The 69,475-nt window shown below is 50.3% G+C and overlaps 4 protein-coding genes across 8 annotated transcripts; 1 reads left to right on the forward strand and 3 right to left on the reverse strand.

Annotated features, from left to right (window-relative positions):
* Positions 1 to 6,743: 6,743 nt before the first annotated feature.
* CACNG7 (calcium voltage-gated channel auxiliary subunit gamma 7) lies at positions 6,744 to 23,518 on the reverse strand. Its single transcript, XM_004439044.3, has 5 exons — positions 22,882 to 23,518; positions 22,164 to 22,250; positions 21,614 to 21,754; positions 8,607 to 8,752; positions 6,744 to 8,183 (listed from the first exon to the last, which is right to left on the reverse strand). Exons 1-5 carry the CDS (start codon positions 23,165 to 23,167, stop codon positions 7,926 to 7,928), a joined length of 918 nt encoding a protein of 305 aa, XP_004439101.2. The 5' UTR covers positions 23,168 to 23,518; the 3' UTR covers positions 6,744 to 7,925.
* Positions 23,519 to 27,785: 4,267 nt separating this feature from the next.
* Positions 27,786 to 45,155, reverse strand: PRKCG (protein kinase C gamma). Of its 3 annotated transcripts, XM_004439042.3 has the most exons (18): positions 44,650 to 45,155; positions 44,247 to 44,278; positions 43,075 to 43,157; positions 39,254 to 39,365; positions 38,974 to 39,105; positions 38,308 to 38,464; positions 37,482 to 37,616; positions 37,104 to 37,191; positions 36,786 to 36,815; positions 34,795 to 34,947; positions 34,293 to 34,481; positions 33,331 to 33,422; positions 33,181 to 33,243; positions 32,915 to 33,053; positions 31,795 to 31,875; positions 30,327 to 30,434; positions 28,937 to 29,077; positions 27,786 to 28,702 (listed from the first exon to the last, which is right to left on the reverse strand). In XM_004439042.3, exons 1-18 carry the CDS (start codon positions 44,817 to 44,819, stop codon positions 28,514 to 28,516), a joined length of 2,094 nt encoding a protein of 697 aa, XP_004439099.1. In that variant the 5' UTR covers positions 44,820 to 45,155; the 3' UTR covers positions 27,786 to 28,513. The 3 variants fall into 3 exon arrangements, with proteins under 3 accessions (XP_004439099.1, XP_087277330.1, XP_087277331.1); XM_087421204.1 differs by lacking the exon at positions 31,795 to 31,875; XM_087421205.1 differs by lacking the exon at positions 28,937 to 29,077.
* Positions 45,156 to 48,022: 2,867 nt separating this feature from the next.
* MYADM (myeloid associated differentiation marker) lies at positions 48,023 to 55,675 on the reverse strand. 3 transcript variants are annotated; one of them, XM_014794419.2, is made up of 3 exons: positions 55,599 to 55,675; positions 51,966 to 52,041; positions 48,023 to 50,350 (listed from the first exon to the last, which is right to left on the reverse strand). In XM_014794419.2, the coding sequence occupies exon 3, from the start codon at positions 50,346 to 50,348 to the stop codon at positions 49,380 to 49,382; it is 969 nt and encodes a 322-aa protein (XP_014649905.1). In that variant the 5' UTR covers positions 50,349 to 50,350; positions 51,966 to 52,041; positions 55,599 to 55,675; the 3' UTR covers positions 48,023 to 49,379. The 3 variants fall into 3 exon arrangements, with proteins under 3 accessions (XP_014649905.1, XP_004439100.1, XP_087277333.1); XM_004439043.3 differs by lacking the exon at positions 55,599 to 55,675 and adding an exon at positions 54,286 to 54,369; XM_087421207.1 differs by lacking the exon at positions 55,599 to 55,675 and adding an exon at positions 52,281 to 52,395.
* Positions 52,575 to 55,526, forward strand: LOC147912740 (uncharacterized). The gene is given in 3 exon segments (XM_087421206.1): positions 52,575 to 52,640; positions 53,283 to 53,661; positions 53,664 to 55,526. Coding segments are annotated over 3 exon segments (1,098 nt in total). The 5' UTR covers positions 52,575 to 52,638; the 3' UTR covers positions 54,381 to 55,526.
* Positions 55,676 to 69,475: the final 13,800 nt, after the last annotated feature.

Below are 69,475 nucleotides of genomic sequence, written 5' to 3' on the forward strand. Positions count from 1 at the left end.
TGTACAATTCAATGGCTTTTAACTATAATCACAGAAGAGTCCAATCATCAACTTTAGATCCATTTTAGAACATTTTCTTTAGCCCAAGGAGATACCACGCACCCCTTAGCCAGCCATCGTCCCCAACCCCCCCACACATGTATATCCCATCCCTAGTACACTAATCCACTTCCTTTATGTATAGATTTGCCTATTCTGGACATTTCATATAAATGGAATCATACAGTATATATTTGTTAGTGATTAGCTTCTTCCACTTAGCGTAATGTTTTCAGGGTTCATTCATTTTGTAGCCTGTACCATTACTTCATTTCGTTTTATTGCTGAGTAATATTCCATTGTATAGATATACTACATTTTATTTATCCATTCATCCATTGATGGACATTTGGGGGTATTTTCACATTTGGGCTGTTATGAGTAATGCTGCCGTGAACGTTCATATACAAATTCTTGCATGGATGTATGTTTTCATGTCTCTTGGGCCTCTACCTAGGAGTGGAATTTGCTGCATCATATTTTTACCCTTTTGAGAAATGAGATAGCATCTCTGGACTTCATGTTGTAAGATAGAAATATTAGACCCACTGATCAACCCTTCAGCTCTTAGAAGGACCCTTCAGAAGGGGTGTCACACAAGATGCAGATTATGGGCCCTTTTGGATCTCATTCCTAAATTTGCTCATGAATTCATCCTACATTATCCAAGACTTCCAATGGGTTTGACCTGGAGACCTAGAGACTGTAGACTCAGAGATAAGTTGGCTAAGCCCCTACCCTTGAAAAGATCCTCCACCCTCATATCCCCTGATCCCACGTGGCAGGCAGAATTCTAAAATGACCTTTCAAGATTCCCATCCCCTGGATGCTCATCCTCTAGAATCCTCTCTGCTTGAGTGTGGGCAAGATTTGTGAATAGGGTGGGGTGTCACTCCCATGATTAGGTTACATTATATGGCAATGTCAAGGGATTTTGCACATGTAATCAGTTGACTTGAAATTAATCAAAGGGAAGCTTATCCTGGGTAGGCCCGACCTAATCAGGTGATCTCTTAAAAAAGGATAAAGAGGTCAGAGACATTCAAAGTGAGAGATTCTCCTGCTGTCCTCAAAAGAGCAAACTGCCCTGTTGTAGAGAGGGCTGCGTGGCAAAGACCTGAGAAGGACAACTACTAGCAAGAAAATAGGGACTTCAGTCATACAACCACAAAGAAATGAATTCTACTCAATCTAAGGGAGCTTGGAAGTGGATCTCTCCCCACCTGATCTTCTGGATGAGGACCCAGCCAGCCGACATCTTGATTTCAGTCTTGTGAGACCCTGAGCAGAAGACTCAGTTACACTGTCCTGGATTCCTTATCTACAGACACTGTGAGATAATAAATATGTGTTGTTTTAAGCCACTGCATTTGTGGTAATTTGTTACGCAGCAGTAGATAACTAATACACCCTGTAAATCACATTGTGCTGTGAAGGTCACACAGGGCCAGTCAGCCAGTGTTGCATTAACACCTCCTCATGTCTCCCTCTCCCTCACTACTGACCCCCAGTCAGTCCCAATGTGCAGACCTCTCTCCCTCCTGGGTCCCTTTCATATCCGCTCCCTTCTCTGTCCTGTTCTTGTCTGGACTGTGCCACTGGGTTATGCCACTGGTCTCCCTCCAGTCCAATTTTCACTTGTCCCCGAAGGGCTCTTTCTAACATTCAGAGCTAACTCTGTCCTTCCTCTGCTTAAAATTCTCCTGTGGCTCCCTATTGCCCTCAGGAGAAAATCTGAGCTCCTTACCTATGTCCTTTTGCCAAGAGCACCAGTCCCATCTTATCTGTCTTCACTGCTGCCTCCTGCCAGCTGGAGTCATTTCCCCTGCTATGCCCAGCTCCTTCATGCTTTTGAAGTTTCTGAGTGTGGCTCCCTTGCCTGGAATCCCCTTCCATCTCTCAGCCATATGCCAAACCCTCTCCATGCTCTTGAAGATTCAGCTCACATGCTCCTTCGTCCAGGAAGCCTTCCCTGACATCTCTAGTCTGAATCAGGGGTTATAGCCATGCTTCCGCTATTCCCTATCGTGCCTCCCTTATAACACAGTCATCCTGCATTATGACTGGCATGTCAACCGGTCTCCCCCAGCAGTATGGGGGATGCTCAAGACAGGCACAGGTCTGGTTCACTTTGGGGTCCCCCAGAGCCCAGCCCTGGTTGGCAGGAAGCCCCTGTCCACAGGTGCTGAATGGATGGATGGATGGATGGACGGATGGATGAAGGAGTGAATGAAAGACTCAGGAAATGAGTGGATACATATTCTAGAGTCCCTCCCCTCCAGCAGCCAATCACAACCTCCTGTCCCTGTCCAACCTTTCTCCCCGCCTCATATCCTGAATGTGCTTTTTCCCAGGTGCTTGAGTGTTTCTCATCAACAACAGCTGGGGCCTTTGTGTTTTCTCAAGAGAAACAGAGTGGTGGTGGCGTGTTTTCTAGCTGTACCAGGAAGAGAAATCAGCGTTTCTAAAACGTCCTCATTCAGGGTGAAATGGAAATATTCCAGCGCTGGGGAGTCAGGTGGCCTGAGTTCCAATCCTGGCTTTTCTTTGTCTCCCTGAGGGACCCAGACCCAAACCCTGTTCTCTCTGTGCCTTCACCCTCTTGTCTGTAAAAGGGAATTGGGTGGGGAGGGGGTGCAGTTAGTATTCTCACTCTGAATGGGATGTTCTGGGACTGTGATTCAAAATCATACGTCCAAGGAATTCTGGCAGAGGTTTTGGGGTCTCTGTGAAGACCCTGAAATTATGTATGAAATTTTGTGAATATAGATATTCTTTTCTGGGGATCCATAGCTTTTATCTGATTCTCAAAGGGATCCCTAGTCCTCTTCAAATTAAGAGTCCTTGCTTATAAATCAATTTAGCAAAATATCATGTGTATAAAAATAAAGGCAGAAAAAAGGAGAGTACATAAATGCATAGATAATGTGTAAAGCAGATTTTCAGATTTTCACTAGTCATATCTTGGGCCCGATCGTTCTTCACTGTGGGGGCCATCCTCTGCACTGTAAGATGCTCAGCAGCATCCCTGGACTCTACCCGCTAGATGCCAATAGCACCCCCCCAGTTGTGACAACCAAACATGCCCCCTAGACATTGCCCAATGTTCCCTGGGAGACCCCAAGTGGAGAACCACTGGTCTAGAAGAAGAAACTGATGACAATCATTCCTTTTGCGAAGTGAGACTGGGATTGAGAAGAACGAGAAGAAGAAAGTTACTTTTCTCTTTCACCCTCTCTGCTGCTTAAATTTGAAAATCATGACTAGGTATTTAGTTTGTAATAAAAATGAGTTTATTGTTAAAATAAATTACCTCCATTCGATGGACCACTACATAGCTGTTGAAAAAATGAGGTAAATCTCTACGTCTGACATATTGCCTCCATGACACACAGCAGCAGTGCTTAAATCTTTGGTCTCAGGACCCCTCTACGTTCTTAAAAATTGTAGAGGACTCCAAAAGCATTTGTTTATGTGTTTTATGTCTATCAATATTTAACATATTCAAAATTAGAACAAAGAAGATTTTAAAATATGTATTAATTTAAGTAAAATAATAAACTCATTGCATGTTAACATAAACAAGTTATTTTAGGGAAAAATAACCATATTTTCCCAAACAAAAAAATATAGTGGCATTGGTTTATGTATTTTAAAATCTATTCAATGTTTGGCCTAATAGAAAAAAGTTGGATTCTCATATCTGCTTCTACCTTCAATCTATTGTGTTATCATCTGCTAGGAAGCCGCCAAGACTCTGGACTCTATAGACTCATGAGAGACTAAGAATGAAAAAGGAAAATGGTATCTTAAGGTTATTATAAAAATGATGTTGACCTCAAAGACCCCTTAAACAGGTCTCAGGGATGCCCAGGGTGCCTTGGCCATGCTTTGAGAACCACTAATGTGTAGTATTGTTCTGTAAATTAAATGGGTGCATAACACTGTGTAAAAATGATGATAGATAGATGAAATTATGTGGCTTCAACATACATGGAGGTATACAGCTCAGGAGACTCCCAGCATTCAAATCTTAGCTTGACCACTTACTAGCTGTGCGACCAGGAAACGGTTAATCAACCTCTCTGCGCTTCAGGATCTCATTTATAAAATGGGGATGATAATAAAAGCACCAACCTCCTTGGGTTATTGAATGTAAAGTGTTTAGGACTTGAATGCAAAGTGACTGGCACATACAAAGCACGCGATAAATTATGCAATTAATTTATGCAAACTATTATTATTAAGCAGCCTTGAAAAACAATAAGGTACAGTTATATAACTGGTACTAAATGGTCTCCATAATACATTGTCATGTGAAATTGGAAGGTACAGAACTGCGTGCATTCTTTGAAATGCTGTGTCAAATAAGCATGTATGTGCTACGTAGTCACCTGTGTGTGGATTTAAACAGGTGTGTATATGTTTCAATATGCATATAGTATTTTTGAAATTATACATTAAAGGATGGTAGTACCTGAGGGGGAGGGGGATTTCTGGATGTCAAGAGGTCAGAAGTGGACTGACTTTTCACAGCATTCCTTTCACAAAAGATAAACAAGTCTTTAACTATGAAATCCCATTCCCCCTTTTTTTTTTTTTTTTTTGCTGAGGAAGATTCACGGTGAGCTAATGCCTGTGCCAATCCTCCTCTATTTTTTTTTTTTTTTTTTTGGTATGTGGGACACCACCACAGCATGGCCGGTGAGTGGAGTAGGTCCATGCCCGGGATCCAAACCCACGAACCTGGGCCACCGAAGTGGAGTGCGAGGAACTATAACCACTCAGCCACAGGGCTGGGCCCCCATTCCACTTTTAAAATGTAAAAAACAAAACAACAACCAAAAAAAACTACCTTAATTTTTTAAAAGAACATAAATTTTAGGATTTTAGATTGTTAAGTTCTGGTCAAAATCAGCAAATTTCCAGCACTTGCACCACAATCGACCATCCTGCGGGCAAGACAGACAGCACTAACTGATCAGGATGGCAGACAGCACCAGTTGATGGGGACATCCTCTCCCACGAGCAGATGTTCAAAATCCTTCTCAACACTGTGTTCCGGGCAGCCACTAGGACTCGATTAATCTTGACAAAGAAGCTGAAACATATTTGCCATCCCAAATCTCAAGCATGACCTCCAGAAATTCCTGAAATCATTGAAAATGACTCAGGATATTTCCCTCAGGGAGTTTGATCCTGCTGAATCTGAATTCTTTCCTGTTAAACTCCCCCCAGGACTCTCCCTGCTCCAGAGGGATTTGGAGTGCTTCTAGCACATCCTCCTCCTTTTTAACAGAAAAAGAAACGGAAGCCCCAGAGATTCAAAGACCTGCTCAAGGTCACAGAATGAGTTTGCATCAAATTTGTAGTAGTAAAACGCAGCAGCTGGGAGAGAAGACTCAGATCAGACTGGCTGGGTACAAATTCTCCTTTGCCTCCTACTAGCTAGGTGACCTTACCTCCCTGAGTCTCAGTTTTTTCATCTACAAAATGGGGCTATTTGGAGTGCCTCACTCACAGGATGGTTGGGAGAATCCGATGAGCTAATAAATGAGAAGTGCGCAGCACAGTGACTGACACCTAATGACAGCTTGATAGATGCGGCCATTAAACCACATAGCTTGACAACTGTGGTTGTGGTTGCAGAAGTTGTTCTGATTGCTCCTGAAGAGGCTAAATGTAGACAAGGCAGAGAACTGGAGAGCTGGTACCGTGTTCCCTCTTCAATACATTTCAAGAATAAGCTTATCAAACATTTAGGCTGTTTTCAATCCCTCAGTGTGGTGGGTGAGATCACAGATTTTAGACCCCGCTTTGGAGCCTCCATCCCTCACCTGGGAAATGTGTGTGTGTGTGTGTGTGTGAGAGAGATAATTCCTACATACAGGGCTGCTGGGAACACCTCATAAGGTCATATATGGGAGGAAAGTGGGGCTTATAGTAGGTGTGCAATAAATGGTAGCAGTTATTCCTCAAAGGAGTGAGCAAGCCAAGCATTAGGAGAATCCACTGCTCCCTGGTGCAAGAAGGAAGATCAAGTTTTGGAACCAGATGAACCTAGTTTCAGCTCACGGCTCTGTCAATTTCTTCTGTGTGACCCTGGGTGAGTCATTTTGCCTCTATGGACCTATCTGCAAAGTGAGTCCTTTAAGTAAACTCAACGTGCAGGCTTGAGGAGAAAATTAAATGAAGCAATGAATGTAGAAGGAAGGTGAGTAATGGTAACCCACTCTAAGTGGTCAGAGTAACAACGGGAGTTCATTTTTATTGATCTTGACCTGTCTTTTGCTGTCCTACATGCTTTGCACGGACTTAATTATAAAATGCTCCTGTTAAGAATTATGAGGATTAAGCAATTTAACAAACACCAATCTCATCTTACTCTGTAGCACCCTAGGCTTAGGGCCCTAGGGGTGGAGACCTGGACCCAGCCCCCTGTATCCAATGCCCTTCCCCTGGGCAGGCAGAGAAGTGTTTGAAATAAAGTTTATTGAAGTTTCTGTCGATATTTACATATGATACACGGTAAATAACAGAGCCAGGCCCTCCCATCCCACCCCTTCCCCACTCCCAGAGCCCTCCCTCCCCCCAGCCTCGTTAAAAATCGCTGCGTAAAGACAGGTTAACTGCTGCGCTCCTCCCTCCCCCCTCCCCCTAAGATGCAAACTAAAAGCCCCCGTCCCTCCCCTGTCCCCCTCCCCCCACCCCGGGGGCCTTCCTTGTTCCGTGTACAACACTGTGCTACCTCGGCCCTCCTCCCCTAACAAGGGGGGTGGGCGAGTTTCTAGTGTCCCCACCCAATCTGTCCAAGGGGGCGGACGGACCCTTGAAAGAGGCCAGAGCTGGAATTTGAGACGGGAAGGGGGACTTCAATGAGGAGGAGTGACAGAAAATGGAAGACTTCAAGGTTTGGGGGGTGTCAACCCCCGCTACTGCCTCTCCCTCCCCCGACGGGGCCTCAGGGGGGAAGAGGCGGGCACAGGTGTGGAATTGGCGGAGGAATCTCCTCCACCCTAGCGTCTCCATCTCAGTGTGGTGTGCGGGCTGGATGCACCTAGGGGCTTCGGATGAGCAGGTGGGAAGGAGGAAGGGAGATCGAGTTAGAGAAGGAAGAAAAAGAAGCCAAGGACAGCTGAGAAAGCAAGAAGATCCATTAGGCAGCGCCCCCCAAAAGGCAGGTAACCTTCAGGAGGCCGAGAAGAGCCCAGCCAGTGAGAAAGAATGGGGTCTCCCAAGGGGGCAGAGAAGAGTGTGGGGGGGGGGGCGGGAAGACCAGATTAACCATACCCGGGGCCTCCAGCCCCTCACCTCACCCTGGAGCTGTGGGCGGAGAAGGAGGCCCCCCCCACTGCACCTGAGGACCCCAAAGGTCCAAAGGTGAAATTGGGCCAGGAAAGAGAGGAGTCAAGGCAGAGGGGAGAAGAGGTTGGTTGGCATTCCTGACGGCTGCCAGAACCTACTCTCCAGCCCAGCGCTCCTGCCGCCAGACGAAAGGCTGCGGGCCTCAGGGGAGGTGGGCGCCTGCGCAGCCCACTGCTCGGAAGCAGGTGCACAGCGCAGGGGAACTCTGGCAGGTAATTGGCTGGGAGATGCGGGGCCAGAGGAAAGGGGCGGGCCTTACAGGAAAGGGGGCGGGCTATCTAGGGGGAGGAGCCATCTGGAAGTGGAAGGGGCCAATGAAGTGGAGAGGTCAGGAAAGGGGGGAGGAGCAATTGGAAAAAGGGCGGGGTTAGGGCGACGGGGCGGGGCCATTGGGAAGGGGGCGGGGCCTAAAGCTTGCGCAGCATCCTCCAGGTGGGAGCCGGGAGTCCCAAAGAAGGGAGGGGAGCTGCGTTGCGGGGAGACCCGTGAGGAGGAGGAGGGGACCTCCGAGAGGCAGGGCCTCAGCAGGGCGAGGTGGAGATGTGCAGGTGGTCCGGGTACTTGATGGCGGGAGGGTAGTTCTGCGTCATCTGGATGGATACGTCGCTGGAGATGTCGGAGGGGCTGCGGCCGCGGCGCCACGCCTCGGGCTGCAGAAACTGGCCCGAGTAGTCAGAGCAGTCGCTGAGACGCGGGCGGTAGAAGGCCGGGTGCGGGCGGTACATCTCCTCCTCCGCGTAGCGCTTGGTGAACAAGTACACGGACATCACGCCAGCCCCCTGTGGCGACGCATGATCAGTGTCCCAGAGGCTGGACCGGGGCTCCTCTTACCCCAAGACTCAAAACCCCCAACCCCTCCTCTCCCAGGACCCAAGATCCAGGCCTGCGGCTTCCTCCTTCCCGAGAACCCAGGAATTAGGGCCCCAGCCCCTCCTACTCTAGACCTGGGAGTCCAGACCCCCAGCCCCCTGCTCCCTCAGACCCAGGAGTCCACACCCCCAGCCCCCTCCTGCCTCAGACCCAGGAGTCCAGGCCCCCAGCCCATCCTTTCCCGGGATCCAGGAGTCCCAGCCCCCAGCCACCACCTCCCTCTTAATCCAGAGTCCACACCCCCAGCCTCCTCTTCCTCCTGGACCCAAGAATCAGGTCCCCCAGACCCCTCCCCATTCAAAACTCTAGAGTCTGGGCCCCACAGACATCACCTCTTTGAGTAGGAAGGAGGAAGCAGCAAAGGCAAAAGACCACCCGTAGCGATAGTGGAAATACTGCTCAGAGCTGCTGGGCCTGTTCATGACCTCGTCGTTGATGCTGGAAATGTAAAGAACCAAGCCCACCACCAAGGAGAGGCCTGGGGGAGCAGAGGGGTGCCCTGGTCCATTAGCAGCGGACCCCTCTCCCCAGCCCCACACCCTCCCCATCTCACTGCCGTCGTCTCCCTTCCCCTCCCTGCTCTGTCCTGGACCAACTTCCATCTTTTGGAGCCCCTTGTGTGCTGGGCCTTGGCCGGGTGCAGAGTCCTGAGATGCATCAACAACCTCCCCTCCCCCCAAATCTGCCTTCCAGGGGCTCACATTGCAACTGGGGAAGGCAAATCTGGACACTGGTCAACGGTCACACACATGGTGATATGTACTTTAAAGGAAATGGCAGCACAGAGCTCTGTGGCTCCAGAAGAGGCACGAAACCCACCTGGGTGGGAGCGGGGGTGGCAGAAGTCCAGGAAAGCTTCCTGGAAGAATGGCTTTGTCCAAGTCCTAAAGGATGAGGCCTCTGGGCAGAGGGAACAGCTTGGGCAAAGGCTTGGAGGGGGAACATTGAGCTGATCCACTCATGTAGCTAAAACATGGGCCATGGGCAAAAGAAATGGAGCCAGAGAAGGAGGTAGGGACACAGCCATGATGAGCCTTGCATGCCAGGCTGAGAAGCCTGGCATTGATGCCAAGGGCACCAGGGAGCCATGGAAGGTGTGGATCAGAGGAAGGACAGGGCCAGATCGGAGTGTTGGAAGGCCCTTTTAGGGCTGGTTGGTTCTGGGGAGAGACTGGAGGGGAGAAACTGGAGTTGTGATATTCTAGGAGGAGAGGATGAGGCCTGAGCTGAGGATATGGATAATAATAGCAACAACAACGTCAATGATAATAATAATAGCAACTGCTTATATAGGTCTTGCTCTGTGCCAGGCACCATCCTTAGTGTTATATATATATTAACTCATTCAAATTTCACAACAACCCTTTCAAGTAGGTGCCATCTTTATCTCCACTTACGATGAAGAAATCGAGGCACATGGAGAAGGTGAGGAGGAGAGATCTGGCTTGAGAATTTTTAAGAGGCAAATATCCCTTCCTCAAGATGAATTTTCTTTTAATCAGTAGCCATACCAAGGGTGGCTTAAGGAGGCTATAAGTCCCCTGCACTAAATTAATCCAAGTAATCCTTATCAGCATCTTCCCCCAGAATCCTACAAATCATCATCTGTGTGCTCATCACATTCAAAATAAATCTAAATTCCTTCCACTGCCTACAACAGGGGTGAGCAAATTATGGCCCGAGGGCTAAATCCAGCCCACCTCCTGTTTTTGTATGGCCTCGTAGCCAAGAATGGTTTTTCCTTAATTAAATGGTTGAAAAAAATTGAAAGAAGAATGATGTTTGTGGCACATAAAAGGTATGTGAATTTCACTTGGCAGTTCCTCAAAGTGTTAAAGATAGAATTACCATATGACCCAGTGATTCCACTCCTAGGTGTCTGCCCAAGAGAACGGGAAACATATGTTCACACAAAAACTTGTGCATGAATGTTTGTAGCAGCATTATTCATAATAGCCAAAAAGTGGAAACAACCCAAATGTCTATCAACTGAAAGAATAAACAAAATGTGGTATAGCCATATAAAGGAATATTATTCAGCCAAAAAAAGGAATGAAGTACTGATTTATGCTACCACATGGATGGACCTAGAAAATACACTAAGTGAAAGAAGCCAGATGCAAAAGACCACACACCGTATGGTTCCATTTATAGGAAATGTCCCAAATAGGGAAATCCATAGAGATAGGAAGTAGATTGGTGGCTGCCAGGGAATGGGGTGGAGGGGGGATTATGACTGACTATTAAAGGGTGTGAGGTTTCTTTCTGGGGTGATGAAAATGTTGTGAAATCAGGCAATGGAGATGGTTGCACAACCTTGTGAATATACTAAAAACCACTGAATTATATGAACTTTAGATTATGTGATTTATAATATCTCAATTTTAAAAGTATATGCATTTCAAATTTCAGGGTCTATAAATAAAATTGTATTGGAACACAGGCACGTCTGTTTGTTTTCATGATGCCATGGCTGCAACAGCAAAGTTAAATAGTTGCACAGAGACTAACTGTATGGCCAGTTAAGCTGAAAATATTTGTTACCTGGCCTTTTACAGAAAAACTTTCCTGACCCCTGGACTACAATGCCTACATGGTCTGGTGCCTGCCAACAACATCCCTGGTCAGTTTCTCCTTGTTTCCTCTACTTAGACTACGTGAGTCCCCCCCATCCCTTCCTTGAACACATCAAACTCATTTCTGCCTCAGGGCCTTTGCTCCTGCTGTTTCCTCTGCCTGGAATGCTCTCCCCCCAGATTTCTCCATGTCTTTTTCTGTCACTCCATTTAGATCTCTCCTCCCTTGTCACCTCTTTAGAAAGGTATCATCTCCTTGCTTTTTTTTTTTTTTTAAAAAAAATGCTCCCTCACTCAAAATAAGAGAAATGCAGATGAAAACTAAGAAGAGATACCATTTCTCATGCATCAGATTGTCAAAAGTTTAAAAGCTTCACAGCATACTGTTTTGGTGAGGCCAGAGGACACAGAAGCTCTTATACGTTGCTGGTGGGAATGCAAAATGGCACAACCCCTATGGAGGGGACTTCAGCCATATCTAACAAAACCACACATGTCTTTATCCTTTAATCCAGCAATCTCACTTCTAGGAATTTACCCTGAAGATACCTGTTCAAGGATATGAGAGCACACGTGCACAAGTTAACTCACTGCAGCATGATTCCAATATGGCACAATATTGGAAATGACCTAGACCCCTACACAGAGGATTAGCGGAATAAACTAGAAAACATCATATAAGAGAGTATCGTGCCACTGTGAAATGAGAATGAGGGAGATCTTTACGATTGATATCACTAAGTTAAAAAAGAAAGTAATGAACACAGGACGCTGCCTTTTACGCATAAAGAAAGGGTACATAAAAATACTTATGTGCATCTGCTGATTTTTGCAAAAAGAGACATCAGAAGGAAAATAAACAAATGAAGTTGATCACCTACAGGAGGGAGGTGAGAACAGCAAGGAGAGATGGGAAGGAACTGGTGTTCCTTTCAGTGCATATTTGTGCATGATTCTGACCTTTGGAACTATGCTAATATTTTATACATGCAAAAAATAAAATCAACAAGGATGGGGAAAAAACTAAAATTGATACAAGCAAAAATAAATGAAGCTAACTTTATATCAAATGAACAACATAACCACAGGAGTAATTCAAGTAACTTTTGAATACAGTACTTTGATTATATATCTCAGTCTACAGACAAACAAGATTTCTGCAAAGAAATCTTGAACCTTACTGAGTAGGTTTTTTTGTTGGGAGTGGGCTAGGGATAGCAGTTCTGAAATTATTCTGAGTGTGTTGTAGGGTTGAGCAAATGTGTAAATATACGGATGCTTTGGGGAGCTGGAGTTCTCATTCTGAAAGAAGGAAGATACAGATCAGAATGGGGTAAGGCAAGGAAGAACCCTGTGGTGTTAGGTCTAGTACAAACTCCTGTTTTACCAATATATACCATTTCTCGGCTTTGTGTCCTGAAAGATTGTAGAAGCAGTGACATCTCAGCAGCAATGAGCACACCTAGCGCCCAGATTTTGGTCTCTAATATCATCCCCCACTAAATAAGGAACTAGAGATCCCAGGAGAAATAGCTAATTTGAAGCCTGGGGCAGGGGCATAAAAGTGTACTTGGGCCACAAGGTAAGGAAGTGCTCAAAAAAAGAAAGGGACATGTCAGAAAAAGACACAGGAACTAGTTTGAGGGGGGTTCCTGTAGTCCAATTGGAGATAATTTGAACATCAAAATGAATAATAAAAGGAATGGCAGATAACACACTGAATTAAAAAAATGTAAATGCATACTGACATATTTTTAAAGAAAGAAAATTCTTCTTTTCAGTGGTATACGTGTAGATGGAAAAACAAAGTTAGAAAACACCATTTGCAGGGCAGACCCGGTGGCATAGTGGTTAAGTTTGCACATTCTGCTTCGGAAGCTCAGGGTTCCCCGGTTTGGATCCTGGGCGCGGACCTATTCACCACTCATCAAGCCATGCTGAGATGGTGTCCCATATAGAAGAGCTACAATTCTACAACAATGATACAGAACTATGTACTGGGGCTTTGGGGAGAAAAAAGAAAAAAGAGGAAGATTGGCAACAGGTGTTAGTGCAGGGCCAATCTTCCTCAAAAAAGAAAGAAAGAAAGAAAAGAAAAGAAAACACCATTTGCAACCCTAGTAGTAATATTAGGATTCAGGCAAGTATCATCAGTGGACGCTAAATCACTGGATGATAGACTCTCCCCATGGAATATCTATTAACTACAAAGAGATTTTTTTAAAAAAAGAACTTCCCTTATTGTAAAGGAACCCGGCAGATACCACCTTAACTAAGTGATCAAAGCTAACATCAGCAGTAACGGGGCCGGGGCCGACTGACACCATTACCTCCCGAGGTGAGCGAGCCACTGCTTCATTTATGTAGGGTTCCTGCTGAAAATGTGTAACCTGACTCCACTTCTGAGGAGACTCTGGGGTTTTCTACAGAACAACTGGCTGCACTCTTCAAAAAACGTCAACATGAAAGATTAAAAAAAAAAAACAAAGGCAGAGGAGCTACATAAAAGATGAAAGGAGACGAAAGAGACACCACGAGGAAACAGAAAGCGTGATCCTAGACTGGATCTCGGATCGGGGGGGAAATGACTCTAAAAGACAGCACCGGGACAACTGGGGAAATTTCAACGTGGACTGTGTGTTAACCACAGCACCGTATACATGTTAAACTTCCTGAATTTCATTATTGTACTGTGGTTAGAAAAGAGAATGCACTTGTTTTTAGGAGACACTTGCTGAAGTATTTAGGGCTGAAGTGTTTGCAACTTGTGTCCGAGTAGTTCCATTAATATACATATATATATACATATATATACATATATGTATACATATATGTATACATATATGTATTGGGCCGGCCCCGTGGCTTAGCGGTTAAGTGCGCGCGTTCCGCTGCTGGCGGCCCGGGTTGGGATCCCGGGCGCGCACCGACGCACCGCTTCTCCGGCCATGCTGAGGCCGCATCCCACATGCAGCAACTAGCAGGATGTGCAGCTATGACATACAACTATCTACTGGGGCTTTGGGGGAAAAAATAAATAAATAAATAAAATTATTAAAAATATATATATACGTATATATAAAACAGATATAATACATACATACGTACATACATAGAGGGTAAGGAAGAAAGAGAAAGGCAAATGTGGCAAAATGTTAAAAATTGGTCCAGGTGAAGGATATGAGAGTTCATTGAATTATTTTTGCAAATTTTCTGTAGGTTTAAATACTTTCCAAAATGAAAAATTTTAAATAAAATAGGTATCCCAAAATGAAGTTTCCTCCCAAGGTGCCAAAGTGTTACTCTGCAAATTGCTTATTCATTGTTAAGAGAAAAATGTACCTTTTCAATGGAGAGCTCTGATGACCACCACCTTGACCAAGAGTTCGAACTTCCACTCATGGTGGAACAATCTGACATTATTTGCTACCTGAAGTGAGGGCATAGGAAGAACACAGCACCACCTCTGAATCTTCTTGCCAAACATGTTTAACTTGAATCTAATGAAGCCTCCAGTCTAGACATAACTTCCAGGTTACAAAAGATACAAGGAAAGAGGAACAAATTAAATGATGCCATGAGGAAACAATCAAACAAATCTAGGATGTGGGATATTCTACAAGACACCTCATCCTGTAGTCTTCAAAAGGACAATGATATGGGTCAAGCAAATAATACCTGAGCCACTGATCAATGTTAATATCTGAAAAAGAGAAGCAATCAGGGGCTGGCCTGGTGGCATAGTGGTTAAGTTCGCACGCTCTGCTTCGGGGTTCACAGGTTCGGATCCCGGGCGCGGACCGACACACAGCTTATCAAGCCATGCTGTGGTGGCGTCCCATATAAAGCAGAGGAAGATGGACACGGATGTTAGCCCAGGGCCAATCTTCCTCAGCAAAAAGAGGAGGATTGGCAACAGATGTTAGCTCGTGGCTAATCTTCCTCACAAAAAAACAAAAGAGAGAGAGAGAGACAACTAGATATGATTATGCCTCCTGATGTAATGCAGCACAATGGAAACAGCACCACCTATCTATGAAGTATTTTTTGCCAAAAAAAATAAAATAAAATAAAATAAAACTGGATCTGATCAACAACAGTTTTACAGGAAAACACAGGGATGAATGAACATACCACAACACAGGAACACAATTGGAAAAATCCAGAAAGTGGGAATCCTACAAGACAAATGACCAGATTTCTTCAACAAATAAATGGCAAGAAAAAAAGAGGAGAAGGACTGTTACAGGTTTAAATAGGCTTTGGAGGGGCCAGCCCGGTGGCGCAAGCGGTTAAGCACGCGTGCTCCACTGCGGCGGCCCGGGATTCACCGGTTCGGATCCTGGGTGCGCACCGATGCACTGCTTGGCAAGCCATACTGTGGCAGCGTCCCATATAAAGCAGAGGAAGATGGGCACGGGTGTTAGCCCAGGGCCAGTCTTCCTCAGCAAAAAAAGAGGGTGATTGGCAGATGTTAGCTCAGGGCCGATCTTCCTCACACACACACAAAAAAAGAGGCTTTGGAGATCTGTCAACTAAAGGCACAAGTGGAATTTGGATCCTGATTCGCAACAAAGTAATTGTAAAAAGGCAATTATGAGACAAGTGAGGAAGTTTGACTAAATAGTAAATGATATTAAGCAGCTAGTCTTAATTGTTTGGATATGATAATGGAACTGTGGCTATGTTAAATAACAAAGTACTTATTTCTCAGAAACATACTGAAATATTTGTGGAGGAAAGAATTTAATGTCTGAGACTGGCTTTAAAATAATGCATTGCAGTGCAGAAGGGAGATATGGCAGTATGACTAAGAAAAGATTCGCCGTATGTTGATAATTGTTGAAACTGAGTGAAGGATACATGAGATTTGGTTATTCTGTCCATTCTATATTTTTCTAGTGAACTATATTTTAAAAGTCAGTGTTGTAAAAAAAAAATAGTGGAACTAGTCTAGACTAAAAAAGACATGAACTAAATGCTATGCATGAACCTAGACTGAATCCTGGTTCTGGGGGAAAAGCTATAAAAGGCATTCTTGAAACAACTGGGACAGTCTGAAAATGGAATGTTACACTATGGAATTATTGTAAAATTTCTAGGTGTGATAATGGTGTTGTAGTAATGTAGAAGAGTGTCCTTACTCTTAAGCAGTGTGTACTAAAATGTTTAGAGATGAACTCTCATGATGCCTGCAACTTACTTTCAAATGGTAAAGCCACACTCTGTGTGTGTGTGTGTGTGTGTGTGTGTGTGGAGAGAGAGAGAATGAGAGTGGGAGAAAGAGAGAGAGAGATTACTGCAAAACATTAGCAAAATGCAGGATCTGGGTAGATCTAGGTAGAGGAAGGTATACCTGTGTTCATTGCACTATTCTAAAGATTTCAAACTTTTCATTAAGAAATTGGAGTGATTGAGGGGGGATAAAATAATTACCCCCCCATCACTCTCCTTCCCTTTAACCAGCTTTATTTTTCTTTGTAGCACTAATCACCACCTAGTGTTATATTTTCCATCTATTTGTAATTTTTTTGGTCATACATCTCCCCCAGCTTCACTAGGATGCTTGGAACTAGTCTACCGTGTTCCCAAGTGCATTCTTAGCATCTAGCACAAGATCCAGTGCATAATAAATACTACAAGAATGGATGAATATACTTGCTACACAACTGGAACGTCTAGAAAAGCTCATTACTTTCTCTCCCCTTTTTAATCCATTCTAAATCCCACCATTCCTCTATCTCCTCTAAGAATGAACCTTTTCTTGCTCTGAACTTCCATAGTGCTTTCAACTTCTCATATTACATAATTTTGACATTCAAGAAGAAGGGGCTCGTGAAGTGTTACATGCTGGAAAGGCATTTGAGATAGGTCTTGAGAGACGAGCAGGTTTATAGGAAAGGAATACCAAAGGAAGCCCAGAAGCCACACTCATTCAGGTACCCTAGTCAAATGAAGAGGAGTCATCTTGATTTCTTTCTCTCTCTCATCCATCAAGGATGGTCAGTCATCAAGTCAAGTGTCCACTTCACTTCCTGAATCTCTCATAAATCTAACCCCCTTTTTGCACCCCCAAGCCCTCTACCCAGCTAAGGCTTATTCGCTATGCCTGTACCATTGCCCCCAAATCCTTATCTCCCTGCTTTAGATACCGGTTCTTTCTAAAACCCATACTGCACTCTATCCTTCTCTTATCAAAATTCTTCCTTGGCTCTCTACTATCCACAGAAGAAGGTGTTCACTCTTCAGCCTGACGTTCCAGGGGCTTATGATCTGATTTCTGCTAATCACTCCTGCCTCACCGTAAGTCCCATGTTTCACATTACAGTTCTAAATAACAAACATTCTCCTTAAGAAGAGTCAGGAGCGGGGGGTGATGTGAAGGAAACAAATATTTCTAAAGAGAAAGAGGCTCTTGCTATTGTTGTTGTTGTTGTTGCTTTCTTTTTTGTCTTTACTAATTTTAAACTATCTAAAAACAATGTCAAAAGGTAAGTTATTCTTGTCATTCTTTCTCCTTCCCAGACATTTTACAGTGGCTCTGGTTCTCCAGAGATAATCTTCTTTTCCTCCTTCCCTCCCCCCTTTCTTTTTCTGGAATCCAATTGTCTCCCTCCCCCCTCCATGACATCTGCTCCAGAATCCTTAGAGCACAGTCGGCAAGAATCGCCGATGTTCCAAGTTGAATAGAAATAACCTGGCTTTAGAACAATAGATTTGCAGGACCATGGAGAGCTGCACATGCATCTACCCCCATCTTAGACGTTTTCCAGGGTCTTAACACTAGCTGTGAATTCCATCTCCACTGCCATTTCAGCATCATGCACTTAGATGTCACCTCCTCTTGGAATCCTGGTGACTCCCAGCCTCCTCACCTCCCTCACCTCCTCACCACCAACTTGGCACCACTGTGCCAAGTTAATGCATCTTCCCTTTTCCCAGAATGCCCTGAGCTGTCCTTATCATTCCTCCATTCTATAAATATATCAATACCTACTTTGTACCAGCAACTCATCTAGCCTCTGCAGATACAAATGAAAGCATATTTGTAAAAGTCCCCGCCTTTTGGAGTTTACGTTATGGGAGAAGAGGACACAAAACAAATAATATGACTGACAATAGCAATAAATGCTATGAGACAAATATAAAATGGGCAAAATTATAGTATTGTGGGGGCAAGGCAACATAACGTACTGTTGTCAGAGAAAGAAACTCTGGAAAGGGAAAGTTTGACCCCTTTGAGAATCAGGGAAGAGAGACTTCCAAGCAAGGAGGAATAACGAGAGTAATAGTCCCCAGGTGGGATTGAGACTTACATTTTCAAGGAATAGAAGGAGGCCAATGTGGCTGAAGTTATAAGCAATGGAGAGAGTGTTAGTGGGTTATAAAATGAGGTCAGAGATCTGAGCGCTAGCCGAATCATGGAAGACCTGTAGGGCAGCACGAGGAGTTTGGACACATTCTAAATGCACCGGGAATCCATTGATGCATTGAAGAGACTTCAGCAGGTGTGTGACAAGCTTTGATTGACATGTAGTTGGGGGCTGTTTTGTGATTGACAGCATGTAGCCTCTCATTTAGGATTCAGCCATGTCTCCAGTGCCCAGCACAGGGCCTGGCATGTAGGCTGTCTCTGTAAATGTTTGAGGAGTTAATGAATGAACAGAAGAAGAGGACATGTTTGAAGATCAGGGGTTAATATGGGCCACGCTTGGGAAACATGCCTTTTATGACCTGGGAAAAGAAAATCAATGTCACTCCAGCCTCCTCCCCTCTTCTCTCACCAACCATATCCAGTCAGTCATCAGTTCTATTGATTCTTCTGTCAATATCCTTCTCTTTCAAAGCCACTCCGTCAACTTTATCCTCCCAGCCCCAGCCCCAGCTCAAACCTTATCTGCTATTGCCCAGACCACTGCATTTGGTGGTTGGTTTGCTCATTTCAAGTCTCTTTCCCTCTAGCCCATTCCAAACAGAGGTCCCTGAGAAACGTTTAACACCCATGTGTGACCCAGTCCCTCCTCTGCCCCAAGCTTTCCACCACTTTCTCCAGAATTGAATGCCAACTCCACAATTTGCCAGACCTCAGGCAACTCCTGTCTGTCCTTCTAAGTCTTGGTTTCCTCATTGGGAACATGAGGTGGTTGGACTAGACCATTCCATTCCAAGATCTAAGATATGAGTACTATTTCCATCCTTTCAAATCTCCTTCGTTTGTATGATTTTTAATTGTGATGGAGCAACTTAACCTCTGAAAGCTTCTGTTTCCTCAACTGGAAAATGAGAATAATAATGGTATCTGCCTTAGAAGGTGAAGAAAAAGAAATAACAATTTGCATGAAGCACTTAGAACTTCCCCAAACCACAGCCCTCAATATAGTGTTTACTATTATGGTGGTTGTTGTTACTACTACTGTTCATTTATGTGTGTATTTATTTATTTAAAACTATCACGTGTTGAGCACTCATTATTATAGGCATGGCACTGGGTCGGGCCCTTCAAATCCATTATCTAGACCAGGGGTCAGCAAACTGTGATTTGTCCCACCACCTGGTTTTTGTATGGTTTGTGCGCTGTAGCTCACATGGTGAGTAAGTGGTAGGATTTGAACGCAAGTCTTTCTAGGTTCACAGCATGTACCTTCAGCCACTACACTCCACAACCTGGAAACTGCATGACTGGATACATTGGGGTGGGGTGCACAGGTCATAGTCTATGAAATGAATTGGAGGAAAGGGTTCAGGAAGTAGGGGTCAATCTCTCCAAATTACTCTATTGTTACATCAGAGGCCTGACTTCTAGCCCTGATCCTCAGCTTGACCCTGGTGCATTGGTATGAACATGGGTTTTGTGATAAGAATACTTTTAATTCTAATCCCAGCTTGGCCACTGACTAGCTATGTCGCCTCCTCTGATTCCACTTCTGTGAACAGCAAACAATGGAATTTTCCTTCATACGTTTGGGTGGGTCGAATAAAAGTCTCCATGCTACCTATCCTTGCCCCACTTTCTCTCTCTCTAGGCCACTATTTTTCCATCTGAAAAACGATGAGAACTTTCTGCTCTGACACTCTGGGACGGTGGTGTTCTACAGGTCTTATTTTAGCTCAGTGCCTGGCTCCACATGCCATGATTCAAGTCCGCACAGAGGTTGCCCCCTGGTTTCCCCAGAAAAGGTCTCAGCAGGTTAGGTTGGAGGCAAGGAGGAGGTGTAGGCTAGAGAAAGCTGAGTGAGGAGCTGGGAGGAGATTGGGGGAGGGGGTATTTCAAAATCCGTCTTCAACTATTTGCAGAGCCAACTGTAAAGAGGGAGCCAAGCGCGGGTCCCAGGGGACAGAATGGAAATGAGACATACAGCGGGGTTTGTTCATAAAATATCAACTGAGTGAAAAGGACCTGAACGGAGTTTAATTAAATTATGCTGAATTAATTTGAACTGAAGTGAAGAATTGAGTCACAATGGATTGAGGTTAGTTGGACCTGATGGATGGAATTAAAAGTATTACAGCTGAGCTGATCTGGGCTGACCTGAGCTGACTTGGGCTGAATCGGACTGTAGCGAGCTGAAATTCGGAGGAGGGTAACATTTCAGAAAGAACTCTACTCTGAAACTCAGGACACTCGAGTCCCTGGGCCCCAGCTTATGCTGGCACCTTGGGCAATTCCCTGCACAATTCCAGACCTCGGTACCCGCATTTCATCAAGTGAGTGCTAATAATAACTCCCAGGCAGAGATGTTATGAGAAGGGTGTCAGATCACGCATGCAAAAGAGCCTCGTATTTCAAAGGAAAAAAGAACTGTAAACCAATATAGAACTCTACCTAATGACACGAATGGTGAAGTATTTAGGGTGAAGTGTACCGGTGCCTGCAACTTACTCTCAAATGCACTTAAAAAAAAAAAAAAAGATAGATTGATGGATGGTTAGAAATATAGATAGATGGACAGATAGAGGATAAAGCAAGTCTAGTAATACGTTAAATGGTTGACTCTAAGTGGTGGGTACATGAGTGGTCACTCTAAAATTCTTTCAACTTTTCTTTGAAAATTTTTCAAATAAAATGTTGCATAGAAAATAAAGAGCCTTGGGGGCCGGCCCCGTGGCTTAGTGGTTAAGTGCGCGCGCTCCGCTGCTGGGCGGCCCCAGTTCGGATCCCGGGCGCTCACCGATGCACCGCTTCTCTGGCCATACTGAGGCCGCGACCCACATACAGCAACTAGAAGGATGTGCAACTATGACATACAACTGTCTACTGGGGCTTTGGGGGAAAAATAAATAAATAAAATTAAAAAAAAAAAAGAAAAGAAAGAGCCTTGGGATCTGTTGATTGCTAAAATATCAGGAGTGGTTAAAAATACAGCCTCTGGAGGTGAAATGCCTGACTTTGAGTCCCAGCTCTGCCTCTCACTGGTTGTATGGCCTCGAGCAAATGACTTCATCTCTCTGAGTGCTTGTTACCCTATCTGTAAAATGGGGCTATTAATAGCATTTGCCTCACAGGGTTGTTGTGAGTATCAGAACAGAGTCCGGAACCTAATTAGCACCCAGTAAGCGTTCGCTATGATTTGGTCGTCCAAACAACGCTGTGGAATGGGCGCCGCTATCTCCATTTCACAGAGAAGCAGAGTGGGGCTCAGAGAGGTTCTGCAACTCCTCCAGGATTACACAGCAAGGAAGGGGCTTTCTTAGCGGAAGAGCGACCACAGGTTCCTGGAACCTAAAATAGTCCCCCAGCCCCTAAGTCCTTTCCTTGGGCTCACCCGATAGGATGAAGAAGATGCCAGAAACGAAGGCCAGAATGGTCCTCTGTGGGCGGATGTGGCCGATGTTGCTGATGACGAAGGCCGTGAACACGAGGAAGAGACTGACCATGGGGAAGGGAGTGGCTGTGCGCACTGTCTCTGGGGGAGGAGCAACGGGAGAGGCAATGGGTGAGCGGGGACTCTCCAGGGGGACACCTGCCCATTCCCCTGACTTCTCCGCTTCCACCACCACCGCCCCTTTATGTGGCTCCTCCGCTTTCCAGATTCCTCCCCTTTCTGAATGTTCACTGCTGACTCCACCCTTTCACCCAGGCCACACCCCCTTTGGCTGGACTCCACCCCCTTCCCTGCTGACTCCACCCCACTCCAGGCCCCGTCCCTTCAACCTGGCGCCTCCTCCCTACCCAACCACTCTGCCTTCTTTCGAGCCTCCACTCCTGCCGCTCCACCCCGCCGCTTCTCTGGTCCTGCCCTTTCTCCTAGGGCCGCCCTGTGATCCCACCCCTTCGTTGACTAACCCCCCACCCCCAACCCCGTTTCTCCTCACTCAGAATGTTCTCTGTGTTTTCCGTCACCAGGTTGATCTCCGGTTCAAGGAAATATTCCGAAGCCACGCAGCGACCCTTCTCTCGGCCTGGAGGGAAGATAAGGAGGTAGGGCGAGAAGAGAGGCTCCTAAACTCTGGAGAGGCAGGTAGGGGCAGGACGCACATTGGGGAGACCCCAGGAAGGGTATGTGAGGCTTCATCCATCTGTACTACTCTTGGGGGTGGCAGAAGGGGGCAAACAGGCGGTCTGAGATCTCCTCTGCAAGCTGCCCTAGAGACCCATGGACAGGGCTGGAACCCTGGGCCCCAAGAGAGGAAGGGCTGTGGGCCAGGACTCCTGAATCTCTAAAGAGGATAACATCTGGGGGGCGGACAGGATTCCTAGAAGAAGAGGTCTCCGTGAAGGCTAGGAGGCATGGATTTTTTTATCCTGCCCATGCAACACGGGAACTGTCCAGGGGACAAGTTCTGAACCTAGACTACTACTTCTAAAGGTGGGACTTGGGGGTTCTCTGGAGATTAGGCATCTGGAGCTTGTGTGAGCATTGGAGCTCTTAGATTCAGGCAATAAAGGGCTAGAAATGGGATCTCCAGGTAGAACTTTGACTCTCCAGGAGAGAAACAGGATCGGTTACTGGATTTCTGGAACCCAAAGGATAGGACTATGGGTAAGGACTCTAGAGGTCCCAGTGGAGAGGAAGGCAGGTGAGGTCTGTACCTGCGAAGAAGCAGACTCGCCAGAGGCCAGCGTGCAGCGCCATCTTGACCTCCGTGGTCTGGTTCTGCGGCAGCACGGTTCCCTCCTCCATGTACAGCCAGTAGTCAGTGCTGACCGCGATGCCCACGAGCAGCAGGCCGCACGCACCAAACACGCTGCTCAGCAGGGTCAGGGCGCGGCTGCTGCAGTGACTCATCCTCAGCGGCGGGGGGCGCCCTGCGGGGCCTGAGGGACCAGAAGTGCTGTGGAGAGCCCCGCTGGGACTGACTAGAGTCCCCAACCCCATGTAGCCACCTGGGACACTGGATCCAGGCCAGACACCAATCCCCCAGAGGAGAACTCTCAAATCTTACCTCTGTGTCCTGACCCATGATCCCATCCCTGGATTTGAACCAGTGACACCAACAGTTGACCCTCAGCCCCAGGACTGGGCTTCCCAAACCTGACACTTGTGCTCTGGCCCTGGATCCTGGTCAGAGATGCCAACACCAGACTCTCAACCCCAGGATAGGATTTCCATCCACAGCCTTTGGCCCAGATCCAGAGGTTGAAACTTGACTCCAGCTATGTGTCTGGATATGGGTCCCAAATATCATGATTCTGATTAGAAACTCAATTTCCAGACTCTCAACCCCAGAACCAGGCCTTCCAACCCTAACCTCATCCCATGACCCCAGCCCCTAATCCTACACACCAGACTCCACCAGAATCCCTAACTTTGAACCTCAAAAACTATTACGCTGATCAGGCACTTCAACACTAGGACCAGGCACCCCTTACCCCCCCAACCTTGACTCTGTGCCCTGATCCAAGTCCTCAACCTTGAATACCAGACTCCAGCAAGGGCCCATGACCTCAAGGCTGAGCCAGGACCTAGGTCCCTAGAGTCTGAGTATTGGACCTTGAACACTGGATGTTGAGCAATGTGACCTGTCTAGAAACCCTAACCCAGGCCACCCAATCCTGACTCCATGCCCTGACCTGGCACCCTGACCCCTTTCCTTTGGACTCTGTTTCTCTGAACAGCAACCAGAAATCCTCCAAGTGGGTCACTAACCAAGGTCTGTAACCCCATACCCTGGCCTCAGGCCCTTGACTTCAGGCCTAGCTAAGACCTTGAGCAGAGGACCCCACCTAAGTTTAAATGCTTGGGGTCTTATCTTGACCCTGAACACCCAATTGTAACACCAAGACCTTGACCCATGACCTTCTGACTCTGATCCTGTGCCTTGACCTCAATGTGGTACCCTAATCTGAGATGTTGGCCCACGACCCAGATTCTAGATTCTAGAACCCTAATTTCTCCCATCTCAGATACAGGCAGGTCCCTGAACCTAGGATGCTAGAACTCCATCCCAGGCCACTGGATCCCAGAACATTGGGACCCAGAGATCCAGAGCCAAGATTTTAGCTAGAGACACCAGAATGTCAAAAACCATGATCTTGGAACCACCCAACTCAGCACCCTAACCAGAGCACTCCAGTCAAACAAGGGATCAGTGCTCTGGACTCTAAAACCCCAGTCAAGAAGTCTAGGATCCGCATTCCCCCAGCCCCCATCACAAGATTCCCAAATTCCCTACCAGAGATTCTGGACTCCAACTCCCATGCTAGGACTTCCAATTACAGACCCTCTTCAACATCCAACCTGGAACCCTGATACCCCTAATGTTGGACCCTCAAAACAAGAGATCCCCAGTTCAAGCTGTGGCCTCCCAAATTCCCATCAAGAATCTGGAGATTCCAATTAGGGAGCTCCTAATCCCTTATCCACCACCTTCATCCCCCACCAAGAACTTTTCCCTAAACCACACCATGCCATGATTTGGGGGACTCACCTGGGATCCCCATCCTATCTCAACCAGAGACCTCTACATCCCTGAATACCAGTGACCCCCATCATCTTTTTAACTATGAAGGTTAAGACCCCTAAACACTCCCCTCATCAATGCAGCCAAGACTTGAGACCCCACTTTCCTTAACCAGGATTCTTGTAGCCTTGTAACTCTGCCCCACCCCACTAAGGACCCTGGAGTCTGAGAGAAACTTCACCTTCCCCCATCCCAGCATCCAGTGCCCCCACCCCACCCTGCCCCGCCCCCAGCCTCCTGAGGGCTCAGGGGTCTAGTGTGGTAGAGCTCCCCATCCCCCCGTCCCATGGCTCCAAGGCTTGACCACCAGCTGCCTGCTCCCCTTCCAGTCCGCTCATCTCGGAAACAGGCATGAAGAATTCTGTCACCTTGACTGTCTTACTCCCAGGTAGCTAGCCTCAGATCCCAGCACTGGCTCCTCAGACCCCCAGCCAGGACCTTGCCCATTGTCACCCTTCTCACTTTCCTTTTGGAACCCCCCTCCTTCCTTGCTCCGATTCCTCCTCACTCTAAATGGCCCGCCCAGATCGCCTCATTCTCCTCCAGCCTCCAGCCCTTCCTCCTGTGGGACCCTCCCTCCAGGCCTGGAGCCTCCTGCTTATCCTCCTTTATCTCAGCCTTTCCTGGATTCAGCATTCGGATGCCCAGGATCCCATCCTCCAAGCCCCAAGTCCAAACTCCATCTCGCTTCAATCTCCGGGGAGACGTACTCCCCTTTCGGGAGACCTGTTTTCAGATTCACATCCTGCTCTTACCCGGCCTGGCCCTCCCCACTCGTCCAGGACCGCCTCCCTCAAGGACCTGGCCTGCACCCTCCCCAGTGCCCACAGTCTCTAAGACTCGGACATTGAGAGGATAGCTGCCCCACGCCGGGACCCTCGGACCCGGTTCTCCCGGATTCCCTAGGCCCAAATGTCCCTCCATCCCCCACTGCCTCGCGAACTCGGCCGCCCTGACCTCCCGAATCCCACCGCCCTGAGCCACTCAAGCTCCTTTTAGCCCCAACCCCGAGTCCAAGCCACCTCAACGGGAGCCCCCCCTTCCTTCCAGGACCCTCCCCTCGCGCTCACCTCGCTCAGGGCTGGGCGGACGCTCCGGGCCGCGGGCCCCGCAGCCGCATGACCGGCCCCGCGGCTTCCCCCGGCCACCGCCGCCGCCACCGGGGTCGCCGGTGCCCGCGCCCCCCGCCCCCGCCCCGGAGCCCGGCGTCCCGGCCCCCTCCCGGCCTCCCACCCCCCACCCCCCGCGCCCGCGGCCTCACTCGGCGGACGACGCCGGGAGCTGGGACCGGCGGCCGCTCATTGGCTACTGCGGAGGAGGGGAGGGGCGGGGTGGGAGGGGGGAAAGGATGCAGGGAGGGAGGGAGGGAGATGGGCCTTGAGAATGGGGGAGGCAGAGAGCGAGAGAGAATAGAAACAGAGGCAGAGAGCCCGAGAGAGGCAGGGGCACAGAGAGAAGCGGGGAGACAGAGCAGAGAATCTAGAGGCACACCGAGACCTCCAGGCCGAGAAATTCTGAGACTCGCAGGTCTGCAGACTGGAGGAGACACAGAGATGGCCTAAAAGAGACAGAGAGAGAAAAGGAGAGACAGAGATCGGGTCTAAGACCCTCCTCCTTCCCCCAGGCTCAGAGATTCTGGGGCCCTGGAAGTGGAGAAGTCAGAGGGGTAGAGGCAGAAAGAGACAGGGAGGCGCTCAGAGGCCTCGGGCTGAGAGATGCTGAGACCCAGAGACCTTGAGCTAGGGAAAGAGACAGAGGCAGAATGAGAGAGAGAGAGAACCTGAGAAGGAGAGACAGCAGGGGCAATCCTGGGGGTCCCTTGATGAAGACTGGGGCTTTGGACAGGCCTGGGGAGGAGCCTGGGGTCTGGGCGGCTGGAGGAGGCGGGAAGGGGCGTCCCGGGTCGGGGTCCCTAGAGCAGCAGGCGGGCGCAGAGCAGAGCCGGGTCCTGCAGCCGCCGCGGAGCCAGGAGCCGGGCCAGCCCCCCCCCCCCGCCGTGATGTCAGCGGGGCCACTCTTAAAGGGGCAGGCCGCCTGCCGAGGGTCGGAGCGGGGGCTGGGGGCCGTGGAGACCGGATGGGGGTATCGCGGCGGTGCTGGGGCTCGGGGGAGCCCCAGCATCCAACTAGACTGAATCCCAGAAACCCAAGAGCCTGCAGGGACGAAGAGACGCCGAGGCGTCTCGAGGGAGCCTGCGAGGCTTGGGGGCTCAGTCCCCACAAACACACAGACATAGGCACATTCGACTGGCCGGCCCGTGTCCAGGGACTACATTTCCCATCAGCCTTGGCGGTGAGGGGCCGCACTCGGGGGAAGGGTCCGCTGCGGTGTCTTCTGGGAAGTGTGGTCTATTTGGACGGTCCTCTCCACTCCCCCCACTCGCAAGTGGGTCAAGGGAAAGAGGCCCCAGGGCGCGTCAGTCTGCTTTCTGCCTCAGTCGCTGATTCCTAAGCTCACAGGTTCTGGTTGTTTTGGTTTCTCTGTCTCAGGGTCTCTCCCTCTGATCAAGTCTGCGGGTCTCTCTAGAGGAGGCTTGTCTTTCATCTTCCGTCTCGGGACTTCCCGGTCGCTGGGTCTCAGTGTGTATTTGTGTGTCTGTAAGCTTGTGTGTTGCTCTGGGTGAATATGCGCATGCTTGCGTCTCTGTGCCCGGGGTCTCTACCTGACACTCTCAGTGGTCTCTGTGCACATCTCTACCTTCTGAGCATGTGTCACTTTGGTCCTCTCTGTGGCTCTCGTCTCTCTCTGTGGGTCTCTGTCTGCCTGTCTCTCTCTCTGGGTCTCTGTCTGCCTCTCTCTCTCTGTGGGTCTCTCTCGGGGTATCTTCTCTCTCGGGTTCTCTGTTCTTTCGCTCTCATGCTGTGGTCTTCTCCCCTCCCTTTATGGGTCTCTGCGCTTTCCCTCTCTCCCTGCTGCCCCGTCCCCAGCCTCTGTCTGTCTCTCTCTCTGTTTGTGTCTATGTACAGTCATTGTCCCACCACCGCACCCCCTTCATGCTCCAAGCTTAGAAGAAAACATCCAAACACTTCAGTATCAGCATCCCAAATTTATTCTCCAGCAGCTGTGGTAGGGTGGGAAAGGCAAAGAGAAGAGGAGTGGGGGGGGAGGGGAGTCCCCGAGAGTGGCAGGCGTTGGGGTGGGGGTGGGGTTCGAGCAGGATTGGAGCCATGCACCTGGCAGGCGAGCAGTGATGGGTTTAGGATGGGGGAATCTAGGACAAAAGCTGATTGAGAACAGTTGGGGGAGAATCCTCCATACATCCCCGGAATCCCCAGAGGGCGGAAGAGGGGCACTGGAGCGTGGGGGCACAGCCTCCCACTTTTACTCTAGAAAGGAGTGGGGTGGGCGGGGCCTCGGAGGTGGGGGGTTGTTCTGGAATTCGAGTCTGGAACAGCCCACCTCATGAGACTATTTTCCAGATAGCAAAAAAAAGGAAAGGCAGAGATTCTACCAAGGTGGAGTCTAGAACCCCATGGAGTTGGGGTGGTGGTGGTTCTGGAACCTGGAGGAGCAAAGTCCAGAACTCTGAGGTGGGTGAGAATCTAGGGCTCAGCGCAGCAGAATCTAGAACGCAGTAAGGCTCTAGAGACTGTATGGAGTTCAGACTGCCAGGATCGCTTGGGTGGGGCATCTAGCAACCCCGGGGCAGAGGCCAGAAGGCTGGGGAGCAAGATCTAGAACCGGGAAGGGGGTGGTGAAGTGGGGGCCGAGGCTGGCGCCGCCGAGGGAGCCATGGGGACACCTAGTGGCGGCAGGTGAGATTACATGACTGGCACCGGCGTCGGGCTGATGGGGCTGCGAGCATCCGGGTGCACGAAATCCGGGTTAATGTAGGTGAAGCCTTGGAAATCCGCCTGGTCGATGCTGGCCAGAACTAGGCGGTCTGGAGGGGTCAGCGCTGGCGCCGCCCGTGTGAAGAACTTGTCGAAGTTCTCCCCGCTGCGGCCACACTGTGGGAAACACCGAGAGGGGGACATGAAGTTCTGCCCACTCCTTGGGTGTGCGTCTATTCTGTATCCATGTCCTGTGTTCTTTAGAACCTCTGCACATCCTTCGTGGCCTCTGCATCTCCCCTGAAGATGTCTCCCTCCGCAGAGGGATCACACCCACCTCCACATATAGGGATTGGAGCTCCTGGGTCCCACCCCCTAGGGACCAAGGTTTTGTTCCTGAAGGTGACTGACCGGGCGGGGTCTGAAAGGAGGCGCGATCTCCAATCGTTCCAGCCGTTCCCAGTCGATCCAGCGGAAAAAGCCATGAGCACGGATCGTGGGCTCCCCGTCTGGGCCTGAGCCCAGGCGCTTTGCCGGGTGCTTGGTTAGGAACTGTGGGAAACACAGAAAGAGACGGACGGACAGACAGAGCCCCAGACAGGGAGGCCCAGAGAACGAGAAAGAGAAAGACAAGGACCGAGAAACAGAGAGACACAAGCACAGAGATGGAGAGAGAGAAGAATCGCAGGGGGAAAAGAAACGGGGGAGGGAGGGAAAAGAAGGAAGGAAGAGAGGAAGAGGAAGAGGGAAGACAAATGAGATGGGATGGAAGAAATCCAAACCCAGAGACCCAGGGACAGATAGAGAAAGAGAAAATCAGAGTGAGAGGGTATGAGGGGCAGAGAGACCCAGAGAGGAAGGGGACAAGGACAGAATCTCAGAAGGGGATGGAGAGAAGGAGGGAGGGAAAGATTGAAAGAGAGAGAGAGATGGAGAGATTGGAGACCCAGAGAAAAGGGAGAATAGAGATCCAGAGAGAGGGGAGATCCAGGGGGGAGGGCAGAGACCCAGAGAAGGGAGGAGGTGGAGGAGAGGGGGGGGGGGACAGAGCCCAGAAAGAGGAGGAGGGAGACCCAGGAGACCAACACCCAGAGAGAGGGAAAAAGACCCGATATGAGGGCAGGGACTCAGAGAAATGGGAAGACAGAGATCCAGAAAGAGAGGAGGAGAGAAGTCCAGACAGAGGACAGATCCGGAGAACGTGTGTATGGGAGGGGGGGGAAGAAGGCAACAGAGACCCAGAGAGAGAGGGACAAAGATGCCAAAGGTGGGCAGAAATCCCGAAGGACACAGAGAGAAGGCAGAGACACAGAAAACCCCATCATATGTGGATGGAGGCAGAGGGATGAGACAGAAACCCAGAGAGAGACAGTCAGAGAGACACGGAGAAGCAGAAGTGTGCTAACATCTGTTGAAAAGCTGCTCTAGGCTAGGTTCTTTCTCCTGCATTTACTCCATAACCCCAGGACTTAGGCAGGACTTGGGTCCAGCTGACCTGCTCCCTCCTGGAGAGGTGGTCCTGGCCTTCCTACACTTCTTACAGTGAGCCAGGGAGAGGGGACAGCAGAGGAGGATGAGATAGAGGCCATCCTTGGACTGGAGGTGGCAGCAGGGCAGTAAATTATTGTTCTAACAAAATCTCTGTACTGTATAAACTTTTCCAGCAGGTGGAAGTAAAGTGATTTGAGGAGTGGGGGCCTTTTCCTAATGTGCAAAGAGACACAGTGTGGGCAGCCCTGGGGGCAGCAGTAGCGCACATGAGTTATGAGTCTGGAGAATCTGGGAGTCAGGGGGCTCTTACCCCCTTGCAGATGGCCACGGCTTCCCGGGAAAGTGACTTGGGGTAGGTGACAGTCTGTTCCATGATGGCCTGAAACAGCTCCTCCTCATCCTCCCCATCAAAGGGGGGCTAAGAAAGTGCAGGAAATAGAGTCAGAGACTTGACACATTGCCTGTCCCCACCTTCACACCCTCATCACCCACCGTGAATGCAAACCACCCCCCTTGGCACTTCCAAGGGAAAAATTTGACTAAGCCACCAAAGCTTTATCTTTCTCTCTTTCAGACTCTCTTGTTTCCTATCTCAGATGCTTCAGCTCTCTGCACCTCTTTGCTGTTCTCTCTCTCTTTATCTGCTATGTAAATCAGTAGGGTGTTAATTAGGCAATATGTCGTTTAAATAGAAGAGAGAAAAAACTGCAGGAAAATGTAAAAGCATTCTCCTGGTTGGAAGAGTGGCCTCCAGTTTTCTAGGATTAGGAAAAGCAATGCCAAGGCAAGGATTCTTAACATGGGGTGTATAGAGGGAGTCTGTTTATACAATTGAGGGGGTCTGTGAACTTGGATGGGGAAAAATAATGCATATTATTTTTTTAAAACCTCTAACTGAAATTGAGCATTCTCTTCAATTATGAATGTAGGCAACAAACCACAATAATAGTACTTGTGACCTCACCACCAATAGAAATCACAGATATTTTCTTTCACATTAGAGTTGCAGATATCTCAAAATATTAGTCATCTCTGCTTCAGAATTACTGGAAGACCTTCCTATTGCTATGAGTATTACTATTTATTTCACTAACAGGAAGTCACATATATGTCCACATCCCAATGTTTAATATTTAGGCAACTGTATACAGTGAAATTAAATTTATTTAGTTGGTTAAGTTAGATTCAATTAAAATTTTAAAGGTTTGATAAGCATATTTCGATATGATTGATTTCTTTTGTAATCTTATTATTTTATTTCATGCATTTTTTTAATTTTTATTTTATTTTTTGCGAGGAAGATCAGCCCTGAGCTAACATCCGTGCCAATCCTCCTCTTTTTGCTCAGGAAGACTGGCCCTGGGCTAACATCTGTGCCCATCTTCCTCCACTTTATACGGGACGCCGCCACAGCATGGCCTGACAAGCAGTGGATCGGTGCGCGCCCGGGCTCCGAACCTGGGCCACCAGCAGCAGAGCGCGAGCACTTAACCCCTATGCCACGGGGCCGGCCCCTTATTTCGTGCATTTAAAAATATTGTTCTGAGAAGGGGTCCGTGGCACAATAAAGGGTGAAGCAGCCCCGGCTTGTGCGAAAATAATGCTTCAGGACCACGGACAGTGCTATCCAGGCAAGACTTTCCCGCTGCTTAGCACAGTCAATAGATTATAGACCTTCCTTTCCCAGCCTGCTCCTCCTCATATAAAAGCCACGTAACAGGTGGCACCTCACTCCGCATTGCCTTGGGCCAAGCCAGCTTCTCCTCAGTTTCCCTTACCTGTCCTGCCAACATCTCATACAGCAGAACCCCAAAGGACCACCAATCAACAGACTTCCCGTAGGGCTGGTAGGCAATGATCTGGCAATGGAGGATGGAAGGCAAGGACTCATGATTTGTACTCTAAGATGCTTAGGAACCCTCTGGCCTCATCCACCGGGAACCCTACCCACTTTAAGTGTTTTCAGTGCAAACTCTTCCCGCTCAGAATACTTTGGCCAGAGCTCCATCCTTTGGAAAATTAGGGAAACAAACTTTATTTACTTAGAACATTCCTTTGGTCCCAACTACAAAGACTATCTAAGGGCCAAGTCACAAGTTCCACCCATCTAGAATATTTAGGTAGCTGGACTCTCTCCTTACAATAGCAGGTGCATAGGGCAAAATTTCAGAGATCAGAGATTCTTAAATCTGGATGCATTTCAGATTCATCTAGGGGGCTGTTTAAAAATAGATGTTCCCAGCCCTGAAGAATTCCAGCCTCAACAGGCCAGAGTCAGAGTCAGGAATATGTGTGTACTTTTCACAATCTCCCCAGGTGATTCTGATTCCCAGCCAGGTTCTGAAACCATTGACACTGATTACTTCGGCACTAGCATCCAACCACCTGGAAAGATCAAGGATGGCACCACCAACACCACCTCCTCCTTCAACTGAGAAAAGTCGGGACACATTCTCTCTCTACTTATATACAGTCAGATCATTAGCTCCATCCACTTAAAGTCAGAGCATACTCCGCCCACTTGAAAGATTCAAGAGACAGCCTCCACATGCTTAAAGCTCTCCAGGGAAGGGCCCCACCCACTCAGAGTACACTGGAAATCATCTCCGTCTTCTTAGAATAGTCCAGCAACAGGCCCTGTTCTCTTAGAATTCCTAGGAGCTGGTCCAGCTCTTTTAGACGTTCACCCACAGGCCCCACCCACTTTGCCTATTTAGAGACCCAGCTCTGCCCACTTCCAATGCTCTGCACATGGGCTGCTCTGTGCTGTTCCGCGTTAGAACGCCCACAACTCACGTAAAGACCCCAGGGTCGGCCCCCACATTATGAATACTAGACAACCAGCCACACCCACTTGGCGAATTTGGAGCATGCCAAGAGCAGCGGAGTTAGGGTTACCTCGGGGGCTATGTAGTCTGGGGTCCCGCAGAAGGTGCGGGTCGTGGTCCCGGGGAAAACATTCTCCTTACACATGCCAAAGTCAGTGATTTTGATGTGTCCTTCAGCATCCAGCATCACGTTGTCCAGTTTCAGGTCCCTAGGAGTGGGGTGGGGTGGGGTGGGATTGCAGGAAGGGTTGAGTTCAGCCGGCTGGAGCCGTGAGTTCGAATCCCTTCCCCTCTAGGGGCCTGATTCCCTGTATTGACAGGCCTGGGACTGCTCACCGGTAAATGATGCCCTGATTGTGGAGGAAGAAGAGGCCGATGGCGATTTCCGCTGCGTAGAACCTGGAGGAGGGCGTGGGGAGTCAGAAAGTCCAAGTCTGGACCCCACCTCCTTCCACATTCCCCCCGCCTCTCTTGGCCGAGACTTACGCCGCATGGGGCTCCTTAAATTTGCCCAACTGCTGGATGTGGTACATCAAGTCGCCCCCGGTGACATACTCCATCACAAAATACAGGCGATCCTGAGGAGGAGTGGGCGGGGCTTAGAAGCGAGGACACACCCACCAAGGGTAGGAACCATCCATTCCTGCCCACTCCCGACAAACGTGGAGGGCTCCAGACCTACCCAATCACAAATCCAGAGCAACTGGCCATGCCCACCGGGAGGCCGTGAAGATTCTCACCCAGCCACCTCAGAATGTCCACCCGCCCCAATCCCTGTTAGTTCAAACTATCAGGTGTTCTGGTCCTGCCCTGAGAATTGAAGATTGAAGCCCACCAAGCATTCGAAACCCCGGGAATACCAAAACCTCTTTCCACACTCTCTCACACACATATGCAATCCCAGCCACCTATTAGGAACCAAAATGGTTCAGGCCTCACTTGCAATTGATAACAGTAATTTTTTTTAAACCCAGGAAGCTGGCTACGCCCCTTCGGAGCTCTTGGAAGTCATCACGCCCTCTGAAACCCTTGACAGTTCTGATTCCTTGTTCCATTCTACAATCTTGGGGAAACGCCTCGTTTCTGACGAGTCCTTCACTCAGAATCCAAGAGCTACGACCTTGTCACTCGGAACCCAACTGTAGGCACACCCACTCAGAAGACATTCTCCTCCACGCCCTCCTTTACGCAAAAATCCTTTACTCGAGAAACACCCACTCGAGACCAAGCTGGCTTAGGCCACGCCCACTCAGGATCCCAGCCTCCTGGCCACGCCCCTCCAGAGCACCTGCATTGTGGCCACGCCCACCGAGGAGCCCATCAAAGCTCTGATTGTGGCCACGCCCAATCAGAGCGCATGAGGTTCTTTTGCCTTGCCGTAAACTCAGAGTCCCGACGCAGATGCCTGATCCATCCAGGGGGGAGGAGGCAGGGCTCCCGAGCCTTACCGGGGTCTGGAAGGTGGAGTGGAGCTGGGTGAGAAAGTGGGGCCGGCCTCCCGGGCCTCGGCCCCCCAGGGCCAGCACGCGTTTCTCCACCAGGGTGCAGTCCACGTCGTCATCCTGGACGATCACGTCTTTCTTCAGGATCTTGATGGCGTACAGCTCATCAGAGCCCCTGCGCTCAGCCAGCATCACCTAGGACAGAGTCCCAAAAGGCCCAGTCCATCTGGGCAACCCAGGGTGCAGGTCCCTACCCCTCCCTTTTGGGGACACAGAGAAACAGAATCCCAGGTCCTTCCTCTCTCTCTCTCACGGGACCGGGTGCCCTGACTTTGCCCTCAATGAAAGTATCCCCATCTTTATGCCTCTCCTCTCCAGGGACCCCAGCAAACCCTCTTTGGGGACTCAGTAGCCCAGTGTCCCTCCCTCCGTACCTCTTCCCTAAGGACCAGAAATCTGATCTCCCCCCAGACATCTTCCCCTTCCCCCAGAGCCCCAGGAATCCAACCTTCCCAAAACTGCCTTTTCCTAGAACCATGAGGAAGCTGAAGTCGGAGATGTGCAGACGTCCAGGGCTCGCCCCGAAGAAACAGCGCTTGGAGTCCGTGGGACTAGGGGATGGGGAGGGGATGGGAGAGGATGAGGGACCCATCCGCACACGCTGTGAGAAAGGGGAGAGATCCGGAGGTAGTCAGACCCCAGACGGGGATAAAGAGACGCCCCTAAGAGAGGCAGCATCCAAGAATGAAAGAGATGGGGAGAGACGGAGAGATGGAGAGGAAAAAAAGTTGCCCCGCCCCACTCCTTGGCTTAAGAACTTTCTGTGACTTCCCATAGCCTGGAGGGTTTATTTATTATTTAACTAACACTTGGATAGCTTACTATATGCCATTAATCTTCTGGAAAACCCTGTTATCACCCCCTATTTTAGAGAAGGGGAAATTGGCACAGAGACATTAAGTAACTTGCTGAAAGTCACACAGCAGGTAAAAAACAGAGCCGGAAATCAAAAATCCACTAAAGCCAGAGACTGTGTCTCCTTCCTTTCTGTTTCTCCACCATCACCCAGTGCAAGGCTTGGAACACAACAGATGTCAGCAAGAGGGTGTTTAATGGATGAAAAGTCTCGAGTGCTGAATGCACTTCCTCTTGCTCAGCCTTCAGAGCATTCCCAGAATCTGAACACCTTTACCACCACTGTCCCCCTGGACTAAGCCACCAGCTACTCCCATCTAAGTGGCCTTCTTCTTTCCACTGTCTACCATCTATTCTCTACAGAGGCAGTCATCTTGTTCAAGTCTAATCATCTCAGGCCACCTCTGACACCTTCCCCTCTCATTCAGTTTAAAAGCCATAATCCTTCCAATGACTGCCAAGGCACCCTCTTCCCTCTCTGACTTCATCTCCTACTTCTCCCCACCCCATGCCCCTCTGTACCATCCTCACTGTCCTCCTGCTGTGTCACAGATACTCCCGGCCCACTCCCACCTCAGGGCCTTTGCATATGCTCTTCCCTCTGCCTGGAAGGCTCTCCCCCACTGTCCTCATGGCTCCCTCTCTCACCTCTTTTATATCTTTGCCCAGTGGTTACTTTGTGAGTGAAGCCTTCTCTGCTTACTGCAGTTAAAACAGCAAAAACTTCCCCAATAGCACCCCTGTCCTGCTTAATGTTTAATTTTCTCCATCTCGCTCACCATCTTCTAACATATTATCATTTACTTCATTTTGTTTAATGTCTTCCTCCAAATGGGAGCCCCATGGGGGCGGGAATTTTTCTTTTTCCGTCTTGTTTGCTGCAACATCCCCAGTAGAAGCATGCCTTGCACACAGAGGGGCTTAACAAAATAGTTTTTTGAAAGAATAAATGAAGGAGAGAGCATTCCTTCTATGGCCTGAAAATCTGGTCTGCCCTCCTCTGCCCAGGGAATCCTGCACTTCCTTTCCCCAGGGTTCACAGCTCTGGGAAGCTTTCTCTGACCCTCTCAGGCTGTGCACGTACTTCTGGGGACTCCTAGTGCCTGAGGCTATCTCCATTATCACACACATTCCTCCTGTGTGAATGTCTCTATCTGTAACTCTCTCCTACAGTGAAAGAGGAGCTTCCTGGGGGATGGCAGGATTCTACACCTAGAACAGGGCTTAGCTTCTGTGACACCTCAGGGAACAAGTGTTCAGGGAGTGAGAAAATGAGTGGAGGAGAGAAAGGCCACAATGATACAGAGACCAAAAAACTCAAAGATCAGTTCAGTTGCCACCTCCTCAGGGAAGTCTTCCCTGACTACCTTCCCCCAGGCGCCTCCTCTATGCTTCTTCATCCTGGAATTTAAGTATCTGTGACTGTGTCCCTCCCTTGGGGGTAGATACACAAGACCTGTTGACAAGTAGGTGCTCAGCCCATGTGTGTGGACATGAAGACAGACATCAGAGGAGGGAGACATGGAGAGAGATACAGATCACAGGAATGTAACTGTGTGCATTCCCGGCCTCACCTCTACTCACCTCATACAGTTCCAGGGGGTAGTTACAGGCCTGAAAGAGAAGAAATCTAGAGTCAGAGCTGCCAGAGAAGTAAGAGATTGCCCTGGAGTGGGAGGTGGGGGCCCACAGTCCCCCTAAGCCATGGGGATGGTTAGGAACTCTAACTCCCATCAGACCCTGGGACAGGAGTCCCCTAGAAATGCAGAGGAAGGAGCCCCAGGGTCTTCTGGGAATTGTAGTCCCAGCACTAGTAGGCGGCCAAGGGGTGTAGGGAAAGGCCAGCTCTGAACTGTGGGAGGCTGGGCCGGGGTCCCCTTGGGGAAGCCGGGGTCTGGGTACCTCAAACTTCTGGAGGAGGCTGCAGTTGTCAGCATCAGCCACCGGCACATTGTAGTACTCGCCCTCCTCCTGGTTCAGTAACTTGTACCTGACATACAGACGTAGACCAGAGTGGGGCAAGAGTGGAGGAGATGGGTGGGGTCGGGGGTACCCGTGGGAGAGGCAAAGACATCAGAAGAGGGGAAAGAGACAGAGAGACAGACACAGAGATGGAGAGAGAAAGAGTGAGCTAAGGAGAGGGAGGAGGAGGAAAGAGAGACAGAGGGAGGGGGAGAGAGAAGCACTGGGAGGCAGAGAGAAGATAGTGGCCCAGAGGAGAGAGACCACGCACAGAGCGGGATGGAGATGCCCAGGCCCCCCCCCCGGCCCCGCCCTCACCAGCCGTCCACCGGCGCCTTGAGCAGCTCCGAGACGCCAAAGGACATGGCACCCATGAAGTCGTTGCGGGAGGTCCGGTCCCAGTCCCACACCTCCACGCTGAGCCGGCGCTCCACGTCCCCCGGCTTCAGGTTGCTGCAGGAAGGGTGGGGCGCAGTGAGGGACCCAGCTCCTGGTTCCCCCCACGTCCCCACCCTTGGTGCTGGAGGAGGAGGCAAACCCTGCGAGCTGGGGTCTGTTTCCTGCTCTGTAAAGTGTCTTCCCACCTCTGGTCCTCCCCAGCATCGGGGCCCTAAGTAAATCTAGACAGCTCTCTCTCTCTCCCTTCCTCCCACTTTCTTGGCCCCTTCCCATCCCTGTCTTCCTGCCTTTCTCTCCAGATTTCTCTCCCACTCTGAAACTGTGTCCCCCTCCTCCCTCCAGGTCTCTGTCCTTCTGTCTTTGTCAGTTGGCTTCTCTTTCTCTCCCTGCCACCCACTACCACTCCTCTGCTGGCAAATCACCCCCCGCCCTCCATTTCATCTGTGTCTTTCTTTGGGTTTGTGTCTCTTCTTCTGAGACTCTCTTTCCCATCTCTCTTACTCTAAAGTGGTGGGCTTTGATGGAGATTAAACACACAGACCAGTCTGTCTGTCTCTCAGCTTCTGTATCTCTGTCCCTCTCTCTCAGTCACTCCATTCTCTTCTCCCACTACCTTTTTCTGCCCTTTTTTGAGCTCCCTCTATACTAACACCTCCCACCAGCTGCTCTCTGAAGTCTTGTGGGCCACCAGGACCCTCAGATCATTCTGTCAGCCATCACAGCCTCCCCTGCACCCGAGGCTCACAACACAAAGGTCTCGTTCCACACGGGGTTTAGTGTGGCTTTCACCGTCCGGGTCTTCTGTTTTGTCAAGTTCCGAGGGTCTGGGATGAGCTTCAGTTTCACATAGGGATCAGACAGACCATTGGGGTCCATGGGGATGAGGTTACGGGCCTCACCAACTGGAGCGGGGAGGCGAAGGAGGGTAGATCGGGTTAGAGATGCAGGAAGAGGACTCCAAGCCTCCCTCGGTCAGCAATCAAGAATTCCAAGCTCTCAGCCTCCTTTCTCATGAACCAGGTCATGAGACCCTCTCCAGGACCCAGAAGACAGGGCATAAAGCCCCTTCCCCAGCCAGTGACCCAGAAATCAGACCCACAGCCCCTTCCTCCATTAGGACGCAGGAATCAGGATCCTGGCCATATCACCAGGAGTAACCCGGAACAAGGTCTTTTCTCATCCCTCCCTCTCAAGGACCTCGATGCCTAGAATGGCCATTAAGAGGCGCTGAAAGCTTCAGGGGGCAACGCTGAAGACCGGGCTTCCAGCCAGAAGGGGCGTGGCCGGGTGGGGTCAGGGATGTGGGCGTGACCACCAAGAAGGGCGTGGCCTTCCCGGGCGAGAAGGGGCAGGGGCCGCGCGGGTGAATTCAAACCGCCCAGCACGCTTGGATAAAAGAGCGAGGCCTCACCCGTGACGTGGATCTCATCCGCAGTCGGAGCCCGGATTTCCAGCTGCAGGCGCCCGCGGCGCTCCGTGTGGTCCACGCCGCACAGAGAGGGCACGCTGCGCACACAGCGCCGGTGCACGTTCATCTCGCAGCCTGGGCGGGCAAAATTGAGGGCAGCGCTTCAGGTCCCGGTCCCGACCCCAGACTCCATCCCCCATCGTTGCCCGAAAGCCCGGCACTGCGCTTCTGCAGGGGCCCCAGAAGCGCCAAGTTCTGGCGTGAGCGGCGAGTGCAGACTCACAGGAGCATTTCATGCCCTGGTGCACCAGCCCGTAGAGGAGGGAGCCACAGTGGTCGCAGAAGGTGGGGCTGCTGTAACTGTGCAGGCGGAACTTGTGCTTGTTCCGGGGATCCTAGGGCAGAGAAGGTGGGTCAGAGGCCGTCTGCAGCGGTGTCCTCAAACCCTAGGAGAGCAACCCTTGAACTCTGCCTCCTTCCGCCTTGCTCTCCCAGTCTTCCTGCTGCCCCACCTCACTCACGCTGCAATATTTATTGAGCACCTACTGTATGCCAGGCACTGTTCTCGGTGCAGGGACCAGCCGTGAACAAAACAAATAAAAACTCCTGTCCACATGAAGTTTACTTTCTAGTTTGAAATAGAGTGATCAGGGAGGCATCAATAACAAGGTGGCATTTTGGAGGAACCTGAAGGAGGTGGAGGCTTCCAATGTCCCATAGTCCCTACTCTCGCCACCTCCCATAAGCTGTTCTCCGAGAACTTGTGAGCCACCATGGGCCCCAGATTGTTCACTGTCAGCCTCCCTCAATATCTGCCCGATGAAGATCTGCCTTCTCTGAGCCCCTTGTGGGATGGAGAATCTGACCTCTTAGTTATAGGCCCCTGAGAGTCCTAAATGAGAGACTAAGTGTAAACGGACTAGCAGGGCCTGGCATATTAAATGTGCTCAGTACTGTTACTCCTACTGCTGTTGTTATTATTAGCGATTTTTATTGCAGTCCCCACATAGCCTTGGGTCTACATAAGAGTTAGGCCGGGGCCGGCCCCGTGGCTTAGCGGTTAAGTGCGCACGGATCCCGGGCGCGCACCAACACACCGCTTGTCCAGCCATGCTGAGGCAGCATCCCACATACAGCAACTAGAAGGATGTGCAACTATGACATACAACTATCTACCGGGGCTTTGGGGAGAAAAAGGGGAAAAAATGGAGGAGGATCGGCAATAGATGTTAGCGCAGGGCTGATCTTCCTCACAAAAACAAAACAAAACAAAAAAGAGGCCATTTCCCAGCAGTGTGATTTAGGGCAAGTTAACGCCCAGTTTGGAGCCTCAGCATCCGCCTCTGCACAGTGGAAATAAACAATCTATATCTTGAAGCAATGCTAAATGTCCAGAGTCCAATTAAGCGTGAATTTAGGACACCAGCAAAGCATTCCTCCCTCCACCCCCCAGCAATGACTGAGGGTTAAACAATATGATGTTTGCCTGTTTCGAAGAATGCATTGCAAGAGTTATCCTAGGGTGAAAATTCAGCACATTCTTGGACTTTTATTTATTTTGCCTTTTAGTGGGGATTCCATTTTGTATTATACTTGGGTGGGGGTAGGTGTTAGCGGTTGCCACGATCTCTTTCCATGCTCTGGGCCTCCAAATATCTTCAGCTGACCCTAACTCAAAGGGATCCTGCCGAATTAAATGAGATACTGTATATGAAAGACCCCCGGCGGGGTCCCTGACACACAAGCGCTCCATGAAGAGAGGCTGATGTTATTATTCTCAAGGTGAAAGTCACTATTAAAAAGGAGACAGTACTGGGGCTCCAAATAGAGCAGGGTCCAAATTTTGACCCTGTGTGGCCTCCCCCACACCATCCCTTTCAGAGACTCAGGCCCCCTCCCTATAAAATGGGGCTGTGAGCCCTCCCTGAAAAGATCTTGCAAAGACTAAATGAAATCAGGTTTGTCAAGCCCTTAACCCTTCTCAAGCCGTTGACCCATGTTCCTCACAACAAGAGCAAAAGCATTAAGAACAAAAAAATAGCCAGAATGATGTAGAGGAAAGCCCCCCTCCCCACCATTTGCCTCTGTTTCCTCATCAGCAACAGTAATCATTTTACAATGATAATCATTAATATTTTGTATCTTGCTATGTACCAGGTATCATGCCAAGTATTTGGTTCATTTAGTCCTCAAAACAGTCCTATAAGGTGGGCATGAGTATCACCCATTTTACAGATGAGGAACTCAAAAAGTGCAGAGAGTTAAATTAGCTTCCCGAAGGTCACAGAAGCAATACGTGGTGCAGCTGGGATTCAAGCGCAAGTGTCCTGGCCTGGGAGCCTCTGCTCAGCTGGGAACAGGCACAATGCCTATCCTTATGCGCTGTGGTGCAGATTCAATCCTGTACTGGATACAAGATATCTGAGGAATGTACGCCACGAGCACTAAATAAATCAGAAGTAGTGTTGGTGGTGGAGGTGGGCAGGTGGGGCAGTCAATCAATAACACATACAGATGCTGATAGACAGTGGTGCTCAATATATGTTCTATGAAGTCACATCCTCTATGTCAACTTCAATTTTCTTCACCTGACAAGCTGGCAAAATGCCTCAAGGACTTCTGTCGATCTCTCTCTCTCTGTCTCTCTGGTGCGATTTCTCTCTCTGCTTCTTTCCCCACCCGATAATCATAAAACCGTCTCCAACCTTGTGTCAAACCCTGGGCTAGAGTCAACCTGCCTGACTTCACTGAACTATCAAAACATGCCTAGGGATGTGTGGATAGATGCTGCCCCATCCGCATAGGGTCGCCACTGACCATATGTGCTATTTATATTGAAATCAGTTCAAATTAAATGGAATTTAGATTTCAAGTGCTGCGCTAGCTAGCTATGCGTGGCTGGTGGCTGCCCTATTGGACGGTGCAGATAGAGAACATGCCCACCATTGCAGAAAGTTCTGTTGGTCAATGCTAGGCCGTCAGCTCCATTTTATAGAGGGGTAACTGAGGCTCAGAGAGAAAAGCCCCATGGCCAGACAGCAAGTGAAGGAGGGATCAGGGATGGGCACTCAGGGTTGACTGTTCTTGTAAGCCCCTGATGTGGGGGGGAGGGGAGGAGAGAGAGGTTGTCTGTATTTGGGTGTGCATGGGGGGATCTGTATATGCACATATGTGTGTGACCACATGGAATCCGGATGCATGGAATTTGTGTGTGTGCCTGGGGGGGTCTGTATATGCACGTGTGTGCATGCAGTTGGGATCTGTGTATTCACATGTGTGTGCATGCATAGTGGTCTGTATATGCATGTGTGTGCATACATAGGGGTCTGTATATGCACGTGTGTGTGCACGCACATGGAGTCTGTATATACAAGTGTGTGTGCATGCATGGGGGTCTGTATATGTACGTGTGTGCATATGTGGGGGGATCTGTTATGCACGTGTGTGTGCATGCATGGGAGGTCCATTATGCACATGCGTGTGTGCATATGCATTGCAAGATCTCTCTGGGCCTCCTCCTCTCAGCACCTCCTAAGCTGTTCTCCATATCCACCATTTTCTATTCTAGTCTCTCTCCGTGAATCTGCACCTCTGTCTCTCTGAGTTTCTCTGTCTCTGTCTCTCCCAGTCTCTCCAGGTCCCCTTTTCCTTCCTCCTGTGTCACTGTCTCTGCTCCATTCGTCTCTCTGTCTCTATCTCAATCTCTCTGTCTGGGTCTCTATCTTTTTCTGCATCTCTGAGATTCTTTTTCTGTCTTATCTGTGGATCTCTGTGCCTGCATCAATATTTCTCTCTCTCTCTGTCCCTCAGCTCTCTGTTTTTTAAATCTCTTGACCTCTGGTTCACAGCCTAGTGCCAGTCTTTGGTCCCCTCACCCCTGCCTCCTCTCTGTCCCCCACCTGTGTCCCCAGCCTATCTCAGTCCCCTCACACTCCCCCTTTCCAGGCCAAGGGCAGGGAATCTGGGCCAGACTAGCTCCCCCTATCTCTCCAGCCCCCCTCCCCTCCCAGCCTTAAAAATAGCAGGAGAAATTGGGACGGACGCCGAGGGGGTGAGGGCGGGGGTGCGGCCCAAGGAGGAAGAACCAGGTGTCCGGGCACTCACGTCCGTCTGGGGGCCTTTCCCAGCGCCTGGACACTCGAAGGTCACAAATTCGTGGCATCGTCGATGAACCACAAAGCTGCAGACTGAAGGTGAGAATCATAGAAACACAGAGACGAGAGAGAGACCTCAACAGACAGAAAATCAGAAAGAGAGAGAAACCCTGATGGAAAGAAAAGCAGAGATAGAGGGACCCTAATATAGAGAGCGTTCAATAGACAGAAAATCAAAGGAGAGATCGCGACATGCAGAAAGGGAGACAGAAATTCAAGAGATGGAGCCAAAGAAAGACAGAAACAGACAGAGAATCACAGAGCACAGAGAGCTTAATGCATACACACAGCCAAAGGGAGACAGAGAGAGAGAGAGACAGAGATGGAGACAGAGAGAGAGAGAGACAGAGATAGAGACAGAGACAGAGAGACAGAGACAGACCGGGACAGAGAGAGAGAGACACAGAGAGAGAAACAGAAACAGAGAAAGACAGAGAGACAGAGACAGGGAGAGAAAATAGGATCCCATTGACAAATACGGACCCACAGACAGAGATAAGAAATCGAGGAGAAATGCAGGCAGACGTGAAGAGAGAAAACAGAGACCCTCTGACAGAACCGAGAGAGCAGCAACTTGGGCAGAAGTGAGTCTGGGGGTGCCGCTGCCAGACCACCCCCCTCCCTGACTCACTCTGTTCTCAGCAGTAGCAGCTGTTGCTTTAGGACTCGCCCCCCTCTCCCGCCCTCCACAACAGCCTGCCCCACCCGGCCCCCACCCACCCATTGGTGACCCCACCCGGCCTTCCCCTGCCTAGGACAGTCAGTGTCGTCATGGCGACGGGAGCCTGAGGGGCTCTGACTTTGCATCTCCCCCCCCCCCCCCCCCCCCCCCCCCGTCAGCTCCCCTTTTCCAAATCTCCCTGTTCCCATGGCAACAGATTCTCCAAATATCTGTCCCCACCTGGAGCCGGCCCAGGGAGGGGCCCCCAGCACCACCTCCGCGGTGGCCCAGCCGTCAGAGCTCCCTCCCCACCGCAGGCTGTGTCTCTGCCACACCCCCCGCCCCGGGCTCCCCCGCGCCTCTCTGGGGACCAGAGAACACGTGTGTCGAGCATCCCCGGCTGTGGGGCCCCAGCCTCCACCCTCCTGAGGGTCCCAGGAGTCCAGGCCTCCAGCTCTTACCTTGACATTGCAGGCCCTGTTTTCCAATCCCCCTGCAAGGAGAGTCAAGGATCTGAGGTCAGCGCAGGAGAGGGTACCTGGACCCCTCACCCCTGCCAGCCGTGGGAGGCAAGCGTCCTTCAACATTCCTCCCGCAGGACCCAGGAGTCTGAGCCCCAGCTGCCTCTTCCTTCTGGAACCTAGAAATTCTCGCTCCCAGCCCCCTTCTCCCTCAGACCGGGGAGCCCAGGACCCCACCCCCTCCTCCCTCTGACTCAGGAGTCCAGGCCCCCAGCCCCCTCCTACCCTAGGACCAGGAGCCAGGGCTGCAGCCCCCTCTTCCTCCCCGCTCAGGTGTGCGGTGTGACAGGAGTCTCTACCCCTCGGCTCCTCAGCCCTCAGGCCCCCAACCCCCTTCCCTCACCAGATGAAGTCAGTGCAGTGGCTGCAGAAGGTTGGCTGCTTGAAGAAGCGAGCGGTGAACTTGTGGCTCTTGACTTCGTGGACCACCTTCTGCCTCAGAGCCCCCTTTCTGCAAAAGAGGGGCCGGGGTCCCCCCTCCGAATCGCCTCCGCCGGGGCCCAGGCCTGACATGGCCCCAGGAACGTAGCAGGGACCAGGATCCTGCCTTTCTGGGGAAACAGGTGGAAGGGCGAAGGAGCCGGAGACTCGGGAGAGCAAACGAGCCACCGGGAGATTCTGAGGTGGGAAGGAGAGGGGCGAGGCACCTCCAGGAGCGGTGCGCGCGCGGCAGGGAGCAGCACCCCGGGGCGCGCCCGCTCCGCCAGGGGGAGCGGGCGAGTGGGGCGGAGAGCCGGAGGCACGGGCGGTGGCGTTGGGAGCTCCAGCTCAGGCACCTGCTGAAATGTGGGAGCCCCGACTGGGGGGAGGCGTTGCCATGACGACCGAAGGGCGGGGTTTCGGCTTAAAGGCGTCCCCCCTCCCTGAACACGGGACAAATGCCCTCCCCCCCACACACACGTGCACATACCCACTCCAGGGGCTGGCTGGAGGGAGGGGACATCCTCTGAGCTGTGCCCTCCCCCACCTCAATCTGTCTGCTGGCCCCATCTTCCTTCCCCACTAGGGTGCCGCCGTGGGTCCTGTTAGCCCACTGCGACCCCTCTCGGATCTCTGTGTCTCTGACTGTGTCACTCTCTTTCATTCCACAAACTTTGTCTTCAGTGCTGGGGATCCAGTGGTGACCAGGGGGGCTTGGTGTCTCCCTTTCTCTGATGCCCTCCGAGTCTTGACTTCTCTCTCTGGGCCTCGGTGAATGTGTATGTCTCTGTCTCCCTCTGGGAGGATCTCTTTCTCCTGGTCTCTGTTCCTCTCCCTGTATTCCTGGCTCGCTCTCTGTGTCTCTGTTTCTGCCTCTGGGTGGATTTGGCATTCCTTTCCTGGTCTCTGAAAATTTCTGTTTCTATTTCTCTGTTTTCTTCGCTGTGTGTCTCCATCTCCACGTATCACTCATCCTGCGACCCTCTCTGGGTCTTGGTGTCTCTCTCTCTGACAGATGTCTGTCTCACCGTGAATCAGTCTCCCTCTGTCCCTCCCTGTATGTCTCATAAATTCTTGCGCTTCTGTCTCCCTGAATCTCTCCTCTCCCTGTCTCTATTTGTCTCTCTGGCTCTTTGACTCTCTCTCTCTCAATCAGATTGTGACTCTGTGGGTCTCTGTCTCTCTCTCTGTGTCTTTCTCTTTGGGAGTCAATCTCTGTCTGTCTTTCTCTTTCTCTATGTCTGTCCTCTTCTATTTCTCTCTCTCTGGGGGTCCTTCTCTAAATCCTTGCTGTCTCTCCCTCTCTCTCTCCCTGTGTCCCTGTCTCTGTAAATGTCTGTGCCTGTCCCTCTCTCTGACCCGCTCTCTGGCTCTGTCAATCTCTCCCTCTGTCGCTGGGGGTCTCTCTGAATGTTCGAGTTGCTCCGTCTGCCCCACCCCCATCTTTGTCCCTTTCTCACCCACTCTCTATTTGCCTCTCTGGCTCTATGAATCTCTCTCTCTGTTCTGGGGGTCTCTCCCTCCCTCCACGTCTCCCTGTGATTCAGTCTCTGTCCTTCTCCCCAGGTGTCTCTCTGGCTCTGGAATTCCCCGTCTGCGCAGCTCTGTCCCGGGTTGGGAGGGTGTCTCGGACGCTGGCCCTGTCCGTCTCCCTCCGTGTCTCCCCTGCGTCGCTCCACCAGCGTCTCTGCCTCTCCGGTTGGACTCCCTCCCTCCCCCCGCTCTCGAGCTCTTCCCAGTCCGAGCTCCTGGGAGACCCGCTCTGTTGCCAAGGGCAACCACGGCCCGCTCGGGGCTGAGGGGTGCAATGCATCCTGGGACTTGTAGTCTGAGCCTGCGGACCGCCTGTTCTCGCGACGCGTCCGAGAACTTCCTCTCCCGGCGTACCGCGCGAGGCGGGGCGGGGCGCTGCGGCGGCGCCTGGGGACTCGGGAAGCCCACCGTGCCTTCTCTGAGACCTGTTGGGGTCGGGGTCAGGTTTCCAGAAGCTGTAGGGGAGGTGAGAGATCCAACTCCGCTCTTAACCCCCAAACGTGGAGTCCTCTAGCCTTCTAGCCACCTCCCGGCGTCCGCCATGCTCTAGGGCAGAGGCTAGGGGGCGGGGGTTGCCCCGAAAACAGACCTAGGAATCCCAGGGCGCTCTAGTCCTCCTCTGCTTGGGTTCTTCCCCGAGTCACCAACTTATCACCCCCAGGTTCTAGAGCTGTTCTCTCTCATGCCTTCCAGGAGGGATTCAAGCGTGGGACGGGAGAGGGAAGGGGGTCGAGACGCCCTTTGAGGAAGCAGGGATTGGTGCAGGTCAGAATTCTGGGGTGGACACAGCGGAGATCAAAAGGAGGCTTTTCCTCACTGAGAAGGAGCGCGTCTGTTCTGGTTAGCCCTTCTCCCTCTTCCGGAGGGATCCTTCCCTCCCTTGCAATATCTCTTCCCGATTGCTTTTGCGGGTGTAGGTGCAGAGAATGGGTTGCATGATCCTGGGATTTTCCCGGGTTTATGTATTTATGTGTTTGTGATTCTCCTCAGGCTGGAGAAACTGGCAAGATGACCTTCTGTGGGACAGATTTATTATAGGAGTAATTCGTTTGATCTTTACCAAGGTCTTCTGTTGAGCAGGGGTGTCAGGGAGCTCAGAGTGGGAATGTAGGCAGGGTCAGATCCTGAAGGCCTTGAATGCCAGACTGAGGGGCTTTGGTTTTTACGTATGGGCAAGGTGGAGTGGGATATGCAAAGACTTGAGCCGGGGAGGGCAGTATCAGACCTGGATGTTGGAAGCATCCCTCTGGGGCCAGGGTGGGCTGGAGGTAGGATGGTCACGAAGGCGGCTGGGGCAATAACTCAGGTGAAACAAAATGAAACCTGAGCTGTGTGAGGAACCTGGAGAAGGGGACAAATATAAACAGTATTTAGGAGGAAGAGTAGACAGTGTTTGATGAGCGACTGACTGACAGAGAGGAGACTGACAGAGAACAAGTGTCTGGGCTCTCAGCCCTGAGAGTCTATTACTAAGATGGGGAACCTGGAAGAGTTGATTTTGGAGCAAAGATGCTGCACTCAGACTGGGACATTGTATTTCTGAGGTGCTCATGGGACTGCAAGGAGGGAGAAATCTTGTTCATTTCTATCCTAACTACCTCTCCTGGTTTGACAGAGTAATTTGGAAGATCCAGACTCAGCTAGCATTTTCTGATGAGGCAAAGTTTTCTTGGCCCCAATTCCCCTTCTCCTATCAGACCCAGGAATCTGGGCCTTGCCCCCCTCTCTCCTGGAGTCCTCCCCCATAATAAAGCAAGCACAAGTCTTTCTTTTATCTTTATATTGAGGTAAAAAAAAAAAAATTATAGATGTGGGACTGGGGAAAGGGACAGGTTTCCCTCTATGATTGACAGCAGGGGCTAATCTAATGGGAACCAGAAGCTCCAGGGAATTAAAAAAAAATAAAATATATATTTATACATTTATATATCACGTTATGTGTGTGAGTCCCAGAGAAGCAGGAAGCAGCAGCAGGAAGCAACTAGCACACAGAAACACACATGTTTGTGCAGCACACACTCAAGCAATACAATTCTCTGGCTATGGCAGCAGCAATCCCCAACCACCCCCCCCCCCCCCAAAAAAAAGGAAAACAAACTTCCCCTTTCAGGATAGAGCCACCCAGTAATTTCTGCCCTTGTGACCAGGAAAAAGAAAAGAAAAAAACCCAGGCTAACGTTGCCTGTGCGGCCGGCAGTGGCCATTTTCTTCTCCGTGTGGAGGCAGGACATGCTATTTTTAACACTGAAGCTGAAGGACCACATCACTGCCCCTCCCACTAATACTTCAGACAGTTGTCTTCAAGACAATGCGGTTCTTTGCCAGATCCTTTTTGATACCCCAGAGGGTAGCTGGGATGGAAGGCATCTACCCTGTGCTTCTTTTAAGATGGCCTCCAGGCAGTGGGTTTTTGGTGAGCCTGGCAGAAATTCTGGAGCCAATCTCAGGCGAGGCTGAGCACCAGGCGGAGCCTAGGGACCCAGGGTCTGTGCTTTAAGCCTCCGCCCACTGGAAATGATTGACCTCCAGAGACTTTCTTTTAACTTAAAGAGGAGGTGCACTGTACACCCCCCCTCCACTGGGAGAACAGGGGCCCAATCCCTAGCTACCCACCCCACCCCCAAACACATACACACACACACCCACTAAGGCACAGCCAGGGCGGGCAGGCATGCTTTGGCAATGAGGCCCCTCGGGAGGCCTAGGGCATGAACAGCTGCGAAGAGGGGTGTATGGGATGTGGAGCTCAGCACCTTTGGAGGTGGGGCAGGAGAAGAAAGAAGTCGCAGGGCTCCCGAGGAAATCGGAAGAAGGAACATGGGAACAGATGGTCAAGAAACAGGCAGATGAGAAAACAAACAGGACGATCAGAAAAGAGCCGAAAAGCACAGGTAGAAAGCAAGACAGCAGAAAAAGAGGCAAAATGGAGGCAAAACAGGATGTGGGCAACCAAACAAAACAGGAAGGAAAGGAGACAGCAACCTGGAAGGGAGAGAGGGAGTGAAGGAAACAGAAAAGAGAGCGAGATGAATTGGGGAGGCAATGAGCAGGGGGGGACAGCGGGCAGCCAGGAAGAGGACGTCGGAGAGAGCAGGGAATCAGGAGCCCCAGGTCAGAGCCTCAGACCCTGACGAAAACCAGGCGGGCCGAGTACACCAGGTCGGCCACATAGGCCAGCAGGTTGATGGCCGTCAAGATGGCCACAGCCAGGCGGCGGTCCCAGTCGCACACGTAGTAGGCATGCCTGTTGCTGCAGCTCAGATCCCGCGACCGCCGGGGCTGGCCGCCATGCTTCTCGTCGAACTGGTAGAGCGGCCAGAGGACAAGAGCGGTGGCGTAGAGGAGGACGGAGAGCAGGGCCAGCCCCGACAGGAAACTGGGGAAGGGGATGGGGAGCATATTGGTGCAGTCGCCCAAGTTCAGCAGGATGGCCACGGCCGCCAGGATGAAGCAGATGGCGTACACGGCCACGCACCACTCCAGGGCCGGCTTGTCCTGGTACAGGTAGGGGCTGCTGATGAAGGCGAAGATGACGCAGGCCACAAAGGTCTCCAGCACCTTGAGCAGCCCCGGCACCGTGGCCATGTAGCCAGTGATCTCGCCGGGCCGGGCCCGGGTCCAGGCCACTTCGGTGGCATAAGCCACGCAGGCGATGCAGGAGAAGGCGGTGGCGGCGATGGCGTGGTCCCGGGAGCGGCCGTGAGGCAAGAACTGGACGTAGGTGGTGGGGTAGATGATGGAGGCCGAGAGGCAGAAGAGGGCGGCGTAGCAGGCGTAGGTGATGGGGAAGTTGCGCCAGGACAGGGGGAAGCGGGGCTGGAGCCCGGCTAACTCCACTATGAGGATGATGAGGGTCACGGCGAAGCAGAAACACCAGGTGAACATGGACCAGTTACCCATGGGTCCCGTCCAAGCGCCCACGCTGGCCACCAGCGAGAAGGCCACGCAGGTGGAGATCAGCTGCAACAGGCGGAGGAGGCCCAGAGGCTGGGTCAGTGCCCGAGGGGACCCCACGATGGTCGAGGAGCCCAGGCCTGAGGACGACGTGGTGGTGGTCGTGATGGTCGTGCGGGTTACTGTCACCGGCATGGCTGGGGGGAGGGGAAAGAAAGTGTCCTAAGAAGGGTCCAAACCCAGGAATCCAGGGCCCCAACCCTTGCCTCGCCTTGGGGACAAAGTAACATGGAATCCAGCTGGGGGGACCCAGGATGTGGGCCTTTCTGTTTTCAAACCCACACAGTCCCAGGCCTACAGAAATGAGCTGGTCACCCAGGTCTTGGCCCCTTCCTCCCTCTGGGCTCAGGTTTCCCACCTTCCATGTCAGAAGCCAAGAGTCTAGGCCTCAATCTCTCTCCTTCCCAAGACACTCCTTTCCCTGCAACCCAACTACTGTAAAACCACATGCCTTTCTTCCCACTCTAGACACTCAAAGCTGCCCTCCTTGCCCCAGGGGGTCAGCAACCCAGCCACTCAAGACTCTGCTCTATAGTATCCCTCTCCTCGGCCTCCCCCCACTGCCCCTGTCGGAACAAGAGGCCCTGTCTTCATGAGCTCTTAAAAACCCATCTCTCTACTTCTTCCTTTTCGGTACTCAGTGCTCTGCATCCCAGCCCCTGGGCCCAACTTCCTTCTTTCACCTAACAGGCCTAGACATTTCCAGCCTCCAAACATTCAAGAGTCCAACCTCCACACGCCTATGTTCTCAGGGACCCACATCTGATCGGAGCTTCCAGCCTCCCAATCTGTCTCCTCTCACTGAGCAGGTGTCTGCTCCCAGCTCCTGGAAGACTAGGAGCTCCCCCTCCCTTCTGGAACTGGGTCTTCCCTCTCAGCAGCATCCCCCTCCTACGCCTACCCTCCCACCGCAGAGACAGGAGTCTGCGTCTTCAGTCTAACTCTCACCTGGGATTTAGGTCTTTAGTACTTCGACCCAAAGGAAGCTGAGCTTCCTCCTGACTATCCCCCTCCTCCATGTGGACTCCAGTGCCCCTCAGGAACCCAGCCAGCTAGTTCTCCACCTTCCGGGAAACTCAGCTCCCCAGACTGACTGTCCAGTGACTGGGCCCCTTGCACTGAAATCTCTAGGCCTCTCCTGCCCAGTTATATAGTTTCAGACCTCAGGTCTCTGGGTCCTCAGCCGTGAGCATGCCAGACAGCTATACTCTGGGAAATGAACTTCTTTCTTCCGTCCCTCCAGAACCTCTTTGTCCTAAAGACCCTCAAGAATCCAGGGCCCAACCTCGATTCCTCACCAGGTGTCCAGATCCTCCCTCAGGCGCTAAAATGGCTAATCTCTCAGCTGCTACCCTTACAAAGCTCTGAGGGCCTCTCTCAGCCACGGGGAAATAAAACTTCCTCCTTCTAGTGTAGGGCACACAGCAGGGCAGTGTAACAGGCTTTAACCTCTTCTGGGCCCAGCCATACCTGCACAACAGCTCCCTGAGCACACGGGAGCCCGGCTACCGGACACACTTCTTCCTCAGATACACAGGTGTCTGGGCCTCTCCTTGGAACCCAAGCTTCCAGGTCCTTCTCTCAGGATCGAGGAGTCTAGGCCTCTAGTCCCCTCCTCCCTCTGACCCAGGAGTCTAGGCCCCCAACCACTCCTCCCTCAGACCCAGGAGTACAGACCCTCAGACCTAGGAGACCAGGCCCCCAGTCCCCTGCTCCCTCAGACTCAGGGGTCCCGGCCCCCAGCCCACTCACCAGCGGTCTTAGCTGAGGACCCCGACGGAGAAAGATCCGGCTCTGGAGGCGGATTAAGTCAGACACCTGGAAAAGGCTAGTCAGAGCACGGGAGAGAGAGAGAAAGAACGTCAGCGTCCAGCTCAGACCCGGCTCTGCTCTCCCGGGACCCAGCCGACTAGCTGGCCCGCTGCGGGCTCGCCCAGAATCGGCCGAGGGTGGGGTTTGGCCGCGAGCCCCCGAGGGGTCCGAGAGGTGACCCCAGGGAAGCCCTGCCCCTTTCCTCCTCCTTTCCTCCTCCTGCCCCCAAACTGCGGGGGCGGGAACGGAGCGAACCTGGCAAAAGTGCACGCCCCGCAGGCAGGCGTGGGCGTGAGTGATCCTAACCCTGCCCGGCCAGGAAGGCCACGGCCGGGCGAGCGGGCGGTTCCTGGGCGGTGGCTGCGGAGGCGGGCGGCCGGGCGAGGCGCCGCGTCTCCGTGCCTTATAAGGGCTTCAAGTCGGCCCAGCCATCTGGAATGTGGCGGGGACCGGGAGGCGGTGCCGGGACCCCCGCCCTGCGCCGGCCTCCAGGACGGCCCGCCCAGCTGGTGGATTTCGGGGGGGGGGGGGAGGGCGGGGGTGGTGGGAGGGAGCCCGGACTCCAGGATCTAGGAGGAGATGCCTGGAAGCCAGAGTTTCTGGGACCTTCGAAATGTGAGTTCTGGGTCGCTATAAGGACGGGACTGGAACCCCTCAAGAGGGTCTCTAAGGGAGGAGTGGCTGGGAATACGGACCCCTGGGTTCGCCTTGTAGACGTCCCCTGCCTCCAGCCCGGAAACTGCACATTATTGGAATCCAGTCCAGGGATAAATAGCCACACCTCCCACCACCTCCAGGAAGGCAGGTCTCGCCGCAAAGACTGGGCCACCTGGAGGTGCTACAGCGGAGTTGGCCACCACCTGCTTCCTCCACGCCCCTCCAGAGCCCGTTAGGAGGAAGTGGGGGCTGGCCCCGGAGGAGGAGGGCGGAGCATAGGCTCCTGAGTTCTCCCGTGGAAAGTGGGTTAGCGCAGGGACCCCGAGGGGAGGGGTCCATCTCCACCCTCAGGGCCCCCAGCCGTCGCCTGAGGTCAGAGCTCAGGAACGCGCTACCAGAGACCAGACGAGGGAAAGGAAACACCCCTTCAGCTTCTCCGAGAGGCTCAGGGCTCCCCCGGCCACGCCCAGTCCTCTCCCCACCTCACTCCAAACACCACACCCTATTTCTAAACGGACTGAGAATCGCGCCTCTGAAACCCAGCCTCTGCTGTCAACACCCACGAACGCTGGACTCAGCCTTGTCCTCTCTCTGCCTTAGGACATCCGCCTCCCAGCTCCGTCCTCACTTTGGGAGGACAGCTGCTGGATCTCAGTCCCCGGCCTTTCCAGTCCAAAGTTCGGATTCTGTCCCCCGGATGGGGAGGAGGTCAGTAATTCTGAACCCCAGCCACTCTCTGTCCCAAACCGGGACTCCCAACTCCAAGCTCCTCCTCTGCTCAGGACCTCGATTCCAACCCCATTCAACCCGCACACACAGGAGTCCCCATCCCTCTGCGCCCTCAGACCCAGGAGTCCAGGCCCGCAGTCCCTCCTCCCTCAGACCCAGGAGTCCAGGCCCCCAGTCCCTCCTCCCTCAGACCCAGGAGTCCAGACCCCCAGCCCCTCCTCCCTCAGACCCAGGAATCCAAGCCCCCAGCTCCCTCCTCCCTCAGACCCAGGGGTCCAGGCCCGCAGCCTCTCCTCCTTCAGACCCAGGGGTCCAGGTCCCCAGCCCCTCCTCCCTCAGACCCAGGAGTCCAGGTCCCCAGCCCCTCCTCCCTCAGACCCAGGAGTCCAAGCCCCCAGCTCCCTCCTCCCTCAGACCCAGGGGTCCAGGCCCGCAGCCTCTCCTCCTTCAGACCCAGGGGTCCAGGTCCCCAGCCCCTCCTCCCTCAGACCCAGGAGTCCAGGCCCCCATCCCCTCCTCCCTCTGACCCAGTTGTCCGACCCTCAGCCCCAGGAGTCCAGGCCCCTAGTCCCTTCCTCTCTCAGACCCAGGAATCCCAGTCCCCAGTCCCCTCTTCCCTCAGACCCCGCAGTCTGGGCCCCCAGCCCCTCCTCTTTCAGATGTATGACTTGTATGAGTCCAGGTCCGCAGCCTCTCCTTCCTCAGACCCAGGGGTCCAGGCCCCCAGCCCTCTCCTCTCCAGAACCCGAGTCCTGGCCAAGACCCAGTCTTTCTAGGGACTCAGACAGTCTGAGTCCCAGCCCATTCCTCCCTCTGCTCGCAAGAATCCTGGACCGCTGCTCCCACCCACCCCCTGGGGTCCCCGCAGCCTCACCTCACGGGCCTGCTGCGGCTGCGGCTGAAGCAGAGGCGACAGCTGCAGACTGGAAGGGTCTGAGGCCTGGGTGGGGTTGGCGGGCTGGGGAGTGAGTGCGGGCGGGGCCGGGGGCGGGGCCGGAGACTGAGCAAGAGCACCACGCTCGGACCGGGTAAGGGACTCCCCCCTCGTCAGGGCTATCCCAGTCCCGCCCCGAGGGCGGGGCCAAGGAAAGACCACGCCCCGCGGAATAAACGTACGGCTGATCTCGAGTCCCGCCAGTAGTGGGGGTGGAGGGCTGAGGTCACTGTTGCCATGGTGACAAAACAGGAAGACACAACAGCTGGCGGAGTGGGGGCTCCTGGGGGCTGCCCTCCCCGACACAGCCCTAGCGAAGTCTCTAGGGGAGGCCCGGGAAGGCCGTTGCCATGGCAACCTGCCTGTTTAGAATTTGTTTAGCACCGAGCCCCCCAGCCCGGGTCCCCACCCCAGTTTCACCTCACTCAATTCTCCCTCTCCCTTCCTGCCCCCTCCGTCCCCTTCTGCTCCAGCCCCGCTCTTCCAGGATGGATGAAATCTTGGACATCTGGGTCGTAGCGGGTTGGGGAAACCGGGCCTTTCAGTCTATGGGATCTGTGGGCTAAGGTCTCTGTCTCCTAGGTCCCTGAAAGAGGAAAGAGTTGAAGGTGGCTATCCCTAGGCTTTAAGAGGTTTCTAGGCTGAGGTCCCCTACTCCTGGGTCCCCTAATCTTCATTGACACTGGGACTCGCGGGGTAAGGGACTGGTGCGCCGGCCTCCTGGGTCCCAGATGTCACAGTCGATGGAGGCTGGGGAAGACGGTGTTGGTGGCAATATTCCTGGGATCTAGGGCGGTAGGAGTTGGGGGCACGGACTCCCGGGTTTCACATGACGCCTAGGCTGGGGGCCCAGATCCTTGGCTCAAAAAGCAATGAAATCTCAGACTTCTGGGTTTTCAGAGCAGATGTGGTTGCAAGCCGAGCCTTCTAAGTCTGAAAGCGAGAGATATTTTTGGCCTGTATTCCTGGCTCCTGGATAGCGGGAGGGGCTCAGAAGCTTAATGAGGACGGGGCTGGGGACTGGGAGCGCCAGATTCCTGAAAACGGGAGGGGCCCAAGGAGCCGGTCTGCCCGGGCCCCCAGAGCAGGGAGGGGCTGCGCGATCCTTTTTTAGGGGCGGGTCTGGGGCCCTGAAACCGAATGATAAAGGCAAGACGCAAGGGGGAGCTGAAGGTGGGGATGCCGGGCCCGGGGTCGGAGAGGGGCGGGGACCGGGACGCCTGGGTCCCTCCCTGCTGGCCGTGCTCACTCACCGCGCTCTGCAGTCGTCCCTGGCGCGGCCTTGCTCGCCGCTGCCGCTGGGCGGGGCCTGGTGGCGGCTGCGGATGCTTCGCGATGCCGAGCTAACGGGGCGCTGCCTCCGCTGCTGCCGCTGGGTGCCTTCCAGGTCGACAACTGAGGAGGCTTTGAGGACGAGCCCTGGGGTGCAAGCCTCGCGCGTCGCGCAGGGAGGGGTACGGAGGGGTCTGGGAGCTCTGTATACCTGGCTGCGTGCCCTGCGGAGGTGGGAGGGGCTGGGGGGTGGGGGGGACCTGGACGCTCTGTGCTCTGCAGAAGTGAGGGATAGGGGCGGGGATGGGAGGGATGTGGAGCCTGTATGCCCACTTCTGTGCCCCTGTAAAGGGGGTAGGCACAGACCCTCTCTGCCATTCGGTGCCCTGCATAGAAGGGGTCTCAGTGAGCCCCTCATCTGGATGGATAGGGAGTCAGGACATGGTGTTAATTGGAGGTCCCCAAGTTCTATTCACACACCTCCTTGGCCCCCAGTGTAGCAGCATCTTGTCCCTCTTTCCTCCCCAAATCAGTCACTCTCTTTGCCTGAGCCCCTGTGGCACTCCTGAGATACCCCAAATAGTCCAGGGGCGGTCTTCACTCACACAACTTACTATGTTGTGCTGTTTGGTGGAAGCGTTCCCCCGTTAGCCACTAAAACCCCAAAACAGCAGAGTTCAGTAGCAGGAACAGGAAACAAACATTTAAAGAATGAGTCATCGGGTGTGACCTGGAGAAGTGACACCGTGTGGTTCCCTGGTCCGTATAATCTAGCATCCTGTATGTGCCACTGGTTCAGAGTGTTTACTCATCCTGTAGAACATTACTCCAACCCCAAAGCTGTTGTCTCCAAAATGACACTATAACCCAGTCTCAAACAGGCCCTGCTTCTGTTCTGTGAGGCTAGCTGCTTCGGGGTGATGGGGTACATGGACCCGCCCACTGACTTCCTAATACTGAGTTTCTTAATCAGAAGCAATATTGTGTGGGTTAACATAGCGGTGAATAGGACCATTCAGTGCATACACAGATGCTGCTGTTGGCAGGAGTGCGAAAGGGAAGGAAAGCAAATAACAAACCAGAGTTAATTATTCCAAGGAGGAAAAGGTCATTGCCCACTCTGTGGTGGAAGTGGCCCAATGTAATCCTCAGGTGACCATGTATTTGGCTGGTCTCCCAAAGAAACCATACCACACTGGGGGCTCAGCACTGCTTGCTGCTACCACTAAGGTGGGCATTCACCAGTGACATAGCTGACTAAGATTTGGTGAGGCAAATCCATGGACGGCCCACCATGGCCACTTTGTTCATGAGCCCACTGAGAAAGCACTGGGGAGACTGGGGAAAGAAGCTGACCAAGAGCCACAGAGTGATCATCTGCTCTACCAGATGGCTTAATAGCATTCCCTGTAATAGAGGTTTTTGAGGGAGAATTCACGTGGATATGGATTATGAACTGTTTTTCACTCCTGACACTTCTGATGCTAAGTGTGCGGGCTTTTTGTTTTTTTGTTTTGCACCAACAAACCAGTTCTCCAACCCTGGATACTAACTGAATGTCTGAGTGTCAAGTGATTCAATTCAGTTCTGAATCTGGGTACAGTAATGACCTGGAGTTATTGTCAGACCCCACACGTTAAGGGCTCAGTCCCACAAGACTGCTCTCATTTTAGATGCCAATCACAAGTCCTTGGTCTCCTGTACTTCTGACCCACTGGTTCTAAATTGGGGATGTCCATGACCCCTTCCTTGGGTTCCATAATTTGCTAGAATGGCTCACAGAATTCAAGAAGGCATTTTACTTAGTATTACTGATTTATTATAAAAGATACAGCTCACAGACAACCAAATGGAAGAGATGCATAGGGCGAGTTATGGGGGGAGGGATGTAGAGCTTCCATACCCTCTCCAGGTGCACCACCCTCCCAGCACCTTGATGCTTTTACCAACCTGGAAGCTCTCTGAACCCCGTTATTGAGAGCATGATTGATTAAATTGTTGGCCTTCGGTGATTAAGCTCAATCTCTGTCTCCTTTCCGGAGGTCTGGGGGTGGGGCTGAAAGTTCCAACCATTTAATCAGGTGATTGGCTCCTCTGGCAAACAGCCCCCATCCAGAAGCTATCCAGGGGCCCACCAAGAGTCATCTCATGAGCATAAACTCAGGTGTGGTTGAAAGGAGTTTATTACAAAAGACTCTTCTCACCTCATCACACAGGAAATTAGAAGGATTTTAGGAGCTCTGTGCCAGGAATGGGGGACAAAGACAAAATTATATATCTTATTACATCACAGTATCACACAGATGGTTCCATGCTCTGGGTCCACTGGAAAGTTTCATTGATTCATCTACAAGTATTTATGGGCCTCCTACGTGAGAACAAAGCAGGCCAAGGAATAACGGCTCTAATGGAGATTTTATCTTATTTGTTAACGGCAAAGGGTTTAATACAGTAACTTCTTCATCTGGAGGGGACATTCCCACTGTCCTCAGATTATTGGATACTCAGTAACTTCCCTGAGGGCACAGGCTCCCCAGTGTTGAGGAGTTTTTTCTCCCATGCTCTGGTATGTATGTGTCTTAGTAAGATGTACAGTGTATCTATCTGCTCCTTCCTGCTTTTTAGGTCATCAATGCAATTCACCAGAATTGAATCTATGGAGTATTGAAAGATCGAGTTTCCTGAAGAATAAGCTGTAGAACAGAGTTGGAGAATTAATGTAACACCTGGGAAGATGTGACAGTACTGCTATACACCTGTATGAGTTTCCTGGGGCTACCATAACGAATCATCATGTTCTTGGTGGCTCACAACAACAGAAATTTATTCTCTCATGGTCCTGGAGGCAGAAGTGTGAAATAAAGGTGTCAGCAGAGCCCCACGCAGAAGGCTCTAGTGGGGAACGGGTTCCTTGCCTCTACCAGCTTCCGGTGACTGTGGGTGTTCCTTGTCTAGTGGCCTCAACATCCAGTCTCTGCCCCCTGTTTTCATGTCACTTTCTCCTCTGTGTGTTTGTGTCTTCTTCTGTCTGAAATCTCGCTCTATCTCTGTCTTCTTAGGACATTTATCACTGGATTTAGGGCCCACCTGGGTAATCCAGGACGATCTCCTCTTCACAAGATCCTTAACTTCATCACAGCCCAAAGGCCGTGTCTCTAAATAAGGAAACGTTTACAGGTTCTAGGGATTAGAGTGTGGACATATCTTGGGGGCTGCTGTTCAGCCTACTTCACCATCCCTGGTGAAAGCACACTGCTTCTAGGTCTTGTGTTTACTGTGATGGAGATAAATGGACTGGCCATTCTAGATGCCAAGGGCTGGGTTGATTTCATCCAGCAAGGAGATCACAATTGCACAGCTGCAATTGGAGTTGCTCTGCTGGTGTCCTGTATATACAGCAGTGAGCCTTATGGAAGTGGGGAAGAAGAAGGAGAAACAGGGATCCTGTGTGTCCAGATCTCGCTTTTTCCCAGGGAGGTTGGGTTTCTTGGGATGATGGAGACCTGTGCATCCAGCACCATGCAGGAAGGAGACTCCTTCTCGACACTGGAGCAGTCGTCACCACCCTGCTCCATGCCTCTCTGGTCAAGACCTCAGAAGCCCTTGCTTTATGTCCTTTGAACCTGTTCCAAAATCAACAAATTCCCCTATAAAAGCAACTTCTTCTTTAAGTGTTCTTTCTTTCCTGGTCTTTATTGACGTGGATTTCCCCCAAGCCTGTTCTCTGGCTGTAACACCTTTTTGTTACCTATGGACCTCCTGAATACTTGCCCTCATTTTCGCATGGTTTCCTGAAATTCTCTAAAGAACTTCTCAACTGACGTCCATGAATAGGTCATAGGTGGGCTGTGAGATATTGATTCCCTCAGCCCTCAGAGTGACCTGGTTGCCTCTGACTGTGGCAGGCTCATCTGTTTACCTCAGTGAGCTGTAAAAATATTCTGTTTCTGTTTACCCCATGATGTGAAAATGTTTGGGAGGCATTGGCTTAGAAGACCCGCAACACTGACATCACCTTCCACTCCACAGCAGTCCTCCACGCACTCAATCTCCCATGCCTCTCAGGCATCAACCACTTCTCCTTCCGTCTTGCTTTCTCAGTAACTTGCACTATGACCTTTTCTTAACCTGATAGGAACCCCCAGTGGATCAGCCCTCTTTTTCTTCACTTTCCTTCTTCAGATATGATGCCATGGTCCATCATTTCAATAACACTCTCATGTTAGGGATCGAGCACTCCCTTGTCCTTCTGTCTTTGCATCACCCCAGTCTCGGAGACAAAAAGTCCATCTATTGGGTTTTTTGTTTTGTTTTCCTGTGCTTGTCCCTAAGCAATTGAGCATTACTGGAGAAGGTCACATTACAGGGCTGAACCGTTTCAACATAAATACGTGATCACCAAATTCAGATATACCCTGAACATTGCCCGCAATCCCATTGCAATCATCTGGTCAACTCATTCTCATCTCCACAGTGACAAGTACACTATTTCTATCCTCTTCAATCTCGGACACTCTTTACACCTCCTGACCCCCATTCTCAGCCTATGACCTGCCTTCTTTATTTATAGAAATCACGGAAGCTGTCAGCTGGGAAGTCCCTCAATTTCCCTATCCTGTAACCATATACCTGACTATATTTCCGGGACTCTTCTCTTCTAACAATAGTGAAGTTGTTCTTCTCATCACATACCAATCCTTTTTCTTATTTTTTTGATCCTTAAATACATCCTTCTCATAATCTTACTATTGCTATTACTCTTCTCTTTGGATAATCAGCATCTCCTACTCAAAGAACGTTCCATCAGCTTTTTAAGGAATAATAGTTTATTTATTTTTATTTATTTTTTTTGTGTGAGGAAGATCCGCCCTGAGCTAACATCCATGCCAATCCTCCTCTTTTTGCCAAGGAAGACTGGCCCTGAGCCAACATCTGTACCCATCTTCCTCTAATTTATGTGGGATGCCGCCACAGCATGGCCTGACAAGTGCGCGCCAGGGATCCGTACCCAGGCCACCAGCAGCGGAGCATGCGCCCTTAACCGCTACGCCACGGGGCCGGCCCCATAATGGTTATTTTTAATTGTGGTAAAATACACATAACATAAAATTTATCTTTTTAACCATTTTTTGAGTGTACAATTCAGTGGCATTAAGTACATTCACGCTGTGACTATGTGAAGACTTGGGGAGAAGACGGTTGTCTACGAGCCAAGGAGAGAGACTTCAGAAGAAACCAACCCTGCTGACACTTTGATCTTGGATTTCTAGCTTCCAGAATTGTGAGAAAATAAATTTATGTCTGAGCCACCCAATCTGCAGTACTTTATTAATACAGTTTCCTACCACTTTGAGAATTTTTTGTTCAATTCTTGACTTTTTGACCTCCCAAGTAACTGATGCTGTTAGCATCTCCTTCCAACTTGAAACACTGTCCTCTAGGATTATATGGCACATCATTCTCTTGGCTTTTCTTCTGATTCTTTGTGTTCCCTCTCTGACTCCTTTGCAAGCTCCTGCTCCTTTAAATACTAGAGTTCCTCAAGGCTCTTTCCTGAGCCTCTGCTCTTCTCATGATACACTCTTGCTAGGGGATTCCATGCACACCCAGCTTCAGGTGGCACCCCACGTATTAGTAAAGATACTAGTTCAGCTGCTATAACAATGGCAAAATATCCATAGCCTCAATCAGCGCTGACCAATAGAAAAGTAATATGAGCCACATGTGCAATTTTAAATTTTCTAATAGCAACATTAAAAAGAAGTAAAAGAGGGCCGGCCCCGTGGCTTAGCAGTTAAGTGCGCGTGCTCCACTACTGGCGGCCCGGGTTCGGATCCCGGGCGCGCATGGACGCACTGCTTCTCCGGCTATGCTGAGGCCGCGTCCCATGTACAGCAACTAGAAGAATGTGAAACTATGATGTACAACTACCTACTGGGGCTTTGGGGGAAAATAAATAAATAAATAAAAATTTAAAAAAAAAGTAAAAGAAAAAATTTGAGTTAATTTTCACAACATATCTTACTTAATCCAATATAGTCATGCACGGCCTGATGATATTTCCGTCAACGACCAACTGCGAATACAGCGGTGGTCCCATATGATTAATGCCATATAGTCTAGGTGTGTAGTAGGCTATACCATCGAGCTTTGCGTAAGTACACTCTATGATGTTTGCACAATGATGAAATTGCCTAATGACACGTTTCTTGGAAAGTGTCCCAGTTGTTAAGTGACACATGACTGTATATCAAAAATATTATCATTTCAACATGTGACACCAGCCATATTTCAAATGCTCAGTACTCACATGTGGCTAATGGCTACCATATTGGACAATATAAGCCCCTACAAGATAATGGTATATTTCTCTCTCTTGTAGCAGTCCAAGAGTTGGCAGTCCAAGGTTGATATGATGCCTCCATGGTCTCAAGGAGTCATTCTCCCTTGTTGCACTGTCGTCTTCAACAAGGGCTTCTATTTGGGATCTAACATATGATCCAGATCATACTGCTATGTTGGCATTGCAGCCAGCAGCAAGAGAGGAGAAGGGGAAGGAATTGGCATGCTTCTTTCTTTTTAAGTGTGTGTTCCTCAGGGGCTGGTCGGTGGCACAAGCGGTGAAGTGCGTGCGCTCTGCCGCGGCGGCCCGGGGTTTGCCGGTCCGGATCCCGGGCGTGCACCGACGCACCACTTGTCAAGCCATGCTGTTGCAGCGTCCCATACAAAGTAGAGGAAGGTGGGCATGGATGTTAGCCCAGGGCCAGTCTTCCTCAGCAAAAATGAGGATGATTGGCATCGGATGTTAGCTCAGGGCTGGTCTTCTTCAGAAAAAAAAAAAAGTGTGTGTTTCTCAAGTTGACACATCACTTCTATGCATATCCTATTGTCCAGAACTTAGTTACATGGCTACATATAGCTGTAGGGGAGACTGGGAAATATAGTCTTCAGTTGGGGAAACATATATCCAGATAAATCTTTTATTATAGAGGAAAGAAATTGGGGGAAATTACTGGTAACTTCTGCTACAACTCACAGGAATATGCCACAACCCAGATGTCTCCTCTGAGCTCCAGACATGTATATCCAGGTGCTCAATTAGCCTCCACTTGGATGTCACAAAGGTCCAAACTCAATACATCCAAAATTAGCAGAAGATCTTCCCTCCAAATCCTGGTCCTTTCCAGTGCACCATATATCACCAGTAAATTTCGTCACCCTTCATCCAGTTTCACAAGCCAGAATTCTAAGAGTCATCATTGATATTGTCATCTCCCATATCCGGTCCAATACCAAGTCTTGTCACTTTTATCTCCTATATTCTCTCTCAAATTCATCAACTTCTATACATCTCTGTATTAGTCACCTAGTGCTGGGTAATAACTTTCCCCAAACTTAGTGTTTTAAAGGAATGAATTTCTGACACATGCTACAGCATGGATGAACCTTGGAAACATTATGCTCAGTGAAAGAAGCCAGACACAAAAGGGCAAATATTGTATCATTCCACTTATACGAGGCACATAGTAGTCAAATTCATAGGGACAAAAAGTAGAATAGTGATTACCAGGGGCTGGGGGAGGGGGAAATAGGGTTAGTGTTTAATGGATACAGACTATCAGTCTGGGGTAACGAGGAAGTTCTGGAAATGTGTAGTGGTGTTCATTGCACAACAGTGACAATGACCTTAATGCCGCTGAAATATACCCTCAAAAACTGTTAGAGTGGTAAATTTCAAGTTATGTGTATTTTACCACAATAGTTAAAAGAAACAAACAAACAAAAAGAATAGCCTGTTCAATCTTGAAGAAGAATAATAAAGCTGAAGAACTTATGCTACTGGGTATCAAGATTTATTTATGGGGCCGGCCCCGTGGCTTAGCGGTTAAGTGCGTGCGCTCCGCTGCTGGCGGCCCGGGTTCGGATGCCGGGCGTGCACCCACGCACTGCTTCTACGGCCATGCTGAGGCCGCGTCCCACGTACAGCGACTGGAAGGATGTGCAGCTATGGCATACAACTATCTACTGGAGCTTTGGGGGAAAAAATAAATACATAAAATTATTAAAAAAAAGATTTATTTATGAAGCCAAGTAATTGAGTGAATGTGATATTGGCACAAAGCTAGGCAAATAAAACAATGGAACAGACTGGAGAGTTCAGAATAGAAGAGGAGAAGAAAATGGGAGATAGTTAATGCCCTGAGCAACTCCCTCCCCTTTTTTAAGAATGATTGAGTATCATAAATAGAATTATCCAAATATAACTGGAATGGACTTTTGTCAGGTCCACACGCTGGACTGGATTGGGCTAAAGGAACCCTCAGAGGAACTCAGTTCCATATGTCCTCCATGCCTCACAATGACTGAGACCATCAATGACCACGACAATGACAATCCTCAGAAGGGCATCTCTCGAATTTTAAGTGTCTAAGCAAACCCTCTCCTGTGATGAGCTTCTCTAGTTCTTAGACCATCTAGCGCCAAAGCTTACGAATGGATTTCTGCTTCCCTTAGAGACATGCTGTCCAATAGAAAAATAATGTGAGCCACAAGTGTAACTTAAGCATTTCTAGTAGCCACATTTTTAAAAAGTAAAAAGAGACAGATGAAGTTAACTTTAATAGCCTATTATATTTAACCCAAATTATTGATATATTTTGCATCATTAAAAAAAATTCTTGAGCCAGCCCCCATGGCCTACTGGTTAAAGTTTGGTGCTCACTGCTTTGGCAGCCCGGGTTCGTTTCCCGGTCATGGAATCACACCACCCATCTGTCAGTTGCCATGCTGTGGTGGCGGCTCACATAGAAGAACTAGAAGGACGTACAACTAGAATATACAACCATGCACTGGGGCTTTGGGGAGAAAAAAAAAGAGGAAGATTGGCAACAGATGTTAGCTCAGGGTGAATCTTTCCTTGCAAAAGAAAAAATTTCTCAGTAAGCCCTAGCTGTTTGTCATGATGATTGTGGTGGCCTGCACGCTCTTTAAAACCCAGCGTGTATTTTGCACTCAGAGCACATCTCATTTCAGATGCTAAGTTTTCGAGGGTAATGTTTCATCTGTAGGTAAGATTCATAGAATACACACTGTTGAAAAACTAAATTCACATGCCCAAGCTGTCCAAACATGCTAAAAGTTATCTAATAACTGAACAAGTATCAGCCTTTAGATTTAACTTAGTTAAATGCAAATAAAATTTAAAATTCAGTTCTCCAGTCCCACTAGCCCCATTTTAAGCACTCAGTAGCGTGATCATATTGGATAGCACAGCCTTAAAGTGTGTTAGTTCCTTATGCTTGGAATGGAACTCTCAGTTCTTTGTAGAGTGTCGGTCTGTACTAGCATGGAGACTGCAGCAATATTTCAAAAAATAATACATTGTGACCAAGTGAGGTTTATTCTAGGAATGCAAGGATGGCTAATATTCAGAAACCTTTAATAAGATTTATCATATTAACAGAGTCAAGTAGAAAAAAAAATATGCTAAAAGAGTATTTGACAAAATTTAATATCTATTACTTTTTTTAAAAGAAAGACACTGAATAAATAGGAAGTTATAGTTCCTAAATCTGTTAGACGTCTGTGGCTTTCCAGGGCTCCTGCCCTGGGAAGGGATTTCTCTGGTCTCTGGTGTCAGGGTGGGTGTGTAAAGCCCCTATTTCTCAGAATGCTCTTTGCAGGAATTCAGCATATATAAACACTATAGACAGTGTCTGATATTTGGGGGCTTCCCGCTATCTAAACCTCCAACTCATTTTGAGGGGTAATTTGCCACTGTGGGCACGGTGGCGGAAGCTGGTGTCTGATTTATTAGGAAGCCTAAGGGGGCTAGACCTGCCTTCTTCCTGGTCCCTGGAAGGTAGCAGGCAGGCAATTGAATGCTTCCTCCTGGGACTTTGAATTAGGCAGGAAAGAGGTTAGAACAGAAGAAAATTAAGAGTGCAGCAACAAGGGTGAAGATGTCATTGGCCAACCGTTGAGTGGAGGGAATGTCCAGTGGAGCTGGTGGCAATGGCAGCTTCCCAGCCTGGCTGTAGTTGCACAGGACTTTAGGAACATTTTCTCTGCTGTGTCTTCTTGGCTTCCTGCCAAATTCCCGAGCCTGATTCTCCAGGCTTCCCATGAGTTCTGTGATGTATTCAGTGTCCTTCCAATAAATTCCTCCTCTGCTTCTGAAATCCAGAAGCCATGTCTGTCATTTGCAAACCAGAACACAATAGGTACAAGCTCTCTTTGCCATGTTGCAGAACACTCTCTGGAATTCCCCTTCATGAGGCCTGAGTGGAGGTTTCACGCCCATGAGACAATTTTCCTTTTCCTCACGATGCAGATTGGATTAACAGATGGTGACTTGCGTCGTCCTGAAACAAAATAAGACTGAAGTCTTCTGTTTTGAAGATGTAGGCTGCTTTTTCGGGGGAATGAGGAAGGAAATCTATTTGATTTGTAAAACTCCCCTGCTAAATGTACTTATCAGATTGGAAATAAATCAAGTCTCCATCTATAGAGGACTGGATAAATAAACCACAGTACCTCCAGATAATGCAACAATGTGGATATCTTAAAAAAACAACAACAAAAAAAAAAGAATTAGGAAGCTCTTTTTACCTAAACGGAAAATTTTCCAGGATATAGTCTTAAGTGAAAATGGCAAGATGCAGAATGATGTATGAGGATGTAACGTTTTGTGTGAGAAAATATAAAAATAAGAATAGGTATTCCTATTTTATTATGTTCGTTTGCATAAACACTGGAAGGATACACAAGAGATTCATAAAAGTGGAGACCTCTAAGGGAGGGCAAAATATGAGACATAGCGTACAGGTGTGGAAATGAAATTTCTTTGTGTATATGTATAAATTTTAAATTTTAAACATTAGTGCATTATTTATTTAAAATTATATCTATGTTTAGATTATATGACTCAGTGTATGTAAAATACTTAGAACATTGGCTTCCCGCCAATACATGCTAATTATACACTATATAATATATACTAATATCATATAAAATATGCAATGGAAAGTTCTGGAAGGATACAGAAGAAATTGGTTCAGATCAGAGAAGAAGGACAACTGCGCAATTGGAACACTGGTATGGATGAGAGACTTATTTTTCACTATCCACCCTTCTTTTTGTATTTTCTGAATCCTCTACCATGGTAAATATATTACCAACTCAAAACACATAAGTATGCATGCATTTTAACGAGCTATTTATAATCTGCTGGGCAAGGAGCCTTATGATGACAAATGAATACAGATGCCTTTTCCTACTGAGCTCCTAAGAGGAGCCTAGAGGGAGCTGATCACTGGGCAAATGTGGTAATTCCCTTTCACAGATTAAAATAGATGCGATCATGGGGCCAGCCCGGTGGCGCAAGTGGTTAAGTGCATGCGCTCCGCTGCGGTGGCCTGGGGTTCGCTGGTTCGGATCCCGGGGGCACCGACATGCCGCTTGGCAAGCCATACTGTGGCAGCGTCCCATATAAAATGTGGAGGAAGATGGGCACGGATGTTAGCCCAGGGCCTGTCTTCCTCTGCAAAAAAAAGAGGAGGATTGGCAGATGTTAACACAGGGCTGATCTTCCTCACACACACACACACAAAAAAATAGGTGAGCTCAATGACACACAGTTTGAAGGCTTGAAGGCCAAGATGGATTCATCCCAGTGTCCATGATCCACATGCATGGGATTTATTCCACACCTATTGTGGGGTATCAGGGTTCTGCGAGCCAGGATGTGGCCAGGAGACTGGGGTCATCTCATCTCCAGGACCAGGTAACATCTGCATGCCCTCTGGGACCTAGTATGGGGCCCAGGACACAGGAATCTTCCATAAAAATATCTCATTTCAGGGAATCTGGGGCTGACCTAGACTTTCACCACTTGTGGTCTTTCTAAATCTGTAGTTAAAAGGCATAGGCCAGTGAAAACTCACAAAAAAACAACTCAAGATGGTCTGCAGAGCTGGGCCCTGTGGGGGCACATCCAAGTTAGGTAGCCCTCTAGGGGACTGGGAGGGTAAAACGCATTCATCATAGACATGGAAGAGGCACATTTCTCTTCCCTTCTTTCTCATGCATTCAAAGTAAGTGCCACTCGCTGTGTTAAGCACAGGGGACATGGCAAGTGAACAAGATAGAGAAGATCATCGCTGCTCTGTGCACACATTCAAGGGAGAGACAAAGAAGAAGCAAGAACATGCACAGATGTTGTTGAATAGTGAAATAAAAGGGCATGGAGGATATTGGGGGTCTGTTTAGCCTGAGTGGTCAGAGAAGGGCCTTTTGAGGGGGTGACATTTGAGCTAAGAGCTGAAAGATCAGGAGAAATCAAAGAGTCTAAGGGAGGAGCTGACCCGGTGGGTAGTGGTTAAGTTTGCCGGCTTGGCTCCGGGGGCCCTGGGTTCTCAGGTTCGGATCCTGGGCGTGAACCTATGCATCACTTATCAAGCCATGCTGTGGCAGCATCCCATATATAAAATAGAGGAAGATTGGCACAGATGTGAGCTCAGGGCTAATCTTCCTCAGCAAAAAGAGGAAGACTGGCAATGGATGTTAGCTCAGGGCCAATCTTCCTCACCAGAAAAAAAAAAAAAGAGTCTAAGGAAGGCTGAACATTCTGGATCCTTGAAAGAGCAAATGCCCTGAGGGAGAGGGATGCAACTGGTGTGTTCAGGGAAGAGCAAGAAGGCTAATGTGGCTGAACCCAGAGTGACAGAGGAACTATAGTGGGAGATGAGGCCAATAATGTGGTACCATCACAAAGACAGATACATAGACGGATGCAACACAATACAGATTTCAGAAACAGGTACACACATAAAAAGCCACTTGATTAATGAACAAATACACACCGCAGTGCAGTGGAGAGAGGATGGATTTTTTTTTTTTTGAGTCATGCTGAGCCAATGACCCCTACCTCACACCATACCCCCAAATAAATTTCCAGATGGTTCTTAGATCTAACTGTGAAAGATAAAACCATACATATTCAAGAATAAGACATTGGAAAACATCTTTGGGATATTGGGATTGGTGATGATTTCTTAAACAGGACACAAAAGCATCATGTACACAAAAAATGGTCAACTGGGCTACCTTGAAAGGAAGAGCTTCTGTTGCTATGGACTGAATGTTTGTGCCCCACCCACCCCCGCAAATTCATACGTTGAAACCTAATGCAAAAAGTCATGGCATTTGGAGGTGGGATCTTTGGGAGGTTCTTTTTTTTTTTTCCCCCTAAAGACCCAGTAGATAGTTGTACGCCATAGTTGCACATCCTTCTAGTTGCTGTATGTGGGACGCGGCCTCAGCATGGCCAGAGAAGCAGTGCATCCGGGCGTGCCCGGGATCGGAACCCGGGCCGCCAGTAGCGGAATGCATGCACTTAACCACTAAGCCACAGGCCGGCCCTGGGAGGTTCTTAGATCATGAAAGTGGAGCCCTCATGAATAGGGTTAGTGCCCTTATAAGAAGAGACCCCAGGGAGCCCCCTCGCCCCTTCTGCCAGGAGAGGACACAGCGAGACATCGTCTGCCAGAAAGCAGGCTCTCACCAGACACAGAATCTGCCAGTGCCTTGATCTCAGACTTCAGCCTCCAGAACAGTAAGAAATAAATATCTGTTGTTTATGAGCCATCCAGTCTGTGGTATTTTGTTATAGCCGCCTGAATGGACTTAGACATCTGTTCATCAAAAGTTACTTTTGAGGGGCTGGCTTGAGGTGTAGTGGTTAAGTTTGGCATGCTCCACTTCAGCGGCCCAGGTTTGTGGGTTTGGATCCCAGGCAGAGACTTACACCACTCTTCAGCCATGCTGTGGCGAAAACCCACATACAAAATAGAGGAAC

The sequence above is a fragment of the Ceratotherium simum genome, chromosome 33, assembly GCF_057802395.1.
Source record: "Ceratotherium simum simum isolate JZ-2026a chromosome 33, ASM5780239v1, whole genome shotgun sequence".
NCBI lineage: Eukaryota > Metazoa > Chordata > Mammalia > Perissodactyla > Rhinocerotidae > Ceratotherium > Ceratotherium simum.

Excerpts from the sequence above, each read along its gene's own strand:
- CACNG7 (XM_004439044.3), bottom strand. The coding sequence starts at position 23,167 with ATGGGGTTGGGGACTCTAGTCAGTCCCAGCGGGGCTCTCCACAGCACT. Across the intron at positions 22,251-22,881 it reads GCGAGTCTGCTTCTTCGCAG|GCCGAGAGAAGGGTCGCTGC; the intron begins GTACAGACCTCA and ends TCTTCCCTCCAG. Across the intron at positions 8,753-21,613 it reads CATCTTCTTCATCCTATCGG|GCCTCTCCTTGGTGGTGGGC; the intron begins GTGAGCCCAAGG and ends CTGCTCCCCCAG.
- PRKCG (XM_004439042.3), bottom strand. The coding sequence starts at position 44,819 with ATGTCAGGCCTGGGCCCCGGCGGAGGCGATTCGGAGGGGGGACCCCGG. Across the intron at positions 34,482-34,794 it reads GAAAAGGCAGTTTTGGGAAG|GTGATGCTGGCTGAGCGCAG; the intron begins GTTGGATTCCTG and ends ACTCTGTCCTAG. Across the intron at positions 33,054-33,180 it reads AATCAGGGCATCATTTACCG|GGACCTGAAACTGGACAACG; the intron begins GTGAGCAGTCCC and ends CCCCACTCCTAG.
- MYADM (XM_014794419.2), bottom strand. The coding sequence starts at position 50,348 with ATGCCGGTGACAGTAACCCGCACGACCATCACGACCACCACCACGTCG.